Source organism: Oncorhynchus masou, chromosome 9 (genome assembly GCF_036934945.1).
Source record: "Oncorhynchus masou masou isolate Uvic2021 chromosome 9, UVic_Omas_1.1, whole genome shotgun sequence".
Lineage (NCBI taxonomy): Eukaryota > Metazoa > Chordata > Actinopteri > Salmoniformes > Salmonidae > Oncorhynchus > Oncorhynchus masou.
The window spans coordinates 30,357,868-30,429,956 of NC_088220.1; the positions used below are offsets into that span (position 1 = coordinate 30,357,868).

Consider the following 72,089-nt stretch of genomic DNA (forward strand, 5'->3'; position numbering starts at 1 on the left):
CCTGGAATACACGGCAGTCTACAACATTTATATTGGAAATGTTTTTGATCTTGTGCCCCACTGCAAACACATTCAGCTGTCTGCAGGTCTCCTAGCAACAGCAAACAAAGGCAGGGCCCATTTCAAGTTTCCCGCGGAGAGGCCAGTCCAGCGGATCCTTTGATTTTAACTGGGAAAATAGCTGAGTGGGCACTACTGGCATTTGTCTTTCATTTACTCCAACCCCCCACCACCCAACCCCTCCCCGCCAAAAAAAAAGCTTTCTGGAACAGCCAAATCTTCATCTGTCTGTCCCCTGCATCCAACCAGCCCCCCTCCCTGATAATCGACCATGGCGAAGCAGCTCAGTGAAACATTACAGTGTTTTGTTGAAGTTCTTTTTGTTTTGGTGCATAGTTACTGTTTCAGTAGCTAGAAAAGAGCTAGTGGAAGACTAGTCATTTGTGGTTTCTCTGTATTCGCTCCATTGTTTTCACCTCCTCTTTAAAGTTGACCCAATAGAGAATTTAGAGGCCGTATCTCAGGATTGTGACATCAAATTGTTTTTGAATCACATAATGTGTGTGTTTTCCTCCCCTACACAAGCACGTAAAGCTTTTTGTGTTTCAATGGAGCTGTTGCTGTTTTCTCTGCTATGAAATTCAGAATGCCTGCAGCTCTCCAGATGAACAGTGGAGCTGCTGAGGGTTTTCAGGGTCGTGGGACAGCCCTCAGAGGCCGCCTATTTGGAATTCAACTACATCCATAAAGTGGGCCGGACTTTGAAAACATTTTTTGAAGTTGGGAGGGGGGGGGTAGATGGATGGGGGTAATAACGTTGGGCTATGTAATGTTATCTTACTCCAATGTTGCTTGCTTTCATCCAAAACGGCTCAGGAGATTAAACAAATGAAAGTGTTCCTCATTGTTTTGGTTTAATTTACTGTAATTGATGTTTCCATCTAGTTGCAGAGGCCTGCGAGAGCAATTGGTTGTGTTTGTAGGAGGACACGCAGCCCAGTGGGGTGTATTGACTCAGGCTGTTGACTAATACTGCGTTATTGCCCATTTTTTAGGCTAACACTGCCCCCATTGTTTGTTGGTGACCAAACAGTACCCAGAGGCTCTACACTGAGACTGTGCACAGCTCACCATGTACTGTACATAGCATTTACATAGCATTTGGCAACTCAACAGAATATGAAATACTGTATCTAGAGTCATTTCAGTGAGGGGTTGCGCCCATGTGGTACGTTTATGTGTAGACTAAAGCGTTTTCATGAAGTGTGCATGTGGTAAACATTATATAACACATACATTACTAAACATGAGCATTTAAATGGAGTGCTCTGTAGTACCAGTGTAAAGGTGTGTAGTGCCAGACCTCCATATTCACTGTACCTCATCATATGTTTAGACGGAAGCAGAGACACGCGTTAGACCATCTCAATATGTGCCACTCCTCCGAGCATGGAATGTACAGTTACAGTACACTTGAAATGAGTCCATGTATGTTTGTGCCATGTAGAATATATTCTATATCACAATATATACATCACAGTATATGACATTTTTGGAGTGAGCAAAAACACGGTGCAGAAGGAGTGTGGGTGTGGTTCCATTTGTCACTGCTCTCTTTAGGGGTTCAGAACTAGGTTTGAAAATGTCTGTCTTGATGTCACACGTTTTATTTTCGTATTGCAGAAATCTGTTCAGGGACCCCAACATTTTTCCAACCGTCAAGGGTGTCATTTTGTCTAACAAAAAAAACAAAGTGCAACTGAATTGCCACCCCCAGTCCTTCTGTACGTTAAATGGTTTGCTGATTCCAAGAGACAAGGCTGTATGTTGTATGTTGTATGTTGTGGTGCACCAGCCGCTCTGTCCCATCTCAAAACATGACCAGTCGCCCTAAACACACCCCATGGCTGGCCCATCCCGTCACACAAACAAACAGGCACACACACACACACATTTTGTTCTTCTGTCCTCTTGGGGACCTAAAATTGATTTCCATTCAAAATCCTATTTTCCCTAACCCTAACCTTAACCACTAACCCCTTACTCTAATTGTAACCCTAAACCTAAACCTAACCCTTAAGCTAAAATAGCCGTTGTCCTCATAGGGACGTGGGAAATGTCCCCAAGAGGGAGAATTTTCCTTGTTTTACTATCCTTGTGGGGACTTTTGAGGACTTTAGGTCCCCACAGGGATCGAAGAATCACCTCCCCTCCCTCCCTCCCACACACACACACACACACACATCTGTCTCCTCCTCTAAAGTGTCCTTCCCTCACCACCTCTTTGACATTGCAATGTGACAGACAACCTTGTCCCACCGCCATTCGTCTTCAGGGTGACATCTGCAAAGCTAAAGCAAACAGACTCTGGCAGTATTGTCCCGAGTGATTGAGATGTTAACTTTTAGTGCTGTCTCCCTACAGTGCTGTCCCCCCCCCCTCTCCTGCTCCCCAGTCCCTCTGTCTCTCTTCCTCAGCAGCATTCTCTCTCTCCTCCATCTGACTGCGCCGTGAGAGAGCCAAGACATTAGACACTCCCAAAGCTGATAATGAAGGCACAGAGGTGGTCCATAGCAGCGGGATGCGTTGGAGGAGAGGAGAGCAGGAGCAGAGGAGGAAGGTAGATTAGGATAATTGCCTGGCGTCGGGGGCAAAGAGAGAGAGAGAGAAAGATGTCTTACTACCATCCGTCTTCATTTTTTAAAGGAGTATTAGTGCACTATTGGCAAATGCAGGATTCAGGATTCATGGTTTATGAGGCGGAAAAAGAGAAATTGCAACATCAAATGAGACATTTTTCTTTCCAGTGAATGTGCTCGGTAATCTGATAATAGGTGCAACATGAATAAAATCTTTGCCAAATGTTGTTGTTGTTGTTTATACTGAGTATTAATCATGTGGTATGTATGTACAATTGAAGTTGGATGTTTACATACACCTTAGCCAAATACCTTTAAACTCAGTTTTTAACAATTCCTGACATTTAATCCTAGTAAAAATTCCCTGTTTTAGGTCAGTTAGGATCACCACTTTATTTTAAGAATGTGAAATGATAGTAGAGAGAATTATTTATTTCAGCTTTTATTTCTTTCATCACATTCCCAATGGGTCAGAAGTTTACATACACTCAATTAGTATTTATTTGCATTGCCTTGAAATTGTTTAACTTGGGTCAAATGTTTCGGGTAGCCTTCCACAAGCTTCCCATAATAATTTGGGTGAATTTGGCACATTCCTTCTGACAGAGCTAGTGTAACTGAGTAAGGGTTGTAGCCTCCTTGCTCCACACGCTTTTTCAGTTCTGCCCACAAATCTTCTATGGGATTGAGGTCAGGGCTCATGATGGCCACTCCAATACCTTGACTTTGTTGTCCTTAAGCCATTTTGCCACAACTTTGGAAGTATGCTTGGGGTCATTATCCATTTGGAAGACCCATTTGCCACCAAGCTTTAACTTCCTGACTGATGTCTTGAGATGTTGCTTCAATATATCCACATAATATACACATTTCCTTTCTCATGACGCCATCTATTTTGTGAAGTGCACCAGTCCCTCCTGCAGCAAAGCACCCTCAAAACATGATGCTGCCACCCCCGTGCTTCACGGTTGGGATGGTGTTCTTTGGCTTGCAAGCATCCCCCTTTTTTCTCCAAACATAACGATGGTCATTATGGCCAACAGTTGTATTTTTGTTTCATCAGACCAGAGGACATTTCTCCACAAAGTACGATCTTTTCCCCACGTGCAGTTGTAAACCGTAGTCTGGCTTTTTTATGGCGGTTTTGGAGCAGTGGCTTCTTCCTTGCTGAATGTCCTTTCAGGTTATGTCGATATAGGACTCGTTTTACTGTGGATATAGATACTTTTGTACCTGTTTCCTCCAGCATCTTCACAAGGTCCTTTGCTGTTGTTCTGGGATTTATTTGCACTTTTCGCACCAAAGTACATTCCTCTCTAGGAGACAGAACGTGTCTCCTTCCTGAGCGGTATGACAGCTGCGTGGTCCCATGGTGTTTATACTTGCATACCATTGTTTGTACAGATGAACGTGGTACCTTCAGGCATTTGGAAATTGCTCCCAAGGATGAACCAGACTTGTGGAGGTCTACAATTGTTTTTCTGATGTCTTGGCTGATTTCTTTTGATTTTTCCATGATGTCAAGCAAAGAGGCACTGAGTTTGAAGGTAGGCCTTGAAATACACCCACAGGTACATCAATTGACTCAAATGATGTCAATTAGCATATCAGAAGCCATGATATTATTTTGGAATTTTCCAAGCTGTTTAAAGGCACAGTCAACTTAGTGTATGTCAATTTCTGACCCACTGGAATTGTGATATTGTGAATTCTAAGTGAAATATTCTGTCTGTAAACAATTGTTGGAAAAATGACTTGTGTCATGCACAAAGTAGATGTCCTCACCGACTTGCCAAAGCTATAGCTTGTTAACAAGAAATGTGTGGAGTGTTTGAAAAACAAGTTTTAATGACTCCAACCTAAGTGTATATAAACTTCCGACTTCAACTATAGGTCTATACATCACCAGCTACACCAGCATATCTGTTGTTTATACAGCTGTGGCCCGGGTCTCCTGCACCAGTAAGAGCTAAATATCTGGGTCTCTCCTGCACCAGTAAGAGCTAAATATCTGGGTCTCTCCTGCACCAGTAAGCACTAAATATCTGGGTCTCTCCTGCACCAGCAAGTGCTAAATTTCCGGGTCTCTCCTTCACTTCTCTCCTTCACTAGTAAGCTCTACAAATCCAGGTCTGTCTTACACCAGTAAGAGCTAAATATCCGGGTCTCTCCTACACCAGTAAGCACTAAATATCTGGGTCTCTCCTACACCAGTATGCACTAAATATCCGGGTCTCTCCTACACCAGTAAGCACTAAATATCCGGGTCTCTCCTACACCATTAAGCACTAAATATCCGGGTCTCTCCTACATTAGTAAGCACTAAATATCTGGGGCTCTCCTACACCAGTAAGCACTAAATATCTGGGTCTCTCCTACACCAGTAAGCACTAAATATCCTGGTCTCCTACACCAGTAAGCACTAAATATCCGGGTCTCTCCTACACCAGTAAGTGCTAAATATCCGGGTCTCTCCTGCAGCAGTAAGTGCTAAATATCTGGGTCTCTTTTAGACCAGTGCACACTAAATACCCTCAATCACAAAGGCTTTGAAGAGCCTATGAGGTTGGTTTTAAATGATGGTCTGCACCTACGCCACCCTTTGCTCTCCACTCGCACAAATCCATTCGCCGTGCACACAATGCATTTCAAATGAAAGCAGCGTCACCACAACATGCCTTAGGAGACATTAAGCTATACTATGTTACTTTAATGTATGATACCATGGCCCCCGTATGCTTTTGATGTGCTAACTGTTTTAATACTTTATTCATAATAACACACTGGCTGCTTCTACTGTTCCGTTCCTCCTTCCATCCCTCCACCCCTCCCTGGGTCTTGTCTCTGGGTTGGACTGTCGGTGTGCTTGTGATTAAAGACAATGATACGGACCCGGAGATGAAGAGTGCCAAGAGAACCTATCAGAGAGCACTGGGTGTAAGGTACTACTCTCCTATTGGTTGCTGTTGGAATCAGACACATCTTCATTCTTCTTCCATCCAGCCTGCTTTCACATCCAAGGCCCAGGGAAGTGTCAGAATTGTAGTCCTTGTCTTTTGTGTGTGTGTATGTGCACATTCATTTCCCTGTGTGTGTGAGTGTGTGCACATATGTGTGTGTGTGCAAGTGTGTATGTGTGTGGTAAACATCTTATAGACAGTGCTTAGATACTGAGAACACTAACCCTCCTCCAAGCCTGGCCCAGACACAGACACAGTGTTGGGAATGCTGGCAGATTTCAAGGTAGTGTCTTCTTCCAGCTGCTTCAGCAGGACATCATCTCATTATGAATGAAAGAGACTGGCTACACCACAGTAAGCTTTATGCATGGATTTGTAATGGTGCTCACATTTGTAACAATGATTTCTCACTGGCTTGCTCTAACTCTTATTTATTCCAGTCATGCATTTTATACAACACTCGAGTGAAATTCAGATTTAACACCACACCAAAATAATACACTCAATGATCACACTTTAAAAAACGTGTTTGTTTTTTCCTCTTATTCATGTAGCGGCTGATGTTGTTATTACACCCCTGACAATGGTGAGGAATTCTGCTCTGTCTCTGTCTCCTGTTTTAATCTGGTTGGGTACCACGGCTGTCAGTCACCACCACTCAGCATTCATTTTTCACCTTGTGTGTTACCTTGCATTACTTTCTGTTATATTCATCAATCACCCCATTTAAATTAGAAACATTTCCAATCAAAGAATCCATGCATCGAGACTAGTTAAAAATACATATTTTAGGGCCTCCCGAGTGGCGCAGTGGTCTAAGGCACCGCATTGCAGTGCTAGCTGTGCCACTAGAGATTCTGGGTTCGAGTTCACGTTTTTTTGCGCCCGGGAGATCCATGGGGCACACAATTGGCCCCGCGTCGTCCAGGTTATCAGGAGGGTTTGGCCGGAGGAGATGTCCTTGTCCCATCGTGCACTAGCGACTCCTATGGCGTGCAGGGCGCAGTGCACGTTGTCACAGTCACCAGGTGTATGGTGCTTCCGGGTTAAGTGGGCAGTGTCAAGAAGCAGTGCGGCTTGGTTGGGTTGTGTTTTGGAGGACGCATGGCTCTCGACCTTCGCCTTTCCCGAGTCCGTACTGGAGTTGCAGCGATGAGACAAGACTGTAACTACAAATTAGATAACATGAAAAATTGTGGAGAAATGGGGTAAAATTTAAAAATAATAAAATATAAATATATATATATATATTAATTATGTGTATATATTTACCCAATTGCTGCCAATCTAAGGTCTCGATTCAATCCGTTTCGCCGAAGTTCAGTGTTATATCGCACTTACAATGTGAAGGTAATTTCCGATTGAGCTGACATATGCAAAGTTCACTGTGAATGCAATCTCCACAAGTGCGGGAACATTGCATTTAAACCTAAATCCCGCTATAGCTCTCGACTTCGGCGATACGGCTTGAATCAAGCCCTTAGTCCATCACCGAGTCAACAATGTTATAGCCGGTCAACAATGTTATAGTCAGTTAACACTGGGGCTCGGGCTAGCGGCGTGACTGGGACCAGTGTGGCCCAGATTCCTCTCCTCAACGTCCAGACTGTGGCAGCTCATTCCAAGCCCCACAAGGGGCACCTGGCTCCCCTCCCTCCCTTGGCTGGATCAATGACTAGGGCCATCCCAGCCCAGAGACCAGGGGTCAGCATCAAAAGCCCCCTGCCCACATCCCTGCCACCTGGTGCTCTCTTTCGGACAAGGGGGTACACTTCCACCCCTCCACCCTCTCTGAAAAGGCCAGTCTGTGTGGACATGGAGCCCGAACAGGGCCGTCGTGTGATCTCCCGTGGCCCCCTCCCCAGCCACCCCCCACAGGGAGAAGGTGAGGGGTCAACCCCATCAGACCACCACACGACTCACAGAGCCATTTGATGAGGGGATCTGTTTATGATTTCATTATGCCAGTTGAATCCTGATCCTGAGCCCTCCTCAACGTGGCAGTGATTGAGTGGTTGTTTGGAATGTGTTTGTGTCATCTGTGGTCAAAACCTTCATGTTGGAAAATGTTTGTTTTCAGGGATTGGTGGATGTGAAGTGGACCTGGTCATTGAAGGTTGGTAGCTGGCTGTTTTCCTCACTTCATTACTGGTTCAAATGAACACATCAACAACATACTGTTATTTATGATACCGTTTATTGGGTCGTCAATAAACGGAAGGGCAGATATGACACCATATTAACAGTTGTGATAATGAATCTGACATGTTTCTGCCGTAACACAATGCATGAGTTGGAATCACAACAGACTTTTGTTTTCACTAACTCATGCAGGATAATGTACGGTGTGCCACTACCACACAGTCCTACCCAGGTACACCACAAGAAAATATTCAGCCATTCTTGAAGGACAATGGAAGTTAAATACGAATGGGTCATTGTTATTAAAAGAAACACATTTTTTGACATTGATGCCTTTACTACAGTGTTAGACTTTACGTTACTGACTTTACTGACTCTTGGAAGTGTTTTATGGTGATTAAACTTTGAAACAACATGAAGTCTCAGTTTCTCTGTCACAGATACTGTATATTTGTACAGGATGTCAGTACACCAACTCCATGAATACATATTCATTTGTTTATTGAGCTCTTCTTTCATTTCTTCCCTCCATTCTTTCCTCCAGTGCGTTAGCAGATCCCAGTATGTCCCCTAGTCTTGTGAACAAGGGATGAAAAGGAGAGAAAAAAAGGTCTGATGAGTTTGGCAAAGGGAGGACGGAGGGGGAGACAGATGGCATGAAGTCTGCATGGCTCTGGCCTGGCGCTGAAATCCTCCTCTCTCACATTCCAACAAATCCTAGCAGGAGGCTGGGGAGTCTGCCACGCCACTCAGTGGGTCCACGGGGTTCTCTCTGCATCTCTCTCCTCGCTCCCCTGCACCCCCCGTAAGTCCCTGACCAAGGGTGTCAGCCCCCCAATACCATATAACCACGCCTATAAATATATTAAAAGTCTACTTCAGGATTTTGCCAAAGAGGCCATTTATCTACTTGCCCAGAGTCAGAAGAATTAGTGGATACTGTTTTTATGTCTCTGTGTCCAGTATGAAGGATGTTCGAGGTAGTTTCGTGAGCCAATGTTACCTAGCGTTAGCACAATGACTGGAAGTCTATGGTTATCTGCTAGCATAAAGTATCCCTTTAAGATGTGTACAGTATATAGTATGATGGGATTTGTGAGTTTATTGGCCTGCTAGATAAGAGACACAGGAGGGTGGGAGATGGTGACTGAGGCGCTGATTGTTAGTATGGAATTGGGCAGAATCGGGCCAGGTGTGTGGGATAGAATTGGGAGTGGACCTATCCCTCCACTCTAGTGTCAGATCTCATTGATTTAACATAGGACCAAAGCATGAAGGCAAAGACTGTAATCCATTTATATGTGAGGAAGAAAACGAAGGAGCTTTTCAATTAGTCTTGTCATCCCCAGCTCCCGATAAGGAGGAAATGCTAGCAAGTTGAGCCTGTCATAGGCCAGACATGCCCCGCTCTGATTCCCTCGTATCCTCCTCAGTCGGACCGTCAGCGGGCCTAAGTGTAACTGCATAGTAATCACACAGAGACAGTATGCCCTACCGCTGGCCCGCAGTGACCGCATGGCATCTTTATGCATTTCCAATTCTAGGAATGTGCATTGAGGAGCACCGTATAAAAGCACATCAGCAATATGAGAATCATGTTTATAATGTCATTTTTTGGACTGTACTCTGTGCACTTTGAAGCTTTCTCTCTCTCTCTCTCTCTCTGCACTTTTCCTTCTGCTTGTCCTAATGAGTGGCTCTTATGAGAATAGAGCATACTTTGAAAAGGTCACAGGAGGTTTGAGTATCACATTGCTGTTAATGATAATGAAAATAAAAAAAGCAATCCGTGCCAAATCTATCTCTGAGCTTTTGTCCCTCTCCATATGGAATGTGATTTATCTGCAGTTGGTCATATGAATTGCTTTGCATCATTGTAAGGAAGTGTGTATCTCATTACGATACAAAGGCTGTTATTCATTTGTTGTTCTATGCTAATATGGGAAGTGCCTCAGAGGCTACTATGATGAAAGGTACAGTAGTGAACCATCTGGCTCGTACAGAGAACCGTAAAGTGTTTTTTATTCGGCTGTACTCATAGGGGAACCCTTTCATGGACCCTTTTTGGTTCCAGATAGAACCGCTTTGGTTCCAGATAGAACCACTTTGGGGTTCCATGTACAATACCAGTTAAAAGTTTGGACACACCTACTCATTCAAGGGTTTTTCTTTATTTAATGCATTTCCAACAATCTTGAAGGAGTTCTCACATATGCTGAGCACTTGTTGGCTGCTATTCCTACACTCTGAGGTTCAACTCATCCCAAACCACAGAGGGTTCTACATGGAACCAAAAAGGGTTATCCTATGAGGACAACTAAAGAGAATTTCAATGCAAAATTTCAATGCAAAATTGGCCATAAACTTCTCATGAACATTTGGTTTTTCATAAGATTCTTAATTGCCGTACTGATAAAGCTGATTCGCATTCAACCACAAAGCCATAATAGCCATTATTATAGATAAATCTGACATTCACAAGTGGATCTGCACTGACTTTCCCTCCCTACAGCATAGAGACAGAGACAGAGGGGTTGGCCGTCCTTCCTCAGTGGCAGGGCAGAGTGACATTACCATCCCCAGGCCCGCTGGCACAGATATCACCCACAGGATGGGAGAGTGGCAGGGTCGATGGCCCCATGTTGGCTCCTGGCTCCGTCCAATTCTGTCCCCTTTGTCCCCCTTGCCCCCTCCATCCCCGCTCTCAGAAAGAAAAGGCAAGATGGTTTCCGCCAGTCTCTCAGTGCATTGATCAGAGGCCAGACCTCCATTAGTTAAAGGTCAGTTAAGGCCAGCGGATGGGGTCCTGGACGGGTCCTGTGTGTGTGTCCTTTGGGGGGACCCAGACCCACTCTCAGGCCCAGCCAGGGAACATGTCCTTGTCACCGGGTTCACAGTGCTCTGTGCCGTCCCCGCAGCTCCCCATGGCCATGGTAGTGGGAGGATGTCCCCCCTCCCCTCCCTGGGCTTGGTCGATGCATCCAGCAGGCTGCCCCTTTCTACATCTACCTCCATTCTGTTTGATCTCAGCCACATTATACTACACCATTGTCCCTCTCCAAAAATCAAAGACTCATTTGTTCTAATTTTCTCCCTCCAATAGAATGCCACAGTAAATGAGGTGCCTAGCTCCTACTACAGATGATCACAGCGGCACAATTACATCAAATTGCCAGTCCAGACCTGTGGTTTCACATCACTGAATGGCAGTTTACCTTATAAGCCTGTGAATGAATGGGGGATAATTGCGGTGATAAACAGAGAGGAGGCTGAGTCTGCCGTCGGGTGGGATCCATTTCCTGTGTTGTCAGGGGCACCAGTGATGGAGAGGGCTGAGCTGCACAGACAGAGAAAGGCAGATGAGATTATTTGCACACACACACACACACACACACACACACACACACACACACACACACACACACACACACACACACACACACACACACACACACACACACACACACACACACACACAGATGATGATTGTCTATAGCTTCTGTCAGGTTGTGTTTTTTTTCTCCAGCCATGGAGACCTCATCCTGGGAAATCGAGCAATTTCTGATTGAAAACAGTGCCGGTAATTAGAGCACTCACTATTTGTAACCACTTGGCATTACATTAGTATGCAAAGCTGGCAGTCAGCTAATCTGGGGGAAAACGTTTGTTTCCTTAATTGCCCTCTTAGGACAAAAGGAAAGGGAGGGGGGAGAGAATATAGTAGAATGTTAACTTGCTCCTGCTAGAAGGGAGCCTGGTGTGTTCAAGGGACGTGGCTCCCTCAACACAGGGGTCACACACACATAAACACTTGGACACACATGCTTATAGATTGATAACCAGTGGTTTGGAATATGAACTATACAATGTGACAATGGGGTCATCTTCCTATCTTGTTCTTTGTATGAAGGCATATGAATCCACCTGGTCTGTGTCAGGCCAGTTGTTCCTGTCCATCCTATCTGCCTCCTCACCTTGGCTTCACTTACATTAGGACGACACTACCTCACACTGACGAAAGGTTACCCCGTCTTCTTACGCTCATCATCTTCACCGGTCTTTCTCATTCTACCTATTCAGTGTTAGCTCTTTGTAACATTACCCCTCTCTTCTACTAATATTATCCCTCTCTACTCTACTAATATTACCCCTTTCTACTCTACTAATATTACCCCTCTCTACTCTACTAATATTACCCCTCTCTACTCTACTAATATTACCCCTCTCTACTCTACTAATATTACCCCTCTCTACTAATATTACCCCTCTCTAATCTACTAATATTACCCCTCTCTACTCTACTAATATTACCCCTCTCTACTAATATTACCCCTCTACTTACTAATATTACCCCTCTCTACTACTAATATTACCCCTCTCTACTCTACTAATATTACCCCTAATATTACTCTACTAATATTATTCCTATTAATATTACCTCTCTTCTCTACAAATATTACCCCTCTCTACTAATATACCCCTCTCTACTCTACTAATATTACCCCTCTCTTCTCTACTAATATTACCCCTCTCTACTCTACTAATATTAGCCCTCTCTACTCTACTAATATTACCCCTCTCTACTCTACTAATATTACCCCTCTCTACTAATATTACCCCTCTCTTCTCTACTAATATTACCCCTCTCTACTCTACTAATATTACCCCTCTCTTCTCTACTAATATTACCCCTCTCTACTCTACTAATATTACCCCTCTCTACTAATATTACCCCTCTCTACTCTACTAATATTACCCCTCTCTACTCTACTAATATTACCCCTCTCTACTCTACTAATATTACCCCTCTCTACTCTACTAATATTACCCCTCTCTACTCTACTAATATTACCCCTCTCTACTCTACTAATATTACCCCTCTCTACTCTACTAATATTACCCCTCTCAATGTCTTTAATAGGTTATTATAGTCCCACTTTAAAGACTTCATCCCTGCAGGCAACTTTGGCTTTAAATTGGTCCTGTGTTAATGTAACTAAATATGTATAGAATTACTGTGTAAGAAGTTTGTAAATTCAAGCAGTTATGAACTACTTGACACTTTAAATATAACATTTTTGCACGTAGGGATTTTGCAATGGTAAGTACTATGCTGAAGCCTACAATCAACTGTCTGATACAATGTCATTTTATTTTATTCCTCCCCTGAAGGATGATGCAAGTGTTGCTGTCAGAGGAGTCCTGCTCTACAATCCCTATTTTATATAAGATGAGTCTCTACTCTCATCCCAATCATAATGCTATCGTCGCGGCCTCCTGGGTGGCACAGTGGTCTAAGGCACTGCATCACAGTGCAAGCTGTGCCACCAGAGATTCTGGGTTTGAGTCCAGGCTCTGTCGCAGCCGGGCCGCGACCGGGAGGCCCATGGGGCACAATTGGCCTAGCGTCGTCCCTGTCAGGGAGGGTTTGGCCGGCAGGGATGTCCTTGTCCCATTGTGCACTAGCGACTCTTGTGGCAGACCTGGGCGGAGTGAACGCTGATCAGGTCGCCAGGTGTACAGTGTTTCCTCCGATACATTGGTGTGGCTGGCTTCCGGGTTGGATGGGCATTGTGTCAAAGAAGCAGTGCGGTTGGGTTGTGTTTCGGGGGACGCATGGCTCTCGACCTTCGCCTCTCCAGAGTCCGTACGGGAGTTGCAGCGATGAGACAAGACTAACTACTACCAATTTTTTTTAATGCTATCGTCTGCTCGCTTTCCCTTCTGCTCCAACCTTTCTCTACTGCAACCAGGGTCCTCCTTCTGCCCAGATTACCTTTAGAGTCTCCCTCTCTCACCTTTATAAGGTACATGCACCTGTACACTGTATTCTTGTTACATTCCACAGCCTATAAAACCAAAAATGTCACTTCAAACAGAAGGAGGAACTAACAAAGAGTCACTGACAAAAACCAAAACGAAACAGGTGGGGTTTTAGGAGGGGTTCTGAAAGACACTCATGAGGGTGTCCACTGAAAGTTGACTGGCAACAAGAACTGGGACCTAAAAGACACCCACCATGAGCACCCACTAAGAGGCAAACAAAAGAGAAACCCACACCAAACTTAAAGACAGGGAGCAAACCAAAAAGTGGAGCAAAACAGAAACAGGGAAGATCAGATAATGCATTGTCTTTCTAGAAATCAAACAGGGAGAGCCAACTAAAGGTGTTGACCCTCCACATCTCTCAAGACAACTGGAGGATTGGGCCAGCCGCTCTTAAATATCACCTGTGCCAGCACAGATGGAAACCCCATTCCAACTAACGAGATGGACCAACCAGCACAGGTGGAACTCATACTGACTAACGAGGTGCCACCAATTGGTGAACCCTATGTGCTAAAGTACTATACGAGCTACAGTCCAATCTCAAAACATCCATGAAGGGAAAAAACTGTAACAATTATCAACAGGGAAGTACACTGTATGCTCTACCATCTCCTCTGTAACAATCTCTCTCACCCATTGGTTGACCTGACATTGGTATTGGTATTCTAAACAATATCATAGCCACCATCGATAAAAGACAATACTGTGCAGCCGTATTCATCGACCTGGCCAAGGCTTTCGACTCTGTCAATCACCACATTCTTATTGGCAGACTCAACAGCCTTGGTTTCTCAAATGACTGCCTCGCCTGGTTCGCCAACTAATTCTCAGATAGAGTTCAGTGTGTCAAATCGGAGGGCCTGTTTGCAGGACCTTTGGCAGTCTCTATGGGAGGTGCCACAGGGTTCAATTCTCGGGCATACTCTTTTCTCTGTATACATCAATGAAGTTGCTCTTGCTGCTGGTGATTCTCGGATACACCTCTACGCAGACGACACCATTCTGTATACTTCTGGCCCTTCTTTGGACACTGTGTTAACAAACTTCCAGACGAGAATCCATGCCATACAACAGTCCTTCTGTGGCCTCCAACTGCTCTTAAATGCAAGCAAAACTAAATGCATGCTTTTCAACCGATCGCTGCCCATACCCGCCCTTCTTGCATCACTACTCTGGACGGTTCTGACTTAGAATATGTGGACCACTTCAAATAGCTAAGTTTCTGGTTAGACTGTAAACTCTCCTTCCAGACTCAAACTAAGCATCTCCGATCCAAAATTAAATCTAGAATCAGCTTCCTATTTCACAACAAAGCATCCTTCACTCATGCTGCCAAACATACCTTCGTAAAACTGACTATCCTGCAGATGCTTGACTTCGGCGATGTCATTTACAAAATAGCCTCCAACATTCTACTCAGCAAATTGGATGTAGTTTATCACAGTGCCATCCATTTTGTCACCAAAGCCCCATATACTACCCACCACTGTGACCTGTATGCTCTCGTTAGCTGGCCCTCGCTTCATATTCGTCTCCAAACCCACTGGCTCCAGGTCATCTATAAGTCTTTGCTAGGTAAAGCCCCGCCTTATCTCAGCTCACTGGTCACCATAGCAGCACCCACCCATAGCGCGTGTTCCAACAGGTATATTTCACTGGTCATCCCCAAAGCCATTCCTCCTTTGGCCGACTTTCCTTCCAGGTCTCTGCTGCCAATGACCGGAACAAATTGCAAAAATCACTGAAGCTGGAGACTCATATCTCCCTCACTAACTTTACGCATCAGCTGTCAGAGCAGCTTACCGATCATTGCACCTGCACATAGCCCATCTGTAAATAGCCCAGCCAACTACCTCATCCCCATTATTATTGTTTTGCTCCTTTACATCCCAGTATCTCTACTTGCACGTTCATATTCTGCACATCTATCACTCCAGTGTTTAATTGCTAAATTGTAATTATTTCATTACTATGGCCTATTTATTGCCTAATCTCCCTTATCTTACTACGTTTGCACATACTGTATATAGACTTTTCTATTGTGTTATTGACTGTACGTTTCTTTATCCCATGTCTAACTCTGTGTTGATGTATGTGTTGCACTGCTTTGCTCTTTCTTGGTGTAAATGAGAACTTGTTCTCAACTAGCCTACCTGGTTAAATTAAAAATGTTAAATAGAAATTGATTGATTTTCTCTTCTATTTTATTATGCACTTTTCTTTTTCCCAGTACCACCATGACATATGATGTGCATTTGACAAGAAAAATGTTGACAATCTTTATATACCTTTAATATGGATGGAGAATGACTTTCTGTGGTTGCAGGGCTGGAGAATCCACAGCCTGGCAAACTTCATGGTCAGATGTTCAGTTGGCTCGTCCTGCACACAAAGGCAAATACAGCCCAATTAACACCGTCTGCAGCCTGGACTAGACAAAACAAAGACAGGATCATACAAGTACATCAGGTCACACTTTCAAAAGAAACAAATATTGATAGATGTGGCTCTTGGTGCATCTTTTCTGGGTTTGTGGTGTATTTACCTTTTCCAATATGGTAAATTGATCTTGGCAGTGAGTTGTATGAGTGAACCCCTAATGATGAACATGAGTCCATCCAGGATACATTTTAGATGATTCATTACGATTCACTGCACCATACATCACCGCAAAACATGTGTCTTGTTATTCAAATAGCAGCTAAAATCTACCATTGTCCTTAATTTGAGCAGTTTTGATGGTTTTATGACTGCAGCTGATTTAAATACATTGTTTTCAAGTTCAAGCTATGTCTGCATGGGGTCTGCTGACTGGAAGACTAACAGACACAGAGACTAAATAAAGGACTTACTCATAATAGGCTACTTTGTAAAATATGACGATATGCATCAACATAATTTAATTAACTGAAAATGTTTCATGAATATCAACACTGTGTTATGTTGGTCACCATATCAATGCATTCTGGTTTACGATTATACTATAGATCAATTTATAGATCAATATATTTTTACAAATCAGACCATAACAAAACACACATTCAATCATAAAGGAGGGGTACCACATTATTTCAGTTGGATTGACAATTGACAGGTAAGAGACAGGTTTACAAAGAAGTACCTTTTTTCTAGCAACAGGCCTAAATTTTAACATTATATGGCCTTCAAATTGCGACAGTCATGATCGGAATCGTTTTGCGCTTTGCATTCCTGCATCGAACAACATGGCTGATAAATTACTTGGAAAATCAGCACATGCGTCTCTAGAAACGATTATTTTTGTAAAATCAATTAAAATTCGTTAAATATAAAGAACCATGGGCTGTCTTCTTTCCGCAGATCAACTTTTGCACACCTGAAGTCAAGTTCTCAATACATCACAGGTGCGCAGGAGCGAAAAAAAAACTGATTTAAAGTGTAATTCCTTCCTATAGCCCGCAAAACAAACCTCACATGCAATGTTTCTGTCAACTTTCGTCAAGGCAAGACTTTCTTCTGTAAAACTATTCCATTAACTTACAGCAAATAGTTTTCTACCTTTGCTATACTTTAATTTACCTATTCACGCTTCGATAACAATTTCAACCCACTATCCAAATACAGACGATTTCACAATGAGACCTTTAGGATATTGCCTTTTGACTTTCAAATAGCCTTATTTCGATAAAAGTTACATTTTTTACAGGGTCGTTTGTATTTTGACTTGACAAAAGGGGTGAACCACGCGTTTGACAAAAGATTGAATGACACAATCGTTTACCCCTTTACTTGTTTACTTTTTACATCAATGAGGGGGGAAGTTGAGTGCGACAGATGAAGAAAACGAGCTGTTGAGTTGATCCCTGTTTAAATCACTTGGTCTGCTATTCGTTTACATTGGTAATAACTATACAATGCGGAACAACCTATTTACAATAGAATATTCAACACATTAGAATACATATCTCTTTCAAGTAGACATTCTAGCTTATTTTGCCATCATATCATCTTGCCAGCCTATCCACACAAAATCGTGTCACGGTATTCTAAGTTGGTTTCAAATCATCCACGTAAAATGATAAGAAATGAACTAATGAGTCATTTATTAGACATACTTTCACTAATTGTGATGTCCTATCACAAATTAATTTATCAGAGCCTTGCTGCGTTTCAATCATTTTCTGTCACAATCTTTTCAGACCTCTATAGAAGCAACTAGGCAAAGTATAAAAAATTGTGATGATAAGAATGTGAAGTTAAATTAGACTACACAAACATACGGATTTGAGGATAAAAAGCGGTTCATTTCCCTCCAGATTTGGTCATTTAATACAAGGCGTGTGACAACCTGTGTACATTCATAGCGAACAAAAATGATGTTTTAGGTAAGGTTAGTGTCAGGTGCGAGAAAATGTACAACTAAAAAGCAAACTTTACTATGTACAAGATCCCATTTTGAGAACACATTTCTGACACACTTACATCATTTATCCAGTCCCTAGTTTAATATTTGACTTGTTTTATTTATGAGTGGTAATTCATGTCGTCTTTTCAAAAAGAATAAATATTACGCTTTTAACTCAATTTAGGCGCACATATTTTAGAAATGGTCTATAACGAAATAGAATAATCGGGACTCTGAAATTTGTATCGTTCACTTTTAGTGAGCCATCAATCAAACAAATACATGTTCGTCTTTAGGTTTAGGCTATGGCATAAACAAAATAAATAAGTTATTAGGGGTTAAAATCTTTTAAAACGGTTCATATCTGACTGCAGGCTATTATTCAATAAAATGTCAACTAAAATAGGAAAACCCACATTTATAGATTAGTCATTTAGCTGAAGCTCTTAACCAGAGTGACTTACAGGAGCAATTAGGGTTAAGTGCTTTGCTCAAGGGCACATCGATAGACTTTTCACCTCGTCGGCACACACACACACACACACACACACACACACACACACACACACACACACACACACACACACACACACACACACACACACACACACACACACACACACACACACACACACACACACACACACACACACACACTTAATCAGAGTCACCTGAGAAAACATTCACACTAATAACCCTCGAACCAACTTCGGGAAACAATTTGCCATCTTTAACTTATGCATTAGATCCTACTAGCCTTTGTATAATTCGACCCCCCTTCTATTCAGTATTGACATTGTTATTGCATTGGACACTAATAATAATTGTTCAACTGTTGTTTCCCTGCTCAATATAATTATACACAATGCTCCTATGCTGTAATACCCTAAATAATATTATTGTGAACAATTCAACTAATTGAAATTGAAATGATAGAAAATAAGGTAAAGTCCTTTCCGGGGCCAAACCAGGAAAGGTAATTTCAATTTCTCGGTACAAAACAAAATGTATGCAGTGTTTCATACCGTTCTACTTTGACGAAGTTTCAAAGGTGAAATCAGAAGTCACGTTTGTATCCACATCACAATCATCTTTTTCCAAACACCGAAAACAACTGATATTCAACAATGACAGGTAGGCCTACTTTCTGACGACCTATTTCCGGTTGAAATGTTAGTTATTTAAATAGTGAATGGATGTAACACTTCCTTAACTTTGTCAGTGAGAGTTAAGGCCAAATGTCTTTGGAGGAGGATCGAATCAGTCAGTCCCTGTGTGTACACTGAGGTCCAGTGTTCTGGCAACAAAGGGGGGCTAATCCACGTAATTTACACAATGCATAGGGCCGTGTTTACATGGGATAGAGGAGGGCCTCATCTTTTTTTTCACCGGACATAAATGCCGAAGAGTTGAAAAGGGACCTTTTCTGGACGATATGTGGAGAACATTTCAGGAGCTTTGAATCAATCCCATTGTAACTTTATTTTGGTATATTCTAAAGTGACCTAAACAGTTTCACCCCCGAGGGACGAGCCATGTCCACCAAAACACACCTGTGAATGCAGTCAGCAAGCTAGGCTAGGCTATGGCCTATTTTACGGTGTCAATTAATAATTTAAGAGAATAACACAATTTTCAGACTTCGAGATAAATAGACACACTATTTCGTAATATGCTACTACGAAGAAGAGATGTTTTGCATATTTTAGTTGTGAATAAAATAGGCTATAAATTGTGTGCAGTGCAATCATCAAAACATCAATCTCTGATTTCTGAAGTGTGAGACAAATGTTGGCTACTGTAAATTAGCAGCATATTCCAATTTGTCACAGAAAACTTTTGTGGGATAAATTGTCGTATCTAATTAAAATCACGCAAACGTAACAATCTGAAATATTTTAGGTTTCGTTTAGTCTACAAGTTGCGTTCAGTAGGGGTTTAGTCTAGGCCAAGGCCTACATTATTTCCACAGCCCTTACTGGCCTTTGTAATGGGTCAGCAATTATTTCACTCTGCAATTTGGTATGATAAACCATAACCGCAATGCTTTTTTGTTTTGTTTTCATAGTTCAGCTTTTAATTTTCTTGAATTAAGAAAAGGCTGTCCGTCTTAGAAATCATTACACTATATGAAATTAGCCATCGGACTATTGGCTAAAATTGCCAATATAGGAAATCCAATAACAAAATAAAATAATAAATAGGAGTTAGTCCTTAAATAGCCAGTTATAACAAATGTTGAATTGGATGGAAAACAATGGGTCATACGAGGAACATTTGTTCATGTTCTAACAAGACAATATTTAGCTATCTCAAAATATGGCATTATTTTATTAGGCCTATAATGTCTCAACAGGTGGAAAAGGCACAATGTCTGCTCCAATCAAATGCAGATCTTTATGACACCTGCACGACGTCACTGTACGATTATCTAAATGTAAACACAATTCACCTCAAATGTCTTTCTTCCATAGCCCACTGATGGCAGACATTACAGTATACTCTTAAAAAGGTTCTGGATAGAACCAAAAAGCTTCTATTGGTTGCTTCATGTGGCACCCCTATAGGTTCTACATAGAACCGTTTTGTAGGGTTATTTCATCAGAACCCCGGGGGTTCTTCTTCAATGAACCAACAATGGCTGAGGTTCTATATGGGATCCATTGGGGTTCTATATGGGAAAAAATATATGTTCTATTTAGAACCTTAAGGGATGCCACAGATGAAGCAAGCTTTTTGCTTCTATCCAGAATCTTTTTTTCTAAGAGGATATAACATTGCCAATCGAAACTGTGACCTTTAACTGAATTTGTTCCATGAACAGTGTAAATATTGATAGTTGCATATAACCCGCCATGTGAAGGTAGACCCCAATTGGAGCACTTCTGGTGCGTGGCTCTGTCTTTCTCTAAGTTTAGCCTATAATGTATATAGGCTACACATGTGATATCATATCCGTTTTTGTATGACTCACAATTTGGTTTACAAAGGTAAAACCCCTTGCTGTTACATGATATTAAAGCATGTCGTTTCTACAAACGGATTCATTGCTTCATTTAACAGAAATATCTCCCTCCCCCTAAAAGGCAACAACAATTTAACTGTTATTTAGCCTAAATTAAAACGTGACAATGTTACATAGCCTGAACTGGCGAAGGACTGACATTGGAAGGAATGTGAAATATACTGCAAACAATTCAACCAAAGCAAAAACCCGGCCCTTTCCAGTTTGAAATAATAGCACACCAAACAAATATTTCACCTTCAATCACGTATGGACAAAACTGTCCGCAATCCTTTATTTAGCCTACAATCAATCATTCGTTTAATTTTTTTTTTTATAAATAAGAGAAATTCCTTGGTTTGACTCAGACATTTTTAAATACCATTCACCCCATTTCAGATGTCTGTCTTTGGGGTTCCCTTAATTACGTATTTCACGAAGGGTGGATGATTATTTTGGCACTGTCAGGTAAATTCATATGGTACATTGGAGAATTCTTCTTTAATCGCCGCTAATCCCGAGTGTCACGTGGCGCTCAGGTTGCATCTCAGGTGAACCAGCGCGAGGGACGTGTTCCCGCCTTTACAGGCATAAAACACGATTACCAGATCATTATTAATCAAGCCTTTTCTTCATGAAATTGTACATTCCAGTTAAGATGCACGTTGTCTAATGAGTGGAGGAGTAAATGGCAAATTGTGACGTTCGTGTAAATGAAATAGTTCAACAACTAGCCCATATTTCTTTCAATTTCAATGAATAAATCAACAGTATTATGGATTTTTTTCTCTCTTCATGGATTCTCTAATTATATCCTTGTGACATGGGAACAGATGAGATTGATTCACTTTCAGAGTTTGGAATAGCATGACCTCTGTTACTTTGAGTTTGACATCTTTGTTTTTATTAGAATATGGCACTTTTGGTGCATAACAGTTAGTGATTACATCATTAACTATTCATTTATGACAGATTTGAGATTTGCTTGGAAAAATAATTATGTTTGTGTTAATGTTGCTCTCTGAGTTTGGATGTGGTGGATGTTGCCACAGAGCATTGATTAAACAGAATGTTAAGCTTAGACTGTAGCCTAATGATAAACAACCATTTCTTCAGTAGTTGCAACAGAATATTGCAATGTGCTTGGCACCCCCTGCATTTACTTTCTAAGCATCCTTCATTTGTAGTTGGTAGGAAATGAAAGAGTCAATCTCTGCTCTGGCAGTTCCTGTGTCACTCTCTGCATGAGAGGCCGGGAGAGAACTGTTGAAGCAGATAGCATGCTCAAACCGGATCTCTGGAGACCCTGACATCAAAGAGGACTAAACCTCACATGGAGAGCACTTTAAGCCAGGCACGACTGTGACAACAGAACAACCCAATATGTGAATGTCACTTTTGTCAAAACCGAACACTGACACAAAAGACTAGAACTATTTCATAGCAGAAGGTTGAGGAACAAAAACACAGAGATCTATACTCACAGTCCTACTTCCTTGGGACCTCGGAGATTGATTAAGTTGCTAGAAGAGATGGGTAACTGACAAGTATTTGTCAAAATCATGTTGGTGAGAGTGGCTAGTGTTGAGTTTGTTTCTACTCCAGAAGCATCCAAATTGACAAGGCATAGAGTCTGAAAGTGTAACGTCTTCTACAGACCCATCAACTGACAAGGACACAGCTTGATCTTGAAACTGATAAATTCTCAAGCCAACGGCAAGATTTTGCTCTGATAGCAACACTTTATTTTGTAAAAACTCTAAATTGTCAAGTTGTTCTTTGCATAGCAAGTCCCCTTTCCCATCTGGATCCTGATGGGTTGAGAGGGGCAACTAAACCTACGATAAAACATAGTGTTCTATCTAATCCTGGGTTTAAACTCTGAAGTTAGTCTTGACCTTTCCCAATCTTCAGTTGGGAGCAGTCAAGGAAGTGGCTCTAAACTCACTCCTGGTTTCTCTAGTCCTAATATGCCGTTTCAACAGGTCTAATACTTGAGCTTGTATTCTGACACTATTTCCAAGATGAAATCTGATACCCAAAGCCCTTTCCTCTTCAAAGTAGTCTCCTGTTGTGCTTTGTGACCACAATAGTATCAGTCTCGTATGTTCAAAGCCCCATCCCTGTGTTAGCTTTCAGTTGCTGTCTACACATCTCTCTTGAAAATACATTTGAGACTTTGAAGGCTGGCCTGAAAACACTAGTGAAAATTACAAGAAATGTACAAACTTTCAATGAATATCACAGTTGATTAACATTCCAGCTGTGTAGGCTACACATCAAAACCAACGTTTAGATTCAAATTTAGAGTAAAACAGTCAAAAAAAAAACTCATGTCAATTGATTTGGGGGGTGATCTTTGCAAGATCCCTCAGTATAGTAGTATTGATTAAATACTTTTGAACTATTAATAATTTAAAGCTATAAACCAGAGAGCTTTAAGGCCACAGTAACCAGCATGCACTATAATCTCTTCATCAGAGGAATTATCCATTGAAATGCAGATGTTTTATTGAGCAAAGTGATGGATATACCATCAGATGTTAGGCTTTTACATTTTTTTTATTTGCATCAATATAATCACGTGATTCATTTTATTACATAACGACACAACGGATTAATATGAAGTATAAGGCTATTTGGTGTCTGGATAAATGAAAAGCCTACCAAATTCCTGGCAGAGAGATCTGACCTAGACAAAAGCAAGCGGAAAAGCTGCAGATCAACGGATACCAAGTGATTGGGAACGTTCGACTGACAATGATCAGATGAAAAGAGCGGCGATCTCAATAAACTTGTCATTCAGCCTTTCAAGGTTCAATCATATCTGAGGTGTTTTGCATAACTATGAGGTCCACATTTCTAATCCTCAAAGGGTCTCGGTGCTACTTGGCTTTGCACTGTAGTCATTCAAGGTCACAACCCGGCAGGAAATATGGGCTGCCATAGCAACACAAAGATGGCTTCTGAAGGCTTAGCATAATTCTTCCCTAATAGAAAAATAACAGCGCCAAATCCCGTCCTTAGTGAACTGGCTTATTTGATGGAGGCAGACTCCCACCTGTGAAGCACATAGTCACCACACTAATGTGCTAGACCACTAGGAGATGAAAAAAGGTCCATCTTTGAAAAGGGGGTGGGGAATGTGAGTTCTCAGACCAAGCCAAATTCTTTCTCTTCTCTTCTGATGAAAACAACCCACAGTATGTCTCAAACTAGCTTGAGCTCTTTGAGAGCAGAAAAAATGAGCTGCCAAATGAATTGTAGTCTCTAAATAATACTCATCTTTGAAGAGCTTATGAGTCTCTCTTTCTGTGAAAACCAGTGGAGAGAAAAAACTCCGCTCACATTGGCAGCAAACCTCAAGAGATGTTTTATTTTCATTTGTAGAATGATTGAACGCAGCCCACATCACATGAAACTACATTAAAATATGAGCAATGTTTGAAAACTTTTCTCACAAATATATTTATGATATTCTGAGAGTTTTAGTTGTATTCTCTAGAAGGAGGATGTACGTGGTCATGGACTACCATGGGTCCCTATAGATTCCTATGTCTTCACTCAGAATCCCGGCGAGCTCATTAAACACACTGAAACAAACAGAATAGACTATAACCAGGAGCAGGAGACCGACCAACCAGAGCAAGTAATGCGCCTTTGCACTCTAGTTGCGATGAAAGGGAGCTGTGGTGTGCTTAAGGGATGTTTTTGTATGCATGCTTGTGCACCTGTGTCACAGTGTGTGTGTGTGTGTGTGTGTGGTAGGGAGGAGAGGAAGATTGTACTGTGGAATAGACCGTCAGGTCATGTAGTCATGTGATCTCTATCTGCCTTGCTGTTTTCTGTCTGTGTAATACAGATGCTTACAGATAGGGGATGTCGTAGCTGGATACGTGACTCATTCTGCTAGTGCTTGGCTTCCTGAGTCAGCCATTTTTAGCTTCAAAGGATTTCTGTTTGTTCACTGTAATCTCCAGATGGAGCCCTTCTTTTCACTGTCTCTGGCATAGTCACTCTACTATCTCACTGTCTGTCTGTCTGTGGCGTATGCCTGCTGCTTGTCTTATTACGGGGTGTTTTAAGGATATTTCAGCCTGCCAGGACAAAGAAACCCGCCACCTCATTCCCCAGCTATGGATAATCTTCTTTCATTGTGAGGGATGCTTTTCTGTTTGACGGTGCTCAATAGTATCGCAGGTCGACATAGTGACACCACAGAATCAGAGGGAGATAATCATTATATTGTAATGTGCTTTCAGCCTCCTCGCGAGAAATAGCCGGAATGCTTCTGGGCTTGCTGTTGCCTAATGCTTCTATCAATAACAGAATCACTGAATGCTCAAGCACTTTCAAATTGTGATACCTTCATTGCAGACAAAGAGAGTTATCAAATGTTTCTACCCTTTTATTAATCTAACATCAGCATTTCTGGTTACGATGAGCCTATGGTTGGCTAATTAGTAGTCTTTGTTAAGCAATGGAGCATGCAGCCTTCATTGCTTTTCTATCGATACATCTTTCAGCTGTTGGGCACATATGCAAAATGTACACGTTTATAATTATTTTTTCTAAATCTATCTTTGATAATTTGTGTTATGGATTTTTTGTGCATCATGGGCATACAGTGTATTACCATCAAAAACAATGTATATTCTCTTTTCTCTGCTACCAGGGTTTCCACCATTGTTGCCCATAGATCCCTCTTTATGAACCCCTGTCTGCATTCTTGACGCTCACCCCTTATTGTGGGTTGATTTGGCTTGGTGTCTTCACGTTGAATGGGCGATGACAGTCACAATGGCCATATATACGGAGTCCCCCTGGTCTGTACAGTAGGCGTTCAATGACCGTCCGACAACAGTGTAATTAAATCAGCACTGTATGCACGATTGACCAACGAGAGGCCAGACTCCCCCGCTGTTCCCTGAAGGGAATCCCAACGAATCTCTCCCAAAACCTCCTTTTTCAGAGTCTTACACCGGGCACCTTTCCACTTCAAAGCACTGCACCTCTTAAGGACTCACGTCTCCTGGAAAGAATGGGCCTCGGCTGAGATACAGACACCGCTGGTCTAATTTGCCTTGCCTGCACATCCCTCCCCCTGGGACCGGGTCATATCCGAGACTGAAGCAGCTATCTGATGAGATCACACGGAGAGGGTGCAGGAACGTAAAGGCGAGGAGTTACTGCATATCCTACCAGGAGCCTCCAATGGGTTCTATTAAAACGCGTTCAATATGCAGGTCAGGGCTTTCAAAGTACTGGGCACCCTCTAACCCCGGCAAACTCAAAGGGTATTGGTGCATGCTCAATGATGGGAATCTGGACCCCATTAATATAATGAGTCCAGGGTATTAGTATTCCAAAGCCAACTGTGAAGTCTCTCTCTTTTAAAAAAAAATCTCTGGTAGAGTTTTTAAGGAGTGATCTGCCAACTTGGGAGTGACAAAGGAGAGCAGGGAGAGAGAGAGGTGCTTGCTTCTAATCTGAGATCAATTTCCAGCTGTCAGTTCTCAAAGGGCAATTTCCAACAGTTAGGAACTCTGTCAGAGCGTAAAACACAGACAAGCAACGCAGAGTGGAACATTTACTGTCATCAGAAGAAAGCTCTCCCTGCTTTTGACCTTTTTTTCAGAGCTGTTAATGTTTCTAAAGAGTGATAAAAAGAGCAACTAGAAGAATATAGTGGGTGATGGGAGACATATTTGCATAATTTTACCCTGGCTCTGGTTACTGAGCTAGAGATGTGAGCGTCCACTATTTTGTTTCTCGCTAAACAAAACAAAGCTGGATTATGTTAGGGAGCAACTCGTCTCAGCAACATCGTGTAACTAAGCAGTCCGCCTTTTGACAGAGTAAAATCTAAGTGAGAGCGGATTAGACAGCTAAGTCCAGCATGGCTGGTAGGCTGACGTGTGTCTGACAGTCACCTGTAAGACATTAGGGAGACAGTGGAGTGGTGGAGTGTGCCGGGGTCCTTCAACCAGGAAGCAGCAGCTGCTGGAGCTAATTAAAGGCATAGTAACATAGCCCTGCTCAGACCCACTTCAAACACTCCTCTGCATGCAAGCCTGGAGAACCATCTCTGGGGTGTCGGGGACTGTCAGGGCACCTCTGTGACCTGCTGCAGCTGCATGCTGAGCCCCGGGTCTGACCTGAGGACCGGGGGGTGAGCCCGTGAGGGACAGGGGCACTGTGGGGTGCACCTGGGCCAGACTTACCTGTGCCTGGGTGTCTGCACGGCGGAGCGTGGTATGTGGTTGTGTGGGCGTCGGTAAGGGGACTCCAACCTGCACAACAAAGAGAGAGAGGGGGCTTAGGTGAAAGGTCAGGAGGAGAAGGGAGGCTTAGGAAGAACAGACATCAGGCACATTAACTAAACATGATCAGACGGACAAATGCGCTGGAACAGAGGCAGAAACAGATGCCCTTTAGATGTTCTGAAGAAACAAGATGGACTTCAATCTACAATGACAACGTTCAGCCTTTATCGGCTGACGCAAGATCATTTTATAAGGATGCCGGTTGCCCAAATCAAAGATGGCAGTACAGTATTCCTATCCTTCCAGTCAGAACTACTGACGAATGTTGCCTTGAAAAGTAAATTGGGATTGAATACAGAAATCTGAAGCTCTGACAGACACCCATTGAGGTAAAGTAACCTATAATATTGTTGGAGGCACGTGCTCAATCTGAATCTGTCTATCAATCACTCAATACTGTAGGTTATTTTCGAGGGAAATGCATGGAATCGAAGCCGTCGTGCATCGCTCACACGTTATGTTGCAGTGAAGATACGGACCAAAGGCAGAATAATTTGGACACCTCACGCAACCTCTTGACTTCAACTCCTAGAGATGTCAAATCAAGTTGTTCTGTTAATCCCCGATTCATTGTTTCTTTGCAGCACATATCCTTTCTTTTTTGTTGTCTCTTGCTACGTATGTGCATAATGATCTTTAAGAATCATACTGTTACACCTATTACACTCCTATTACAGTAGAACCATATTTTGGAATAACAGTGGCTTGATTGTGTTCGCATCAGATTATTATCAGTTATTTTTCAGTTATTTAACTTAACTGATTATCAGTTATTTAACATTTTACAGTTGAGAACCGTTTATAACAAACCGATACTTTAGTCAAAACGAAACCTTTCTGAGAAGCTATAACAATGAATACACTTTCTCTGCCAATGCTTTTTTATTATACGTGAACATTTCCATATCGCCTAAACTTTGTGGTGTAAGAAGATGTGACTGCCGGATGGAGGTGAAGGTTGACATTGGTTTGTAATAGAAAACTAGGCTAGGCGTAGCGTGGCATAATGGCGTGGGCAGCATCTCTCAGCTTTCTCTCTAGCCTCTGTGAAGTGGACGCCTCTGGGTCCTGTACAAGGCCAGGGCGACCCCCCTGCTGTGTCCTACGGGCAGGTGTCTGCATCATGGAGACACGATGTCTCTCCCTGTGGTTTCCCACACGCCACTGCACAGCCACTGGTGGGCCACCGGAAACAGGCCTCCGCCTTCACCAGCCGCACGGCAACCAAATCAAACCCCCACAGGCAGAGACACGCAGGGAGGACTGTCCCATCTATCCACATGTCATTCAGATGCAAGACTGACATTCACCAAGATGCCTCTATCTTGGGAGGGGATCACACAACATGGCTCCTACTGTAGGTACACACACAGACCGTTCCTTTTCACCAGAGTAGAAAAGAAAATGACAACCAGGATAATTCAATCCAACCTATGTGGTGTAGTGGATGTTCTTGTGTGCCTGCCACATGCTAGAAGGCCTAAACCAAAATGGTAGAAAACACTGGGGTTCAGGCCCTAATAGTGTTCTGCCACCCTGGGCAGCCACGCTTCTCTTGGGTAAAATAGAGTGAAGGAAACGTTCCGCTTCACGTCTTTATGGCTTCATGCTCCGAGCGCCTGGCTGTGTGGGATCGTGTGCTGTATTCTTTCAGCTGGCTGTCGTGTGGTCTCAATCTCTTTACACAATTCACTGCCAGCCTCCTCTCCTTTCTAACAGGCCTCCGCACACCGTGTAATCAGCAGATGTCTTTATAGAGGAGCCCACTGCCATGTGCTGCACACCTGCCTTGCCAATTTCATTTAGGTGACCCCCCCCACCCTTTCTCACACATTTCAGGCCCAGCAGCCATGTTGATTTGGTTCTTAATGTGCCCTGAAGTTACAAAATACTTCTTCCCTCAGCACCGTCAAGCCGCAGTATCAAAGGATATAGCTAGTCCTGAGTGAGCCTAGGTGACCACGATGCTATCATCCACTACTGCTTCGATGAGCAATACCTCATTCAAGAGTGTCCTTTAACCTTGAAAAGACAAACCAATAAGAATGGAGTTCTTTTTTTCATTACTCATGCTTGTGGTGCTGTGATCTATCTCAGTTCATAATCGATGCCGCAACACAGCTAAATGAAAAGAGAGGTTATCTGATGTTAACAGGACAACACAGATCATTTCTGCTTAGGTAATTGAGACACTTTTACCAAAACAAGGACACTGTGTTATATAAAACACATCAAACGCAGTTCTGATATTTTAAAGGTAAAAAAATCTACCCCGGTATTTTTCGAAATGATAAATTAATGAACACAGACCAATTAAAAAATATATAATTGTGTCCGATGTGTCTTCATTATCCTCTGCCAAAATTATTTGATGACACCAATTTCAAATGAACTCATTTAGTTGCCTCGTCAAACAAGGCGAAGTCACAACCGGAGACTGCGGAAACACGCACATTGACAGTTTATTACACAGTAAACTCACGTTGTTATTTTCCTTTTAAATGATACGTACACACTATGCGAATCATATACTCTGCTCATGTAATGAAGGATGGTCCTGAAGGATGGTTCTGCTCTTGTCTTGCTTGTCTCTGTGAGGTCTGGTTTTGACCACCTGGGCACCACCTGGGCACCATCAGGGCACCACCTGGGCACCATCAGGGCATCCACATGGCATGTGTTCTGTCTGCCACCGTCATCTGTATATCTGGGTGAAAGTGGGAAAGTGACAGGCCTGCTGGTGTTGGGTAGTATGAAATGAGCTGTCAAATGATCGATATTCAAAGTCTGTTTGATAAACTGGGTCATTCAATTTAAGGAAAAGGGATGCCTCGAAGGATACAGTAATCGGGAAAATATTGTAAGTAAAGTTATCATTATGAATTGGAATACTGCTATTCACATGGTTATTCAGTGTCTAATTATACTGAACAAAAATATAAACACAACATGTATAGTGTTGGTCTCATGTTTCATGAGCTGAAATAAAAGATCTCTCAAAATGTTCCATGAGCACAAAAAGCTTATTTCTCTCAGATTTTGTGCATAAATGTATTTACATCCCTGTTAGTGAGCATTTCTCCACATCCCTGTTAGTGAGCATTTCTCCTTTGCAAAGATAATCCATCCACCTGACAGGTGTGACATATTGAGAAGCTGATTAAACAGCATGATCATTACACAGGTACACCTTGTGCTGGGGAAAATAAATTGTGCAATTTGCATGCTGCACTGCAGGAATGTCCACCATAGCTGTTGCCAGAGAATTACATTTTTATTTCTCTATCATAAGCCGTCTCCAACGCTGTTTTAGAGAATTTGTCAGTGTGTCCAATCGTCCTCACACCTTCAGACCACGTGTGACCATGCCAGCTCAGGATCTCCACACCCGGCTTCTTCACATGCGGGATCGTCTGAGACCAGCCACTCGTAAAGCTGACAAAACTGAGGAGTGATTCTGTCTGTTATAAAGCCCTTTTCTCAGGAAATAACTCATTCTGATTGGCTGACTTCCAAGTGGGTGTGATTCTTTTACATTTACGTAGACAGTCTCATCCAGAGTGACTTACAGTAGTGAGTGCATACATTTTGATTTGTTTGTTTGTACTATTTGTTTGTACTGGTCCCCCGTGGGAATCTAACCCACAACCTCGGCGTTACAAGTTGCAGAGGCCATGCTCCAACTGAACCACATGGGACCTGTAACTCAGTAAAATTGTTGAAATGTATATTTTTTGTTAGTATAATTATGTTTGACACCAATTATAATATTTCTGCAGCACCTAACCTTTTTGACAATCTTGTAAAATATATTTTTTCAATTCATAGTAATGATCAAAAGCGAGGTGAGTTTGTCTGTGGTTGTGTGAACATGTTCAGGAAGTAAACGTCTCTGGCCCTGTCGACAGATTGAGTTTTAATAACGTTATGTGTGTTCACAATTGTGACTCACGCTCTCGCTCCACATGCGGATTAAGGAAAAATTGGTCACTCCACTTTGCCTCAAGTTATTATATCCCCCTAAGCCTAACCTCAGCTTCACTTAGCCAAACAAGCTTCAAAACCTTGTGTGTTTCTACCGTCAAACCCTCGGGCACTGAATACCCAGAGTTCTTAGTACAAATATAGAGGGAAAAAAACCCGTTAGAATTGAAATGACCTGAAACAGCATACCAGATTCTGCTCAGGAGACTCTGCACAGATAGTTCCTTGTGGAAATATCAAAACAAACATAAAATACATAAACACAACCCAAGGATTACAATGACATTAGGGAAGCAGCCTAAACATTTGCATTGCAAACTGGATATCTGGTTGGTTGCAGCAATCTAAATTCATTCTACTGAAAAGAGATGTAACTAGTCATGCCTGGTGCGTTTTAACTAGCACAACAACACCTTGGTTATCACATGTTGCTTCGTCTTGTGTTGCACAACCTGAATAGCTGAGTGCTTCCTGTCTAGGCTACATAGCTTCCAAACACACGCCCAGACTGTCATCCAACATTCTGGCTATGACTGGGATGGTGGGTGAAGGTCAAAGCGGATGTTGCGCCAGCTTGTGGGTAAGAGGGGTGCATGGGGTATCTCTTCAATATAGATGCTCCAGGCTCCCAAAAGCTCATCCAATAGTACTGCTGCATTAACTTGCACAACCATATCTATCCATGCCCCCACACTTCCACACCCATCAGCCATGTTTGTTTTTGCTCGTGTTGCATTATCAAAAGGCTAACTGCTTTACAGCGCCTCCTGCTGCTCCCCGGGAGGAGACTTTCCCGCCTGGAAATAGGAATCCAGCCATCAGATTAAAAGGTAATCACAATAGTCTGTCCCGGGCATGTTTCACATTTGAATTATTTGGGGTTTTCTTACTGAGCAAAATAGGCTGTGGTATGGTGTTCCCATTATGTCGCCAAGGCCGTCTTTTGAAAGTACAGTTGACATGGTTGGTCAGTGTCAGCCAAAATAGCATTTTTTTAAATTTCCTACCCCTTTTATTTCCTACTCAGCAGTGAAATGAGTGCAAGGTACGAGTTAGAATGCACCCATTCCATTATCCAAGACTGATCAGGGCTGACATTTTAGTAAGTGAGCATGATTTCAGGGCAGAATAGAGCACTCTGCAATCATTAATTAGTTATGAGAGGAGTATAGTTGTGATAGTGGGCCGACTGAATGCCTGACCAGAATAGGATCCTTCAGAGCGCTGAGTTTGTGTTCCTCGTTCTCCGGGTCAGGCTGTGTCTGCCCCGAGCTGTCTATCAACGTGATCCCCAGAGCTGGGTCTGAGAAGGGGCACAGGGGAGGGGGTAGGGGGACTACTGGGGCAACCGCTGCCGGGCGGTGCCCATGCCAGCCGTGCGTAAAGACTAATAAAGACGGCACACTGGCAGGACCCCGTCACCCCGGCAACGAGATGTCACCATAAACAAGCTGCAGGCCGTTGGCAGGCCACTTCCTGGTTATATAATGGCAACCTGTTTTTTTCCGAATGGAAGATTACAGGCCCCTGCTCGGGGGGGGACATGGGCAAATTAAAATGGCAGTCGAAAATCGTGACGTTATATAACCCTTCTTTTGTCATCCTATAACAAAGATTGGCAATACCATGCACTCCCTGTGTCTTCCCTCTACACTCGGTCTGACGTCACCTGCCGTCATCACTACTCCCCGCTTCACACAATCGATGGCGCTATTAACCCTGTAGCACAGGTGTTAAGACGGTTTACATTGATCCAAGCAGTTCCATGTTCGTTGACACATAGCCCTTACAGTACTCCAAGGTTATTGAATAGCCTGGCTTTGTCACCTGTACCTGCCCCTTCCCATTCTCCGCTGAGGTGTGGAAGTGGAACCATGTAAACAAGTCACGTGTGGCCCTGACAAATATAAAGAATGACATGAAACGGACACTAAGACAAATCCTGAAGTACAGTGACGGCTACTGTCGGGCCATATGCTAATGGTGTTAAAATGGCCGAACAAAGAACACACAGGCGCCTTTTTCAACTATACGTTTACTGTGGTAGAAAAACACACAAACAACAGAATGGGAAGACGCCAGTGCGTGCTAATACGTCATGCCACTCCCACAACGCCTATGCTCAGTTAATTAGAAGAATGTAAAATATTTGTGTTTGAATCAGGCCATATGAACTGTATTGTACAAAGACAGTCCGACAGAGGTGTCCTTCTGTTCCCGCCACCATTTTAGCTCCAAGTGTCTCCTTCTGTGTTACATGAAGGCGCACTATGACACAGAGAAAATGACCTCAGTAAGTATGCACTTAATACAGTTATTAATATGTCGATTGGTTAAAACAGGCAAAAGACTGTCGATCATCTTTTCGCTGGGTATATCAAATGTTAAACCCATTTTGCACTAGCGCACATTTAAAACCAAATTGAATACGTAGTAACTGCAAAATACCTCATTGAAACATGTTGTTATTTCATTTTCTTGCCGCTCCTGCTAATTCATCAGAGATGTTGGGTTTTGAAGCATACCTTGAATTATTTTTTACTGGCAATCACATTGTATAGCGTAAGAAATATTCTGAAAACGATTGCTTTAAGTTTGATTTGTGAAACATACCATATTTGATTACTACCAGCGACCACATTGTTGCGTTTTGTATTTATACATGACTTGGATTTTTACAGAGCACCAAAAATAAATATTTGTAAATATGTTGTTTTTGGTTTGTATCACGACATGATTTCCATTGATTGTTGTATTGATGTTTTATCATTGATATACTAATTGTCTAAATAGGTATATTTTATTTTTGATGATTAAATGCATTTAGTCTCTATTTGATTCACCCCATTGTGGAATGTTATCAGAACACTGTACAACCAAGAGGTATTATTTTCACAAATTGAATCCCACACAAATAACAAACATTCTCACACAAATAATTACCAAGGGACTTTAAATATATATGCACTGAACTTAATATATCTTACTAATAAAATCTCGCTAAGAAAAATAATTTCCTTGTCTCAACTCAAATTATTATAAAATAAAAAAGCATATCGTCTTCAAGTGGTTCAAAGTCTCTGCTGAAAATGTTGAACTGTATACAGAGCACATACATATGATACGACCTCTTCACAGTTAGTTCAGTAAGAATGCACTCAGGAAAATGCATAACTAATGGAGATCATTAGTTTATAATTATCAAGTTCACCAAAACGCATCAAAGTAATATTGAAGCCGCATAACAAAATTAAACGGATCACTGCGTCCCCCACAAATATTTTTTACATTCATTTATAGTTCAATTTAATCACTTACATGAATACTAATACAATGGGTATGTATGATACACATACATACACCAGTTTGGAGAAAATGTATGTATATTGATTTATGTTGAATCAATTTAATAATACTATCCTTGAAATGACCGATGTTACGTAAGTTTAGATAACTTCTGAAGAATGTGTAAACATGTTGTACACCTGGACACTTCCCCAGCAGACACAATAGCTTCAATCGTCACTATCGTGGCTGCTGCTTAGGGTTGAAAAGAGAAAAACACGCAGCCGTTGCTCGCCCCTCTAACAATCTGTAAAAGGTCCCCAGTATGAATTGAATTAGTGTGAGCAATGAGCCTGCGTTTAAACTAATTATTGTACAAAATGCTAGAAGCTGAAGAAACAGAACAGAACGATCCCTAACCAACACACAGATAAACTCCTGTGACCTTGCTGTCAAAGAGAGCCCTAATGAGTTTTCATGAGACAACCAACACACAGACAGACACACTTTGCAACTTCTTTGCTTCTAGGCAACTCATTAGTCTTTGGTTAAGGTACACGCAAATATATTTTTTAAAGGATTGAATGAAACAAAATGGTCCCTAATGAACATGTTTTGTGATAGTAAAGCTGGCTCCACTGTAGAATAGGATCTTTAATACCTATGTATTTGCATGGCAGTTAGGCAGGTGCAGTGAAACACTTGCCTATTGTACATGGTTGAAAAGTAAGCCTACAGTAAAGATATCCTATGAAATAGGCCTATTACTATGAGCATTGGCCGCTATTAGAAAACGTTTGTTATTCTTAACATGCATAGATTCTGGTTGTTGAGAGCTTTCCCCACGTCGCACAACACAGGCAGATGCAAAGGCCAACGCTGCCTGGCATTGCTTGAAAGTTTTATAGCCCATGTCAGACAATTTGTTTCTGAAAGACTGAAACGACAATAGAAGCAATTATTACAGACTTTGCGTTTGTTTGTCAGCGTTTTGTATGGGCATCTGTGAGTTTTCTTTGAATTCTTTCCATTGTTTTCAGTTTGTAAATGTTTAAGCGGGGTATCAAAAGAATGAGAAATTCATTAGCAGTTTCAAGTTGGGATCTAATTGGGAGAAGTTTCTTTTATTTCCAGTGAGGCGTGTTATTTCTTCAAGGGAATGGTTATGAATGGATGACTCTTGAGTCATCATCGAATAATATTTAATGATATGTGAGAATCGACTAAGACAGAGACTTGATCAAAACTGTCAGCCAACTCAGATGTTTCTCTCTGTGAGATTGGAAATGTGAAACATCCCAGAGTTTTGTGAAATGAAAGCACACCATCTGTCTTTCATATGTTCATCTGTAGAAGGGAGATAAAACTCTGTCATCAGGGTCCCCCCCCCATCACAACCCCTCCAAAAAACAATGACACATCTTTAATTTCTTTTTCAATCTTTTGTCATTCTCTGTGTCAACTTTTAATAGTGCTCACCCTTAAGTTCAACCAGACACTTAACGTACTAAACAATACAAAGGGTTTTTATATAGGCCTGTGCTATTCCAATGATACCGGAACAATATTGTATATTGTATATTGGAATATAATATTGTCAGGAAAATTAGGTGTTGTATGGGTTTAGTCTTATACTCGAACATGGTGATACACACAACATTAATATCCTATGTCTTAAAGTAAAACCTAGCACTTAGCATCCAGTTTTTGGCGGCTAGGATGATGAATGTTGCCTTCTCTTTCAGTATTATATTTTATGCCACTCACATGTTTTCTTAATACTCTTCATAGCCTACTGTACCGTGTGCACACCATAGAGGAAACCACAAATCCTCACTATTGTGAGTTTCCCTCTCCTTAGTAGCTATAGCCTCTCTGAATCTAAAAGGAGTTGGTTTGAAGCTGGTGGGAGAGAAAGTTTGCTAACTTATTCTTTTCATTCTCAATTGCAAAGAAAAACGTCTCTCACATGATTTCCCAAAGTTAACCCATCTCGTGGGGAGAAAAAAGGGTAAAGCATTTGGAAAGCTTTTCTAGTTTCATACTATGAAAGCTTTCAAGTGCAAAGGCTCAAATAGACTTTCATATGAAGCTGTCATATTTTACAAATAAATAGGATTTAATAAAAGGAGAGACTTTTTGGCAGAGTGGTATAGAACCTCCATATTCCTGTTGCCCAAGTAAAGATGCTATGCTACATATTCTTGCTAGCATACATTGGCGACTGACTTAGAGATATCAGTATTCATATTAGCATTTGCTGAAGATGTATTCCAGTCAACCTCTAGCAGGCTTTTCCACCTTCCACATTTATCGTGAAATGTTGGAATTATGATTCATTTTAAGACGTAAGTGTGAATATAAAAATATTGTTTGAGATCGCAATCAACTGAAATGGGATGCCGGAACATAAGTATCACTGTCGCAAAGAGATACTCTAATGGAGATTGTTGCTTGTGAAGAAGGTTGTTACGTCAGCAAATCGTTTTAGTGAGGACTAACTGAGCAAGTTACCTAAACTGTGTGTGGGGAATATGTGAAAAAACAAACATACTTTACGGGCTCAGCTTTTGGTAAAACAATTGTGGAAAACATAAGATCCAAATATCTACAATTGAATACCTTCTCAGACTTGCAATCCCTAACAGTCTACTATTACACAGAGAATGGGAAACCACCATTCAGTGTATTTCCACTCCATCTTCTTCCTGCTCTTTTAGCTGCTTACCACCATGGCAGCCATTTTGTAGAAAATGCAACTGTATACATTCGGCTGTATATGGTCCTCCCTCTCTCCCTTTAAATAATGATCATGTGTGTATTTGCAATTACAAATATAGTTGAAGTATTTCTAGTATAGCATGTTTTTTAGGCTTTCCTCCCAATGTACGGTACGAGGAGTGGGTAGCTTATGTGCACGATGGCGTACATGCCTCCTTGCAACGTTTCCATTTCCTGCTTAGAATGTTGCAGAGGGTATTGAGTAATAGTCTGCCACATGTCACACACGGGATGATCTCGTACGGAGTCTGACTCTACCACCCACTTCCCCCACCGCCCCACCCCGACAACATACACACCAAACCACGGGATGTATAGACCAAGCTGTCCAGAGGTGACCTTGGGTTTGTTTACTTCAATGGAGATCAACTGAGCTGTGAAAGACTGGACCGAAGCTCTTCCCTAGCAGCTCATATTCCAGTAGTGACTACGGTAGTTCCTCTGTCAGGTTTTCTAGGTAAGTAGGACAGTTGGTGGTGAAGTACCCAAATAGTTTTCCCTCAGTCAGCTACTCCAAACAGAGATACTGTAGCTATGGACAGATGTGTTTGAATTAACATAATTTTTTGGTAAATTAAAGGCTCCCAGCCCTTTGAAAATGCGTAATTTACATATACATTATCAATTAGTTATAGGTCTTCCAATTAGCTCCTCTTTTTCAACATACCCAGAATATTTAGTTGGAAATCAATACATTTTTAATACACTTTTTTCCCCCATGGTAACAGTTGGACCGAGGTATCATAAGATCATATCTGTTATCTATTTCGTGTCTATTTTGTAAAGTCAACTCTGAAATAGAATTCTGCCTCTGGATAAAGTAGGTAAATAAACAGAATACATTCATGATTAAATATGTCTGCCTTGATAATGAACATGCTAGCTGTCAATGTATTGCGCAATCAGGACACGCCACCAATGCTACAAGCAGGACAGCCAACCGGCAACTGACATCTTCACACCCATCTAGCCATCTGAACCATCCAATGAAGCCGGGTTGTCACTAAGTAATATGGATGTTGAGGCCCTACCTCTGTCCATAGCAGCCTTGCCCAGTCCAGTCCTATGGCCCTAGTCAGAATACAACAAGTCCTCATTGGTCCACTGTCCCCAGACCTACATAAACACACACCCAGAAATAGTCCCTCACCTTGGTGCTGCTGCCATCCACACTGCGGCTATCGGCGCCAGATCGGGCCTTTGTCGGTAATGTCCAGAGTGTCCGAGGTGTGTGAGACCAGGATAAGGTGGGTGTGCCAGACTAGAGGCCCAGTACTGGGTATTAGGTGCTTAGAGAGAGTCCACCATTGCTCCCCTGACCACCTCCCTAACCACTAAGAAAGCCCAAATCCCTTTCAGGTCGAGAGTCTGACGCCCGACTGCCCCATAAATCTGAGCAGGCACCGGCGGGGAACGCCATGGGAGTGGCGGCCGGGGCGGCTCTCTGGTGAGGGTTTTGGGGAAGGATTATGGATTGAGACGTACAGCTGGGAGGCTGAGGTTACACTTTTCATTCCCACTTCGAGGGGGTCTCGGCTGCCTGGAATCCAGTCAGATTTGTGGAGACTTCTTTTTTCTCCCCGAAAAATGCTCTAAATTCCACATTGGACAAGCCTAAGTTTATCTGATGATAATTGTTTCTGATATAGAACACTTTGGAACATAATTTGGCCAAATGTGATTGGAAGTACCAGCAACTTTTTCCCCTCAGTTTTCTTTTTTTACTGAAGTATGAGAAGAAAGAATGGGTACTGTGAAAGTCCTTATTCACCAAAAGACCAGAGTCAAGAGAGAGCAGTATGCCCCCTTCTGGCTCTTTTCTTCTCTCTTTTCTTCTCTCTTTTCTTCTCTTTTCCCCGGCGTCTGGAGATGTGAGGAAATGTCTTTTGATCTGCTCTGACAGAGCCTGGGCCGCGTGAAGAGAAGCTAGCAGGACTATGCCAACCCATGCAAGGGGGGAAAAATGTCCCTAATAAGAGAGTAATAAGCTAACGAGTGCTGGGTATCCATCTGATAAACACTCTGGGCTACTGTTTGTGCCAGCACACTTTGTGCCCTTTGACATGTTTCCCCACTCTGACAGACTTTGGATTCTCTGCCAGGACAGTGGGTTTCACCTGGCCCCGTCCAATATGCTCTGCTGCTCACCGTAATGCTGCAGTAGGACATTATCCAAGGACTTCAGTGACACTGTGCAAATCCTCACTTGATAGAGGATGAGTTAGACATGTCTTTTGTCCGACTTTTCTCATACTACACATGGATGAGCAGAGGACGGGGAAGGGTTTTCTGTACAATGTGATTGTGTCCCACCTATAGCCCACACAGACTGACCATTCCCACTACGACTGACTGGTCCCATTGTGAGAGTAGTCTTTAGGCTGGTCAGATATTTCAAAGGACTCCACATGGTGGCTTTAACTGCAGCTCTATAGGTACATGGATGTACCTATGAGAGCTCCTCAGTGTTGAATCCCATTTCACCCCAAATATACACATCAGCCCAGGATGGGGGGCGGGAGGACAGCAGCAGAGCAGCAGCAACGTTTTGGCTGGCTGGTGTCACCCTCTCTCTTACTCCACGGCTTTCCCCAGGAGCTCTCCCCAAACACAGCCAAGCCCACAGGCCTGAACAGGTGCTCTCCTGGAGGAAGGCGGCTGGGGCTCGGGCCAGGGCTGGGGCTCGGGCCAGGGCTAGGACTGGCAGTGCTGGTGAAGCCTGGGCTACCGGGCCAAGGCAGGCTTGGGCTATGATGCGGTGCGATGATGAGTCCCAGGCTCATGATTGTAATTACGGCGGGTAGAAGCCGATTAGGTAGCGCTGAGCGGCCCAGCAAGGGGGATGGGCCCACGCCCAGCAGGGAGGGGAGTCCTGCCACGGGAGGGACCAATCAAGTGTGAAGCAGAGTGCAGACCCTGGGCCCCGATTCAGTGGGAAAAGGCTTGGCCACTGGTTCAGAGCGCCGCAACTTTCACGGATTAGTAGAGACACTATTCTGGAGTCTGAAAGGGGAACACAGCACGGAGTAGGCATCAATGCACACACACGCACACGCACACGCACATACGGCTGGGAGGAGGGCTGCAGCCGTCGCCATTTCACTATGGCAACGGCATATCTCACATTCGGGCCCAAATGAAGATACCTTGGGCTGGAATTGGGATATTTCTGCCCCCAGTTTAATAGAACTGTTTTAGTAGCTCCTCTCCCTCTCTGGGAGGAAGTGTTTCCCCTTCATTGAGTAAATTAGTTCCATTTGGAGATGTGAGGAGGATCCGACAAGCATCATTGGTGAATTACTGGATACCTACGCTCTGAATTACTCATTTAATTGCGCAGTGCTGGTTATTTCATCAGAATTGAACATTTTTGAAAAGCTTCAGTACTTCCTTTGGTGTGTTGTAATGTTCAATTGAGCCGAATGACTCACATCATTTTCATGGGGAAAAATGTTAGGTAGGAAAAGAATTTTAGGTGTAGTTTACTAAATTAGGCACTGCTCCTAACTGTTCAATGATGCCGACAGTTAGGATCTGTAGACATGCTGTTTCCCAATGAGACAGATACTCTGTTCCTTACTGTTAAATAATTATATTTAGGAGAGCATTTTCCTTTCTCTGTGTGTAACAATTGATGATGGTGAGAGGGAGCGTTCAGACAAATAGCTTTTCACCGAAATACTATAATCATGGACCCGCATCTATCGTTCTAAATCTGAATCGTTTTTTATCTCTTTTTGTTTGACAGACAATTCAACATTTTGTTGTTTCATTTAAAGAGCAAGTTAAATGGATATTGGTTTGAAATAGTCCACTTTTAGGGCCTGACATTTTTGTGCTGCATGAAATAGACAAAAATAGTATGAAACTACACAAATCATGGGTTACCAAGTAAATTGTAAATACTGCTTCATAGAGCATGCTACCATGCTCTAAATGCGCATTTATCCTTACCTCGTTTCCCGTAGCGTGCTACTGTGAACATATTGAAATACGATATCATTTACATATGATCACGTGCAGATACTTCATAACCAGACTGTTTTTGATGCTGCTTTTCTTTGTTCAGAGACGCCATCCTCGAAGCTACATATGTTTTGTTTTGTATGAATGTTTAACACTGAGTATAACTCATTCTGGACAGAAAATAAAGAACTAAACGATGACGTTAGTGTCTTTTCGGGGGGGGGCGTGGAGGCTCAGGTTCTATTCAGTTTAATGGCGTCTCCTCCCTTGACAGCCTGGGTGTGTGATTTAGCGTTCTTTGAGATGAGGAGAGTATGTCTGCATCCAGGGGCCTCCCCTCTCTATGGGTCCTATCATCCAGGGGCCTCCCCTCTCTATGGGTCCTATCATCCAGTGGGTCTCTCTCTCTCTTTTTCTCTCTCTCTCTCTCTCTCTCTCTCTCTCTCTCTCTCTCTCTCTGCGCATCACTCATCACGTTTGGATTTTGAAGTCACAGTTTTCTCTTTACTTGTCTCTGTGGTTCTTTGATGCACTTACGTACTGTGAATAGTTCCTTTAATGCCGGGATCCTGCCTCACTATCCCCTCTCTGGCAGCGTAGGAACAGTGTCTCTCTTGCCTTTGAAACGACGTCCATAAATTACAAGTTGTCTAGTGTCATTTCCCTTGTTTATTGCCATTTTGGGCTCCTTCTCCCCTATGTTCCTCTCTTGTGTTTCACGTTTAATTGCACCAATAATGTTGGCAGGCCTCGCCAGCACGGCACATGCAGTTGCTGGGAAGGGGGTACGGAAACTATTAACATATTTTCCAGGCTTTGCGAGTTTTATGTGTGTAATTTGTGTGGATATATCCCACTGTGTTACCACCACCAACCAGAAGAACAGAATGAGATTGTGCTGTGGCCTGTGACACAGTAGTGATAGAGAGAAAGAAAGAGAGAGAGAGAGGGAGAGAGAGAGAGAGAGAGAGAGAGAGAGAGAGAGAGAGAGAGAATGCGTGAGGGAGAGAGAGAGAGAGACAGAGAGAGAGAAAGAGAGACAGAGAGAGAGAGAGAGAGAGAGAGAGAGAGAGAGAGAGAGAGAGAGAGAGAGAGAGAGCGTGAGGGAGAGAGAGAGAGAGACAGAGAGAGAGAGAGAGAGAGAGAGAGAGAGAGAGAGAGAGAGAGAGAGAGAGACAGAGAGAGAGAGAGAGAGAGAGAGAGAGACAGAGAGAGAGAGAGAGAGAGAGAGAGAGAGAGAGAGAGAGAGAGAGACAGAGAGAGAGAGAGAGAGAGAGAGAGAGAGAGAGAGAGGGGGAGAGAATGCGTGAGGGAGAGAGAGAGACACAGAGAGAGAGAGAGAGAGAGAGAGAGAGAGAGAGAGAGAGAGAGAGAGAGAGAATGCGTGAGGGAGAGAGAGAGACAGAGAGAGACAGAATGCATGAGGGAGAGAGAGAGACAGAGAGAGACAGAGAGAGAGAGAGAGAGAGAGAGAGAGAGAGAGAGAGAGAGAGAGAGAGAGAGAGAGAGAGAGAGAGAGAGAGAGAGAATGCGTGAGGGAGAGAGAGAGACAGAGAGAGACAGAGAGAGAGAGAGAGAGAGAGAGAGAGAGAGAGAGAGAGAGAATGCGTGAGGGAGAGTGAAGTCTGTACAGGAGATCAGCCCTAAGTGTTCCTAAAGAGCCTGTGTTTTTCCCCCTCCTACACAAACAGCTTCATTTATTGCATGTCTGCTGAAGTCAACAGCCTCTTATAAACCCACAATCATTTCCTACATGCTTCATATATGACCACAGATGGAGAGAGGAGGGGAGACACGGGAAAAACGGATCTTCTAGGCTGGTAAAGGGAATGTGCATTAGATCCTTAACACATAAGCATACTAAGTGAGCACATATTAATACTATCTTTATATCGAACTGCCTCTTTTGCCACTTGAATAGATGTATGCATGGGTACAGATGTAGGATCTTCATCTGCCCCAGTTTGCTACAGCAGGGAAATAACACTGCAGCAACAGGATGTGTGAATTATTGTGTGGGTTATAATTAATGGACATATTTTGTAGGGGAAAATCAAGTCTGACATTTTTAAATGGAAATTACAAACTTCAGAAGCCTTTTTAAACATCAAATGCATTACAAGTTTTACATTTCCTACATTGTACAAATGTCCTCCTGCAACAGGGTGATCCAATTAAGATCCTTCATCTGTAAGAAAACAAGGTAAGCAAATTGTAATATCTTTATTTCGAAGTACACAACCCTGGACAGGACACTAGTCTATCACAGGGCCTTACCCCCAATCTGTCTCCTTAATGCTAAGGGACAAGCTGAGATGTACCAGGTCCCATTTTTAAAGTCTCAACCTTCCAATCTTAGGGCGGACACCCTAACCACAAGGCTGAGTGTTTTATGTTTCTACTCTCATCAGGATCGGCTCTGTTAGAAGTCCTTGATAGTAGATAGAAAACGTCTCTCACCCTGCACTCCCTGTAAAGGCTGGGCACGACCTCCAACTCCCTCCACCTCACCTGCAGGACCGGTTTATTCTCATCAGAAGCAATGTGCAGTGATGAGCCCGGCCGTGCGCGCTGAGGAGAATCGTGGGAGGTAAGAAATGAGAGGGATTTGAGTTTGAGACTGTCCTCTGCTGAGTCTACTCCCTCTGGGCCACAGAGGTCCAGCTAGAGGGGGAACAGAGAGGGTGTTGACCTCTACCTGTGACCTCATAGCTACCTATTAGGGGTTGTGGGTGTGTATGTATGCCCACCTGTGTTTATGTGTGACATCTTCGGTGGGTCTGATTCGTCGGGCCTTGAGCTTCAGTAGAACCAGGAGGATGTAAAATAGGGAGCCCCCCCCGCGGCATTGATTCTGATGTGGAGTGTGTGTGTGGAGGTGGGGGCAGGAGGGGCGCATGGGAAGTGAGGGTCCCAGAGAGCCGATCGATCCCACAGCTGCAGGTGGCCAGGCTGGAGAACAGCCCCTCGGCACTTCTGAACCTGGCCTGACTATCAAACACACAGTAGCATCCACACAGAGAAGCACACAAATAAGCAAACACACACACACACAGCTCATCACACTGCACACACCACACCACATAGGGAGAGACAACACAGTCCAGCAGTCATCAGATGAGACAGATCTAGTGTGTTGAGCAAATAGTTTGGGATAAGAGGAGTCATTTGACTCAATAGTTCATCATATTTACTACATTTGATTCCAATCGATGGATCTGTCACACACAGTCTATTGAAAACACCCATTCACAAAACAAATGATAGTCTTCCTTCCCAGGGCCCTATATGAATCGTCTTTATTCTGTCACCAGCTAGGAGCCCATCCCGATTATCTTTAAAATGCATGTTATCTGTGGCATACCATGACCATACGAAGACGAGGGATATTTGTTGAGAACCGCCTATCATGTCATTTGGTTGCATCAGGAAACCGAGTTCCTGCAACTCTTTATTACCTCTCTGGAGACGTTTCCTCGCAGATCATCTCGTCAGTCCTAGCAACATACAGTACAGTACAGCACAGAACATGCATGGCAAACGGCAGTTTGATCAGATGTGTCACATAAATAATACACGGAACGACATCATTACCACAGCTTCCACCCGCCCCCACGTGTTTATCGCGGATGAGCTGATGACTTAATGAGTCATCAAGTTGTGCACAGAGAGAGACACTCAGTCCCTGAGACTCCTTATTCGTGAAGAAATAGGTTAAGCCTCGCTGCTTAAAATTGTCCTAAAATCCTTTCATGCTTGTTAGACAAAAGGATCTTTCTCCGGAAACATGGTTTTTCGTTTGTTGCGGCAGAAACAACATTGAAATGTTTTGAGGTACAATTGTTTTTCTTCTCGTTTTCCAAATGTATGATTTCGGCTGTGCCAGCTGAGGTTTGGCAGGTACACAGACCTATCAGGTTACCGGAATATGATAGAATGATTGTTTAGAAGGTCTCGTGGGATTAGAACTGTCTGGACACGCTGCTGTTCAGTCAATAGTGGATCAATACTACTTCCATATCAACTACACCCAGCCTAGCTCCCCCCACTACCTCGAGCACCAAACAACAGGACATTTTTAGGACAAATGATTGAAGTGTGCCTCGGGCTTAGAAGAGGATCTGGTGCTGGTAACATGGGGGAAATGAAATAGGTCACCAGTTGCTTAACGACTTATGATCATGTACTGTACATGCGGTATATAATATCATTCAACAAAATGTGTTGCTGGAACTGTGGGGAAAGAAGTGTTTATGGCTGGTGATACTGGTCTTAATTCAGACGTATTGCCATAGGGTCTCTTTGCTATATACAGTATTACTGACTTAATTCAAGGGCTCTATTTCTGGGCCCATGGACTTAAGACCAGGAGTGGAGCTGAGGTCTGGACAGCAGCAGGGGGACATTTTTACTGCTGCTCCAAAATGAAACAAGCAGGCTTTATTTGCCCTTTCCTACTGAGACGCTGGGAAATTATTATCCACAAAGTGCAGAAATAAAGAATTGATTTTCCAGCCGTGATGAATCCAGCATGTTACAGCTGAGGCCACCACTCTGACTAGGGACCTGAGCTGGGAGAGGAGAGGAAGGGGAAATTGGATTCTGCCAGAAACCCTGACCACTCACTGGATACTTGATGAAAGCCATATCTTCCAAAATTGATATTAAGGGCTCCCGAAGTGGGTAGGAAGATTGCGGAGCGATATGATAAACTAGCTTGAAATGACTTGGTGCTGCAACTGCATCTGGTCCGATAAGCAGCTTCATGCTACCTTTCCCCTGCTTTAGATGCATTTAAAGCAGCAAACCGAGGAACAACCCAGAGAGTGGGATATCAGGATGTTGATAACGGAGACTCTGTTAAATCTCAAAGACTTGCTGTGTCTTCCACGCTGTGTAAACACGTCCCCTCCGCAAAGCTTTGTCTCAATGAGCTCATGTCAAGAGGTTGTCGCGCTTACCCACTGCCACGCTATCCAAACAAGTTTGTGTCTGATTACCACATTGTTTCAAAAGTACCTCAGTCAGGACACAACTAGAAAAAGCAGGAGGCAGTGTCTTGGACACGCATGCCCCCTTAGACCAAGTTCTTTCACTCTCAAGCTAAACGTTTAGCCACCCCGGCTAATTAACAGCAGTTAAAGAGGTCACATCAAAGGGAGGCTGAGTTTGGACACTCTCTCTCCGCCCCTTCAGGTCCTAGAGGTCACCCCTCTTGCAGGGAGAAGTTAGGAGGTCCCGGCCCCAGACCTCTGGGCCCTAACCTCTACCAGAGCAGTTCAAAGCCCACCAGCAGAGGGATGCGCTGCCGCCCCCCCCCCCCCTCCAAAAAAAACAGGAAGACATCAAAGAGACAGCTGGAAAAAGACAGAAGGAGAAGTAAAAAATAAAGGCCTCTCAATTCAAAAGCAATGCACATTCTAGAAGACAAATAAAATGAATGTGTGTGAGTTGTCATACGTGTAAAGGGCCTTTGATGTGCCGTCGTCTCCTCCGGGCACTTGAGGAGAATTATGTGATTAAACAGACCTGAGCATTCTAGACACAAGCAGGCAAGCGGAGTGGGGAGAAGAAAGCCCCCTAATGAAGTGGCTGGTGGGTCCTTCAGCCCTGGCTGGGGCCGCCATGCAGCCTGTTCACAATCTGTCTAATGACGAAGCCCTAGGAGCGGGGGCTGGGTGTACCGGGGCCTGCTATGGGCTGCCGAGCTCAGAGCACCAGCGCTTCCCAATGAAACCACAAAGGGAGATCACAGGAGCTTAGCACTCATCAAGCCCAATAAACCTGTCTGGAGTCAGGATGGGACACTCTGCCAAGGGGTCCCCGCACACTCCCTCACTATGGCATCAGGCTGACATGCCCTTATCACCCTCTCAACAACGTCTCCTCACCTCTTTCTGTGGTTCTAGCAACATTGTAGGCTAATATCGCAGGCTTTTTCCCTCTCTTGGTGGCTGGTGTTGTGTATTGTGTAGTATAGACAGTATATGTGTTGATGTGCATACACTGGGTTGTTTACATGCCTCCATTTTAAACGGGGGCTACACCCCCTGTCCTGTGCCGCCGCCCGGAGTCCTCTGCCAAACTTATGCAAATTAGGCCGGCCACAATTGTGCCCACAGCTGCACACAGCCGGCCAAAGACGGAGGGGCGCGGCGACCGCCCCTTTTATCTGTAACCCCTGATCCCCTCTCAGCGACACGTCATGTTCGCCCCCAACACTGGCCCTGAAAGAGAAATGCCTCCCCCCACCCCCCCAACAGCTCTGCTCTATACACACACACACAGATGAGACTGTGGCCTTGGCTGTAGCTTTGGACAGAAGGGGCATAATCTGCTGCTGCTCTGCTTTCTCCAAACAGACTCACTCACGTACCTAAACCCATTCCACGGCCCTTCTGTAGAGGCAAAGAGGAAGAGGAAAGGTGCATGTGATCCTTTAGGGTAATATGAGGGAGAGAGAAATAGAGGGAGGAAGGGAGGGAGAGAGAGAGGGAGAAAGAGAGAGAGAAAGTGAGAGAGATAGAGAGAGAACGAAAGAGAGAGAGAGAGAGAGAGAGTGAATGAGAGAGAGGGAGAGAGAGAGAGAGTGAATGAGAGAGAGGGAGAGAGAGACAGAGAGAGAGAGTGAGAGAGACAGAGAGTGAATGAGAGAGAGAGAGAGAGAGACAGAGAGAGAGAGAGTGAAAGAGACAGAGAGACAGAGAGACAGAGAAACAGAGAGAGCTGAAGAACCTGATTGCTTTAATCTGCTCCCTCTTTCATAAAGCAGCTCTCCGGCCTTGTGATTCAGACTCGCGACCCGGCTCTCCTCGCCCTCTGTATTGTTCTCACACGAAAATCAATTCCCTTGAAGACCCTCCTTAATCCTGTCTTTCGCGTCAACAATGGTCACTTGTGCACGGCTCTGATGGACTAAGAGCCGGGATGATGCGGCTGTCTGCTCTCATTCCAGCCCCATTCAGGTAATGGCGGCCCAGATCACTTTGTAGTGCCAAGTGCAGGAGTCGACAGGAAGACATTTGCGATCATAATTTCCTGTGCAGCGTTGGCTGGGCCAGTCACCCCAACCCAGAATTAGGCCCGACAACCACAGAGGTTACAGATCAAGCTGTGACAATACACTGTCCCTTTGAACGGGTCTCAGCCTCTGTCCCCATTGAGCCCAGATAGACCGAATATACAGGACCATGATCACACTAATAACTATCACCTCACCAACCAACAGTCTCATGGACCCCTGGACCAGGGCTTTCTCTACTGTTACATCTCATATGTCCCTGCAGGGACACAGGGCTTTCTCGACGGTTACATCTCATACGTCCCTGCAGGGACACAGGGCTTTCTCTCCTGTTATGTCTCATAAGTCCCTGCAGGGATACAGGGCTTTCTCTACTGTTATATCTCATACAGTACGTCCCTTCAGGCACACAGGGCTTTCTCTCCTGTTATGTCTCATACGTCCCTGCAGGGATAAAGGGCTTTCTCTACTGTTATATATCATACAGTACGTCCCTGCAGGCACACAGGGCTTTCTCTACTGTTATGTCTCATACGTCCCTGCAGGGATACAGGGCTTTCTCTACTGTTATATCTCATACAGTACGTCCCTGCAGGCACACAGGGCTTTCTCTACTGTTATGTCTCATACGTCCCTGCAGGGATACAAAGCTTTCTCTACTGTTATATCTCATACAGTATGTCCCTGCAGGCACACAGGACTTTCTCTACTGTTATGTCTCATATATGCCTGCAGGGACACAGGGCTTCCTCTACTGTTATGTCTCACACATGCCTGCAGGGACAAAGGTCTTTCTCTACTGTTATGTCTCATACAGTACGTCCCTGCAGGCACACAGGGCTTTCTCTACAGTTATGTCTCATACGTGCCTGCAGGGACAAAGGTCTTTCTCTGCTGTTATGTCTCATACAGTACGTCCCTGCAGGTACACAGGGCTTTCTCTACTGTTATGTCTCATAGGTGCCTGCAGGGACACAGGGTTTTCTCTACTGTTATGTCTCATATGTGCCTGCAGGGACACAGGCCTTCCTCTACTGTTATGTATCATACGTGCCTGCAGGGACTTAGGGCTTTCTCTACTGTTATGTCTCATACGTGCCTGCAGGGACTTAGGGCTTTCTCTACTGTTATGTCTCATACGTGCCTGCAGGGACATAGGGCTTTCTCTACTGTTATGTCTCATACGTGCCTGCAGGGACTTAGGGCTTTCTCTACTGTTATGTCTCATACCTGCCTGCAGGGACTTAGGGCTTTCTCTACTGTTATGTGTCATACGTGCCTGCAGGGACTTAGGGCTTTCTCTACTGTTTGTCTCATACGTGCCTGCAGGGACTTAGGGCTTTCTCTACTATTATGTCTCATACGTGCCTGCAGGGACACAGGGCTTCCTCTACTGTTATGTCTCATATATGCCTGCAGGGACACAGGGCTTCCTCTACTGTTATGTCTCATATGTGCCTGCAGGGACACAGGCCTTCCTCTACTGTTATGTATCATACGTGCCTGCAGGGACTTAGGGCTTTCTCTACTGTTATGTCTCATACGTGCCTGCAGGGACTTAGGGCTTTCTCTACTGTTATGTCTCATACGTGCCTGCAGGGACTTAGGGCTTTCTCTACTGTTATGTCTCATACCTGCCTGCAGGGACTTAGGGCTTTCTCTACTGTTATGTCTCATACGTGCCTGCAGGGACTTAGGGCTTTCTCTACTGTTTGTCTCATACGTGCCTGCAGGGACTTAGGGCTTTCTCTACTATTATGTCTCATACGTGCCTGCAGGGACACAGGGCTTCCTCTACTGTTATGTCTCATATATGCCTGCAGGGACACAGGGCTTCCTCTACTGTTATGTCTCATATGTGCCTGCAGGGACACAGGCCTTCCTCTACTGTTATGTATCATACGTGCCTGCAGGGACTTAGGGCTTTCTCTACTGTTATGTCTCATACGTGCCTGCAGGGACTTAGGGCTTTCTCTACTGTTATGTCTCATACCTGCCTGCAGGGACTTAGGGCTTTCTCTACTGTTATGTCTCATACGTGCCTGCAGGGACTTAGGGCTTTCTCTACTGTTTGTCTCATACGTGCCTGCAGGGACTTAGGGCTTTCTCTACTATTATGTCTCATACGTGCCTGCAGGGACACAGGGCTTCCTCTACTGTTATGTCTCAAATATGCCTGCAGGGACACAGGGCTTCCTCTACTGTTATGTCTCATATGTGCCTGCAGGGACACAGGCCTTCCTCTACTGTTATGTATCATACGTGCCTGCAGGGACTTAGGGCTTTCTCTACTGTTATGTCTCATACGTGCCTGCAGGGACTTAGGGCTTTCTCTACTGTTATGTCTCATACCTGCCTGCAGGGACTTAGGGCTTTCTCTACTGTTATGTCTCATACGTGCCTGCAGGGACTTAGGGCTTTCTCTACTGTTATGTCTCATACGTGCCTGCAGGGACTTAGGGCTTTCTCTACTGTTATGTCTCATACCTGCCTGCAGGGACTTAGGGCTTTCTCTACTGTTTGTCTCATACGTGCCTGCAGGGACTTAGGGCTTTCTCTACTATTATGTCTCATACGTGCCTGCAGGGACACAGGGCTTCCTCTACTGTTATGTCTCATATATGCCTGCAGGGACACAGGGCTTCCTCTACTGTTATGTCTCATATGTGCCTGCAGGGACACAGGCCTTCCTCTACTGTTATGTATCATACGTGCCTGCAGGGACTTAGGGCTTTCTCTACTGTTATGTCTCATACGTGCCTGCAGGGACTTAGGGCTTTCTCTACTGTTATGTCTCATACGTGCCTGCAGGGACTTAGGGCTTTCTCTACTGTTATGTCTCATACCTGCCTGCAGGGACTTAGGGCTTTCTCTACTGTTATGTCTCATACGTGCCTGCAGGGACTTAGGGCTTTCTCTACTGTTTGTCTCATACGTGCCTGCAGGGACTTAGGGCTTTCTCTACTATTATGTCTCATACGTGCCTGCAGGGACACAGGGCTTCCTCTACTGTTATGTCTCATATATGCCTGCAGGGACACAGGGCTTCCTCTACTGTTATGTCTCATATGTGCCTGCAGGGACACAGGCCTTCCTCTACTGTTATGTATCATACGTGCCTGCAGGGACTTAGGGCTTTCTCTACTGTTATGTCTCATACGTGCCTGCAGGGACTTAGGGCTTTCTCTACTGTTATGTCTCATACCTGCCTGCAGGGACTTAGGGCTTTCTCTACTGTTATGTCTCATACGTGCCTGCAGGGACTTAGGGCTTTCTCTACTGTTTGTCTCATACGTGCCTGCAGGGACTTAGGGCTTTCTCTACTATTATGTCTCATACGTGCCTGCAGGGACACAGGGCTTCCTCTACTGTTATGTCTCATATATGCCTGCAGGGACACAGGGCTTCCTCTACTGTTATGTCTCATATGTGCCTGCAGGGACACAGGCCTTCCTCTACTGTTATGTATCATACGTGCCTGCAGGGACTTAGGGCTTTCTCTACTGTTATGTCTCATACGTGCCTGCAGGGACTTAGGGCTTTCTCTACTGTTATGTCTCATACGTGCCTGCAGGGACTTAGGGCTTTCTCTACTGTTATGTCTCATACCTGCCTGCAGGGACTTAGGGCTTTCTCTACTGTTATGTCTCATACGTGCCTGCAGGGACTTAGGGCTTTCTCTACTGTTTGTCTCATACGTGCCTGCAGGGACTTAGAGCTTTCTCTACTATTATGTCTCATACGTGCCTGCAGGGACACAGGGCTTCCTCTACTGTTATGTCTCATATATGCCTGCAGGGACACAGGGCTTCCTCTACTGTTATGTCTCATATGTGCCTGCAGGGACACAGGCCTTCCTCTACTGTTATGTATCATACGTGCCTGCAGGGACTTAGGGCTTTCTCTACTGTTATGTCTCATACGTGCCTGCAGGGACTTAGGGCTTTCTCTACTGTTATGTCTCATACCTGCCTGCAGGGACTTAGGGCTTTCTCTACTGTTATGTCTCATACGTGCCTGCAGGGACTTAGGGCTTTCTCTACTGTTTGTCTCATACGTGCCTGCAGGGACTTAGGGCTTTCTCTACTATTATGTCTCATACGTGCCTGCAGGGACACAGGGCTTCCTCTACTGTTATGTCTCAAATATGCCTGCAGGGACACAGGGCTTCCTCTACTGTTATGTCTCATATGTGCCTGCAGGGACACAGGCCTTCCTCTACTGTTATGTATCATACGTGCCTGCAGGGACTTAGGGCTTTCTCTACTGTTATGTCTCATACGTGCCTGCAGGGACTTAGGGCTTTCTCTACTGTTATGTCTCATACCTGCCTGCAGGGACTTAGGGCTTTCTCTACTGTTATGTCTCATACGTGCCTGCAGGGACTTAGGGCTTTCTCTACTGTTATGTCTCATACGTGCCTGCAGGGACTTAGGGCTTTCTCTACTGTTATGTCTCATACCTGCCTGCAGGGACTTAGGGCTTTCTCTACTGTTATGTCTCATACGTGCCTGCAGGGACTTAGGGCTTTCTCTACTGTTTGTCTCATACGTGCCTGCAGGGACTTAGGGCTTTCTCTACTATTATGTCTCATACGTGCCTGCAGGGACTTAGGGCTTTCTCTACTGTTATGTCTCATACGTGCCTGCAGGGACACAGGGCTTCCTCTACTGTTATGTCTCATACGTGCCTGCAGGGACACAGGGCTTCCTCTACTGTTATGTCTCATATATGCCTGCAGGGACACAGGGCTTCCTCTATTGTTATGTCTCACACATGCCTGCAGGGACAAAGGTCTTTCTCTGCTGTTATGTATCATACGTGCCTGCAGGGACACAGGCCTTCCTCTACTGTTATGTATCATACGTGCCTGCAGGGACTTAGGGCTTTCTCTACTGTTATGTCTCATACGTGCCTGCAGGGACTTAGGGCTTTCTCTACTGTTATGTCTCATATGTGCCTGCAGGGACACAGGCCTTCCTCTACTGTTATGTATCATACGTGCCTGCAGGGACTTAGGGCTTTCTCTACTGTTATGTCTCATACGTGCCTGCAGGGACTTAGGGTTTTCTCTACTGTTATGTCTCATACCTGCCTGCAGGGACTTAGGGCTTTCTCTACTGTTATGTCTCATACGTGCCTGCAGGGACTTAGGGCTTTCTCTACTGTTTGTCTCATACGTGCCTGCAGGGACTTAGGGCTTTCTCTACTATTATGTCTCATACGTGCCTGCAGGGACACAGGGCTTCCTCTACTGTTATGTCTCATATATGCCTGCAGGGACACAGGGCTTCCTCTACTGTTATGTCTCATATGTGCCTGCAGGGACACAGGCCTTCCTCTACTGTTATGTATCATACGTGCCTGCAGGGACTTAGGGCTTTCTCTACTGTTATGTCTCATACGTGCCTGCAGGGACTTAGGGCTTTCTCTACTGTTATGTCTCATACCTGCCTGCAGGGACTTAGTGCTTTCTCTACTGTTATGTCTCATACGTGCCTGCAGGGACTTAGGGCTTTCTCTACTGTTTGTCTCATACGTGCCTGCAGGGACTTAGGGCTTTCTCTACTATTATGTCTCATACGTGCCTGCAGGGACACAGGGCTTCCTCTACTGTTATGTCTCATATATGCCTGCAGGGACACAGGGCTTCCTCTACTGTTATGTCTCATATGTGCCTGCAGGGACACAGGCCTTCCTCTACTGTTATGTATCATACGTGCCTGCAGGGACTTAGGGCTTTCTCTACTGTTATGTCTCATACGTGCCTGCAGGGACTTAGGGCTTTCTCTACTGTTATGTCTCATACCTGCCTGCAGGGACTTAGGGCTTTCTCTACTATTATGTCTCATACGTGCCTGCAGGGACACAGGGCTTCCTCTACTGTTATGTCTCATATATGCCTGCAGGGACACAGGGCTTCCTCTACTGTTATGTCTCATATGTGCCTGCAGGGACACAGGCCTTCCTCTACTGTTATGTATCATACGTGCCTGCAGGGACTTAGGGCTTTCTCTACTGTTATGTCTCATACGTGCCTGCAGGGACTTAGGGCTTTCTCTATTGTTATGTCTCATACCTGCCTGCAGGGACTTAGGGCTTTCTCTACTGTTATGTCTCATACGTGCCTGCAGGGACTTAGGGCTTTCTCTACTGTTATGTCTCATACGTGCCTGCAGGGACTTAGGGCTTTCTCTACTGTTATGTCTCATTCCTGCCTGCAGGGACTTAGGGCTTTCTCTACTGTTATGTCTCATACGTGCCTGCAGGGACTTAGGGCTTTCTCTACTGTTTGTCTCATACGTGCCTGCAGGGACTTAGGGCTTTCTCTACTATTATGTCTCATACTTGCCTGCAGGGACACAGGGCTTCCTCTACTGTTATGTCTCATATATGCCTGCAGGGACACAGGGCTTCCTCTACTGTTATGTCTCACACATGCCTGCAGGGACAAAGGTCTTTCTCTACTGTTATGTCTCATACAGTATGTCCCTGCAGGCACACAGGGCTTTCTCTACAGTTATGTCTCATACGTGCCTGCAGGGACAAAGGTCTTTCTCTGCTGTTATGTCTCATACAGTACGTCCCTGCAGGTACACAGGGCTTTCTCTACTGTTATGTCTCATAGGTGCCTGCAGGGACACAGGGCTTGCTCTACTGTTATGTCTCATATGTGCCTGCAGGGACACAGGCCTTCCTCTACTGTTATGTCTCATACTTGCCTGCAGGGACACAGGGCTTTCTCTACTGTTATGTCTCATATGTGCCTGCAGGGACACAGGCCTTCCTCTACTGTTATGTATCATACGTGCCTGCAGGGACTTAGGGCTTTCTCTACTGTTATGTCTCATACATGCCTGCAGGGACTTAGGGCTTTCTCTACTGTTATGTCTCATACCTGCCTGCAGGGACTTAGGGCTTTCTCTACTGTTATGTCTCATACGTGCCTGCAGGGACTTAGGGCTTGTTATGTCTCATACGTGCCTGCAGGGACTTAGGGCTTTCTCTACTGTTATGTCTCATACGTGCCTGCAGGGACTTAGGGCTTTCTCTACTGTTATGTCTCATACGTGCCTGCAGGGACTGTTATGTCTCATACCTGCCTTTCTTTCTCTACTGTTATGTCTCATACGTGCCTGCAGGGACTTAGGGCTTTCTCTACTGTTATGTCTCATACTTAGGGCTGCCTGCAGGGACTTAGGGCTTTCTCTACTGTTATGTCTCATTACCTGCCTGCAGGGACTTAGGGCTTTCACTGTTTGTCTCATACGTGCCTGCAGGGACTTAGGGCTTTCTCAGTTATTATGTCTCATACAGTACGTCCCTGCAGGTACACAGGGCTTTCTCTACTGTTATGTCTCATAGGTGCCTGCAGGGACACAGGGCTTGCTCTACTGTTATGTCTCATATATGCCTGCAGGGACACAGGGCTTCCTCTACTGTTATGTCTCACACATGCCTGCAGGGACAAAGGTCTTTCTCTCATACGTTAGGGACACAGGCCTTCCTCTACTGTTATGTCCCTGCAGGGACTTAGGGCTTTCTCTAGGTCTTTCCTGCAGGGACTTAGGGCTTTCTCTACTGTTATGTCTCATATGTGCCTGCAGGGACACAGGCCTTCCTCTACTGTTATGTATCATACGTGCCTGCAGGGACTTAGGGCTTTCTCTACTGTTATGTCTCATACGTGCCTGCAGGGACTTAGGGTTTTCTCTACTGTTATGTCCATACCTGCAGCAGGGACTTAGGGCTTTCTCTACTGTTATGTCTCATACGTGCCTGCAGGGACTTAGGGCTTTCTCTACTGTTTGTCTCATACGTGCCTGCAGGGACTTAGGGCTTTCTCTACTATTATGTCTCATACGTGCCTGCAGGGACACAGGGCTTCCTCTACTGTTATGTCTCATATATGCCTGCAGGGACACAGGGCTTCCTCTACTGTTATGTCTCATATGTGCCTGCAGGGACACAGGCCTTCCTCTACTGTTATGTATCATACGTGCCTGCAGGGACTTAGGGCTTTCTCTACTGTTACTGTTATGTCTCATACCTGCCTGCAGGGACTTAGGCTTTCTCTAGGTCTCATACGCTGCAGGGACTTAGGGCTTTCTACTGTTATGTCTCATACGTGCCTGCAGGGACTTAGGTCTCATATATGCCTTTCCTCTACTGTTATGTCTCATACTGTGCAGGGACTTAGGGCTTTCTCTACTGTTATGTCTCATACGTGCCTGCAGGGACTTAGGGCTTACTCTACTGTTATGTCTCATACGTGCCTGCAGGGACACAGGGCTTACTCTACTGTTATGTCTCATATATGCCTGCAGGGACACAGGGCTTCTCTACTGTTATGTCTCATATGTGCCTGCAGGGACACAGGCCTTCCTCTACTGTTATGTATCATACGTGCCTGCAGGGACTTAGGGCTTTCTCTACTGTTATGTCTCATACGTGCCTGCAGGGACTTAGGGCTTTCTCTACTGTTATGTCTCATACCTGCCTGCAGGGACTTAGGGCTTTCTCTACTGTTATGTCTCATACGTGCCTGCAGGGACTTAGGGCTTTCTCTACTGTTATGTCTCATACGTGCCTGCAGGGACTTAGGGCTTTCTCTACTGTTATGTCTCATACCTGCCTGCAGGGACTTAGGGCTTTCTCTACTGTTATGTCTCATACGTGCCTGCAGGGACTTAGGGCTTTCTCATACTGTTTGTCTCATACGTGCCTGCAGGGACTTAGGGCTTTCTCTACTATTATGTCTCATACTTGCCTGCAGGGACACAGGGCTTCCTCTACTGTTATGTCTCATATATGCCTGCAGGGACACAGGGCTTCCTCTACTGTTATGTCTCACACAGGCCTGCAGGGACAAAGGTCTTTCTCTACTGTTATGTCTCATACAGTATGTCCCTGCAGGCACACAGGGCTTTCTCTACAGTTATGTCTCATACGTGCCTGCAGGGACAAAGGTCTTTCTCTGCTGTTATGTCTCATACAGTACGTCCCTGCAGGTACACAGGGCTTTCTCTACTGTTATGTCTCATAGGTGCCTGCAGGGACACAGGGCTTGCTCTACTGTTATGTCTCATATGTGCCTGCAGGGACACAGGCCTTCCTCTACTGTTATGTCTCATACTTGCCTGCAGGGACACAGGGCTTTCTCTACTGTTATGTCTCATATGTGCCTGCAGGGACACAGGCCTTCCTCTACTGTTATGTATCATACGTGCCTGCAGGGACTTAGGGCTTTCTCTGTTATGTCTCATTGCCTGCATTAGTCTTTCTCTACTGTTATGTCTCATGCCTGCAGGGACTTAGGGCTTTCTCTACTGTTATGTCATCATACGTGCCTGCAGGGACTTAGGGCTTTCTCTACTGTTATGTCTCATACGTGCCTGCAGGGACTTAGGGCTTTCTCTACTGTTATGTCTCATACGTGCCTGCAGGGACTTAGGGCTTTCTCTACTGTTATGTCCTGCAGGGACTTAGGGCTTTCTCTACTGTTATGTCTCATTCGTGCCTTAGGGACTTAGGGCTTTCTCTACTGTTATGTCTCATACGTGCCTGCAGGGACTTAGGGCTTTCTCTACTGTTATGTCTCATTCCTGCCTTTAGGCTTTCTCTACTGTTATGTCTCATACGTGCCTGCAGGGACTTAGGGCTTTCTCTACTATTATGTCTCATACTTGCCTGCAGGGACACAGGGCTTCCTCTACTGTTATGTCTCATACGTGCCTGCAGGGACAAAGGTCTTTCTCTGCTGTTATGTCTCATACAGTACGTCCCTTAGGGCTTAGGTGCCTGCAGGGACACAGGGCTTGCTCTACTGTTATGTCTACTGTTATGTCTCATATGTGCCTGCAGGGACACAGGCCTTCCTCTACTGTTATGTATCATACGTGCCTGCAGGGACTTAGGGCTTTCTCTACTGTTATGTCTCATACGTGCCTGCAGGGACTTAGGGCTTTCTCTACTGTTATGTCTCATACGTGCCTGCAGGGACTTAGGGCTTTCTCTACTGTTATGTCTCATACGTGCCTGCAGGGACTTAGGGCTTTCTCTACTGTTATGTCTCAGGGCTATGTCAACAGGTGGTAGCCACTCCTTTTCTGTACATTGTTTCTGCACCAAAAAATGCAATGTTTTGTAGATTGCCCAAAGTGTCAAGAGCATGTTGATCATGTTTGTCAGTAAGATCACCAACGACAATGTCAAGCGATCAAAGCCACAATTTTGTGTGGTGTTTAAAAAAAGAGCCCAAATCTCCCTATCGTCGTCTTTTCATAATCCTGTTTGTGTTTCAGGTAGCGGTTTTGATGTACAGCTTCCTGCCATGCCCTCAGTGGGCTGCGGACTGTGGGGAGTTGGTTTCAACAGGGCACGAATGTCTAGTCTGCGGGTCTTTATAATGGATTCATACATCAAACCATGTTTCAGGTTGGTTCTGCGACCTCTGGACACCAGAAAAGATGCTTTGATGCCAGCGTTCACCCCCCCTCTAACTCTCAAAAGCCCAACAGGGGAAGGCAACAGAGAGCAACATCACCTCAACAATCCCCCTTAATTACAGTCAGTCTATATATATAAAAAAAGCTGATCAGGAATACAAAGGCTTGAGTCTACAGAGGAGTTTTCATTACCCGCCCCTCTCTCCTTACCTTTTCTCTGTTTGTCAAAGAAAAGGAACAAAGGCGGAACCCTACTGATTGAAAACGAGCAGAACAGTGAAACAACAGGACACAACTGATCGCTCGTGCATGGCTGGGATTAGGGATAATAGTAGTAAGAGCACGGAGGAGAAAGAGCACAACAAAAGAAACAGGGGACTGACAAAACTTTTTTTCATTTTCCTTTTGAGGTGAACGGGACAGAGAAAGAAGAGAGGCTCTGGTCATATACAACGATCTAGAAAGATACAGAGATGCCAGTCGCTTTTAGCCACTCCCCTTTCCTTTTAACCAACCACATGAAAGATGAAGACCACGGTCTCTTGAGCAGCATGAGACGAACACCCCGGATAAATATGAATTGTTCATTATCGCATTACTATTCATTTATTAATTATTTGCTTTAAGGAAAAAGCGTTGCCATGTGAACCGTCTTCTATGTGCATTTCTGTTTTACGGCAGAAGAATGGAACACTGCGATTCCGGTCGACCAACTGGCTTGTGAAGGTCTTCAATACCACACCAGCTAACAAGACAGTGGACCTTTCCTTTCTCAGCTCTAAGTGGAAATCACAAAACAATACTTTGCTTTGGCCTTGGTCCAAATTGACCTCTATTCTTTTTAATCTCCCCTTTATAAGAAAAGAAAGGTGAACAGAGGAATTAGAATCTGCATGTCTTTTCCTCATTGGAGTGTGTGGATGTGAATGTAGGGAGGTGATGGGTACGCCTCTACTGGTCCAGGCTCACTGAAGTGGTAACCTTCTCTGCCCTTTTGGTTTTGGTATAGGCTTGACTACTGCCTGATAATGCTGAGGGAGGAGATGGTGGTAGTGGCAGAAATAGATCACCAGGCTAATCGTGGGGTTCGTTTGTTTTCAGGAAGTGAGGGATAATCCAGACAGTGCAGACTAAAACGTGGGGAATTGTGTAAGTGTTGCAGAGTCTGGGTGAGCACTGTTTTACTAGGCTCTGTGTTGAACGCAGAGAAGGATGTGGAGCTGGCTTCTTCACCTGGAGCCACTGAGTGATTACAATTACACCACGTGTAATAGTGGTACCAAGGAGACTTTAAAGGACAACCCATTACACAGGGGGATAGGATCATTCACAGCCATACTTTAGAAACAGCAGCCACAATGGATGAAAAACACACACATTAGAGACTACAGTTGACTTTCCATTAGAAACACGAGAGAGCCCACCAACTGTTCTCAAACTCTGGCTCACTGCTCTCTTGTTTGATTATGCACTCATTTGTTTAAAACAGTTTAAAACAACTTTACAAAGTGCTTTTTCTTAAGAGGAAAGACCTTTCAGTGACTTTCCCACAAAATGGCCCAGATTTTGAGGGTCTGTTGCTGTGGTGTGCCACCCCCGACTCTCTCATGTTGCGTTGCCCAGCCCTCCTAATCGCCATGACTGGCTGACCTTTGGATCGGCCCCCTCTGTGATTTACAGCCTTTCACTGGCTTGACCTCTGCCTCCTCTGTCTCCCTACAGACACCCTGTTCACGTGAGTACTGTTGAAGTGCTGATGAGTCGGACAAGCACTGTTTCCCTGATGTATTGCCCTGGCTCGCCTTGTCAAGCTCTCTCTAGGTGGCACAATGCAGCCAGTGGTTCATTAACCCTCTACACTCTACCCCCACCTCCACTAAGCCAGCTTCCCCTCTGGCCTGGAGCTATAGGTAGGCCAGGTTAAAGCCCCTAATGAAGTGTGCCATGGTGGTGGAGTGTGAATGCCACCACATGTGGGGATGATTGCAGTGCAGGACTGGCAGGGGACCCGGGAAGGTTTTGGGGAACACAGTTGGGGACACCGGCAGTAGCATTCCCAGAGGCCTTTGTGTGGAGTCACTCAGTGGGGCCCGGAGCCCGGCTCAGCAAAGCCCCCAGCGACCAGGACGCAGGTTTTTGGGGCCTAATGAAACATAAGCAGCTGGGGGTTAACCTCTCTTAAACTTTAATTAAAGAGCCCCCCGTTCATCACCTCAGCTCCACACTGACAATAAGACAGATCAGAGAGACGGTGTCGGACTGACTTCTAGATTGGTCTTGAAATGTTGCTGTTCAAGGACCACAAATCTCTTTCTGAACTTGGGGTGTCCATATTGGTAAGTGGATGAGAAGGACAATGTTGTTTTGGTTCTGGGGATTCTTCAAAACTCCCTCAGCTCACTCATAAGGCCAAACCTCTTACTCTACACCCCCCCCCTCCTTTCAGAAAAACCCAGTAGCCAGAGTATTACAGCACTTCCTCTTTGGGGGGTAGTTAATCACCTCTGAGCAAACATGTGTGTGCTGGACCGTGAAGGCACCATCTCTCTCACACTTCATAATGAACCTTGTTTTACACCGGCTCTGCCGCCTGACCGACACGTCCTCCGACACAGCCCACACAGGCCACTAAAGAGATTGCTTTTCTGCGATTGCCTGCAACTGGGAGAAGAAAGCAGAGTTTCTAGAAGGAAGAACATGTGATAAGAAATAACAGGTTTGGATGCCTCATTTAGCTGGAAAAGCCCTTTCTCCTCACAGCTAGAGCGAGGCCCACCGCTCTTCTCTTTCCAAGGTTCTGACTCCTGAACTACGAAGGTCCAAACATATTTATTGACTTGTTTGACTACGGCTAATGAAATCCTCAGCACCAACATAATAAGACTAGTCTGTAACCTCCTAACCAATGAAGTGAGCTTTACTCTATTTTCTCACAGACAAACAAAAACAAGTCAACAAAGAGCGAGGGCTCATAAAGGAGTTTTTAGCCAGATGGGTCACATGCTGTCCATTGAGAGTCCACCCCATCAAGCCCATTCACTGGCCTCTATAACACAGACAGTCTGCTTAAATACCTGACATCAGAAAGAAAGCAAAAACAAAGAAAGGAAGAGCGGGAACAACAGATGAAATCAATAAAGCAGCCTCTGTGACTGATGTGTATGCACGGTGTCGGAGAGTCACTGACAATTAAAGAAATGTGTCTCTGCTCACAAAAGGGGTCTGGAAGATACTGAATGTTGCCTCAAGCCCCAAATTCCCCGAGCCTTTCTCTCAGGATTGAAGGAGGCTTGCTGGGTACATTTTTTTGAATGCCGTTCCCGCTTGGACCCCCTTTAGAGTCTTTGTCTGTGCTCTGAGTCCATGAGAAAAGTCAATCACAGACACTTGGCTGTGTACGGCTCCTCATGCGTCAGCTAGTGCTTTTGGCTTCCTCCCAGCTTCTCCTCTTGACATCACTACTCATAATTACACAAGGGGATCACCATTTAAATAAAAAAATGGAAGGATGTGCTTTTCCTATTGCACACACTGAGTAAGATGTTGCTCACATGTGGGCCAGCCAATATGGTGACATCAAAAGAGGAGAAAAAAGTTAAATAGTGTCTGGCGATTAAAATCCACATTTATGCAGCCCAATTTTCCTTGCGAGAGAAAATTCAGCGGCATTGGTTAGCTGGCTCCATTTGATCTGTCCTGAGAGAACTAAGAGATGCCTGAACCTTGGGGGCCTGTGATCCAAGCCCAGTGCTTTGGTAAAAACAGTCAATTATATTGTAAATTGCAGGGAGAGGAGCATTGAAATGTTTGAACAGCGAAGGATTTTTACAAATTAAAATAGTCAGTCAAACACAAACTTGTGCAAATAGACCAGGTTGCGAGCGGCGATGGGAAAAGTCGGGGTCTATCAGCTAAGCCAATTACAACAAGCTAATCATACTGGCTGTGCTATAAGGACACGACCTCAAACTACAGATCACATACACAACAATACTGGCATAGGCACTCTCTATGAGAACCCAAATGTGTATTTATTTTGTATTTTATTTAACCTTTATTTAACTAGGCAAGTCAGTTAAGAAAAAAATCGTATTTTACAATGACGGCCTAATCAAGTATACACCAATGCCTCCCTACTTTCTCCATGTCCATCTCTCTCTCTCTTCCCCACAGGAAGGCAGAACCAGAACAGTGGAGAGACTGTTTTCTTTATTTCCCTATTCCACTAAAATAATCCCCACAGCGGCCATTTTTTCCCCTATCGCCCCAGAGAACCTCCCAGTTGCAGAATCTCTGAGGGAGAATTTCACAGTCTTTACACGTGAACAGTAGCAGCAAAGTTTGCCTATATTTCAATGGAACGCGTCTTTAAGTTGAAGCAGAAAAATAAATGAATAATTTCCCCAAAGTCCCCTTTTATTTAAGTGTGTTATAAATCAATGTTGAGCAGTGTTATAGCTCTGTGGATGGTGCCTACACAGGGTGCCAGTTCCAGTGCTCTTCAAATCATGTGTGTAATCTCATTTTTACTCTGCCCCTGCAGACATCAACCCTGTAAATCACACACAGGTAGTCCAACTTTGTTTCCACATTGGCTGTAAACTCGACTGCAGGGCCTCAACATGTGCTGCTGTTTGATCTCTCATAGCCTGGACTCCCAATCGGCTAGGAGCCATTCCTACACTGATATCATCCCTGTATAATCACAGAAAACAACTTTATGTTTGTTTCCTAGTGTATACTATACACAAGAAGGGACGATCAGCCAATGAGTATACAGCATAGCTGTTTGAGTTTTATTGACGTGTAGAGATGCTGTACGTGACTGGTCTCCTGTTGCTCACATGAAGATGCTACCTTTATCAGTCCGCTATAGAAATAGATACATACTGAGATTTGCTCTAGTTTGACACCATGCAGCAAGCCTATGGCCATGTGTTCATGTTTACCTGATACCACCTTGAAGGCACTGTTTTTCTTGTTGCTTGGCTCAGTTTCTTGGTTGTATTACTTAATGCATGAGATTGTTTTCCTTGAGTTAAACATGTGTGTGTGTGTGTGTAAAGACAAGTAATCACGTCTTAATCTGAGAACTGTTTGCTTCTACTGGAATCCATTTCATGTTACTTTGCGTGAGAAAAGATGACCGGCTCTGCCTTTGATCCGGCGTGCTCTCCAGGAAGAACTAGATTAAAAGGTTCACGAAATCTAAATAAATCTCAAATTGGTTTTTAGTGGGAATGCTTAAATCGGAAATTAACTTTATGCAAAGCGTGCAGGATAGGATGCCACGTGGTGGTAATTCCAACAGCCATCTCATATCCATAACCTGTGTATCGGATGCCCTCATTTCAAAAGCTCCACACACACACACACACACACACACACACACACACACACACACACACACACACACACACACACACACACACACACACACACACACACACACACACACACACACACACACACACACACACACACACACACACACACACACACACACAGAGGCTGGAAGCACGCATACACACATACAGGTACACACACACACACACACACACACACACACACACAGAGGCTGGAAGCACGCATACACACATACAGGTACACACACACACATACACACACACGCTTCACTCTATGAAATAATAAGCATGTCTTTGGTCACGTCCCATGGAGGTCAAAGGAAGGCTGACAGACCCAGTCACTCACCATTTGAAGTATGCAGAGAGAGTGGAATTTGATTGGATTAGACTAGGTTCAGATAGTTGTGAGAAGAGCTGGCTGGCGAGCTGGTTGCAGGGGCTGAGATAGCTTTTTTTCTGTGGCATTTTCCCCTAAATGAGAATAATAATAAATAAAGGATTGTCACAGAAGATAGGCTGGAACGTGATCTTAGCCCAAGACCAGATCAGAGACTCCCATTAAGGTTTGGGGTGATAAACCACATCTGTTTCAAATGGGGGTAAGACCAGAGGAGGACTCTCTCTCTCTTCTCTCTCACTCTCGTTGTATACCCCCCTCTCAATTCAATTCAATTCAAAGGGCTTTATTGGCATATGAAACATATGTTCACATTGCCAAAGCAAGTGAAATAGATAATAAACAAAAGTGAAATAAACAAAAAATGAACAGTAAACATTACACAAAAGTTCCAAAGGAATAGAGAAATTTCAAGTGTCATATTATGTCTATATACAGTGTTGTAACGATGTGTAGATAGTTGAAGTACAAAAGGGAAAATAAATAAACATAAATATGGGTTGTATTTACAATGGTGTTTGTTCTTCACTGGTTTCCCTTTTCTTGTGGCAACAGGTCACAAATCTTGTTGCTGTAATGGTGCAACGTGGTATTTCAGCCAATAGATATGGGAGTTTCTCAAAATTGGGTTTGTTTTCTGATTCTCTGTGGGTCTGTGTAATCTGAGGGAAAAATGTGTCTCTGATATGCTCATACATTTGGCAGGAGGTTAGGAAGTGCAGTTGAGTTTCCACCTCATTTTGTGGGCAGTGTGCACATAGCCTGTCTTCTCTTGAGAGCCATGTCTGCCTACGGCGGCCTTTCTCAACAGCAAGGATATGCTCACTGAGTCTGTACATAGTCAAAGCTTTCCTTAATTTTGGGTCAGTCACGGTGGTCAGGTATTCTGTCACTGTGTACTCCCTGTTCCCTGTCTAGTTTGCTCAGTTGTGTCAAGTAATAATCATATTGTTTTCTCAAAATTTGGTTGGGTCTAATTGTGTTGCTGTCCTGGTGCTCTGTGGGGTCTTTTTGTGTTTGTGAACAGAGCCCCAGTACCAGCTTGCTTTGGGGGCTCTTATCCAGGTTAATCTCTCTGTAGGTGATGGCGTTGTTATTTATTATTATTATTTATATAACTTTATTTAACTAGGAAGTCAGTTAAGAACAAATTCTTACTTACAAAGACAGCCTACCAAAAGGCAAAAGGCCTCCTTGCGGAGATGGGGGCTGTGGTTAAATGTAAAAATAAATCAAATAAAAATATAGGACAAAACACACATCACGACAAGAGAGACAACACAACACTACATAAAGAGAGACCTAAGACTACAACATAGCATGGCAAACAAAACATGACAACACAGCATGGTGGCAACACAACATGACACCAACATGGTAGCAACACAACATGACAGCAGCACAACATGGTAGCAGCACAAAACAGAGTACAAACATTGTTGGGCACAGACAACAGCACAAAGGGAAAGAAGGTAGAGACAATAATACATCACACAAAGCAGCCACAACTGTCAGTAAGAAGGTTGTGGAAGGTTTGGGAATCGCTTCCTTTTAGTTGGTTACGAATTTAACATCTCTTTTCTAGTTTTGGATAATTAATGAGTATCGGCCTAATTATGCTCTGCATACATTATTTGGTGTTTTACGTTGTATACTGAGGATCTTTTTAGCAGAATTCTGCATGCAGTCTACATTTGGTGTTTGTCCCATTTTGTGAATTTTTGGTTGGGGAGCGGACCCCAGACCTCACAACCATAAAGGGCAATGGGTTCTATGACTGATTCAAGTATTTTTTGCCAGATCCTAATTGGTATGTCACATTTTATGTTCGTTTTGATGGCGTAGAAGGCCCTTCTTGCCCCTCAGATCGTTCATAGCTTTGTGGAAGTTACCTGTTGCACTGATGTTTAGGCCAAGGTATGTATCACTTTTTGTGTGATCTAGGGCAATGGGGTCTAGATGGAATTTGTATTTGTGGTCCTGGCGACTGGACCTTTTTTGGAATACCATTATTTTTGACTTACTGAGATTTAATGTCAGGGCCCAGGTCTGACAGAATCTGTGCAGAAGATCTAGATGCTGCTGTAGGCCCTCCTTGGTTGGGGACAGAAGCACCAGATCACCAGCAAACAGTAGACATTTGACTTCAGATTCTAGTAGGGTCCTGCAGAACGTTCTAGTGCCCGCGCCAATTCGTTGATATACTGTATATGTTGAAGAAGGTGAGGCTCAAGCTGCATCCCTGTCTTATTCCACTGCCCTTTGGAATGATTTTTTGCCTATTTTAACCGCACACTTGTTGTTTGTGCACATGGATTATATAATGTTGTATGTTTTTCCCCAACACCACTTTCCATCAATTTGTATAGCAGACCCTCATGCCAAATTAAGTCTAAAGCTTTTTTGAAATCAACAAAGCATGAGAAGACTGCCTTTTTCCCCGTTTGTTTGTCAATTAGGGTGTGCAGGGTGAATACGTGGTCGGTCGTACGGGAATTTGGTATAAAGCCAATTTGACATTTGCTCAGTACATTGTTATCACTGAGGAAATGTACGAGTCTGTTGTTAATGATAATGCAGAGGATTTCCCCAAGGTTGCTGTCAACGCATATCCCACAGTAGTTATTGGGGTCAAACTTGTCTCCACTTATGTGGATTGGGGTGATCAGCACTTGGTTCCAAATATTGGGGAAGATACCAGAGCTGAGGATGATGTTATAGAGTTTAAGTATATACAATTGGAATTTGACATTATCCCAAGATGGCATAGCAGTCAGACGTCCTTTGTCCTCGTCTTGTCGTGTTCCTTATATATATATATATATTTACACCTTTCTTCGCATATCTTTTATATATTTTCTTTTCCAAAAACTCAACTTCAAAACACTCTCCTGCAACGCACCTCACCAATTTAAAAAAGTATTATTTACCTCAAATCTGAAATCCACAATAGAATCTAACCAGAAGCTAACCAGAAGCTAGCCAGAAGCGAGCCAGAAGCTAACCAGAAGCTAGCCAGAAGCTAGCCAGAAGCTAGCCAGTTTACTGGCTAACATCAGTATTCAGCTAACCACGGTTTGTGGTCATCAGCTATCCTTTAGCTCGAAAATCTATCGCCAGTTTTGTACAACGCGGCTCAGACCAGAACATACCGGACCTATTTTTCTCTCCATATCCCAGATTTACACCTGGATCTCGTAGCTAGCTAGCTGCTATCCTTGTGACTATTGGCTTACGTCGATCCCGGAGCAAACATCAATTAGTCTGGAGCTAGCCAGCTGAAGAGTTCCATCAGTCACTCCTGGGCTACAATCACCTATCCGGACCCGTTTTACTGCCAATGCGGAGCCCCACCGGCCTTCACGACTGGACTACCAACGTTATCTGCCCGAGGGAGTTATCCAACTGGCCCCTCCGTCGCAACATTAGCTGAATGCCCATCTGCGGCCCGCTAATCGTTAGCTGTCTTATTGGCTGCTATCTGAATAGGTCTATCGGACAATTTTATTGAGTCAATATAACTACATCTATTTTGCCAATTGGATTGATCCCATCTACCACACGGAACCCCACTAATCTACCGACGGAAACACACGAGATGGCTAAAAACAGGCCTCCATCCTATGCTAGCTTGCTACCGATGGCCCGGGTAGCTGTCTGGATCGCCGTGACCCCAACCAACCTCACTACTCACTCGACCGTTATGATCACTCGACTAAGTATGCCTCTCCTTAATGTCAATATGCCTTATCCATTACTGTTCTGGTTAGTGTTTATTGGCTTATTTCACTGTAGAGGCTCTAGCCCTGCACATTATACCTTATCCAACCTTTCAGTTCCACCACCCACACATGCAATGACATCGCCTGGTTTCAATGATGTTTCTAGAGACAATATCTCTCTCATCATCACTCAATACCTAGGTTTACCTCCACTGTATTCACATCCTACCATACCTTTGTCTGTACATTATACCTTGAAGCTATTTTATCGTCCCCAGAAACCTCTTTTTACTCTCTGTTCCAGACGTTCTAGACGACCAATTCTCATAGCTTTTAGCCGTACCCTTATCCTACTCCTCCTCTGTTCCTCTGGTGATGTAGAAGTGAATCCAGGCCCTGCAGTGCCTAGCTCCACTCCTATTCCTCAGGCGTTCTCTTTTGATGACTTCTGTAACCGTAATAGCCTTGGTTTCATGCATGTTAACATTAGAAGCCTCCTCCCTAAGTTTGTTTTATTCACTGCTTCAGCACACTCTGCCAACCCGGATGTGCTAGCCGTGTCGGAATCCTGGCTTAGGAAGGCCACCAAAATTCTGAAATGTTCATCCCTAACTACAATATTTTCAGACAAGATAGAACGGCCAAATGGGGCGGTGTTGCAATCTACTGCAAAGATAGCCTGCAGAGTTCTGTCCTCCTATCCAGGTCTGTACCCAAACAATTTGAACTTCTATTTTTAAAAATCCACCTCTCTAAAAACAAGTCTCCCACTGTTGCCGCCTGCTATAGACCACCCTTTGCCCCAGCTGTGCTCTGGACACCATATGTGAACTGATTGCCCTCCACGATCTTCAGAGCTCGTGCTGCTAGGCAACCTAAACTGGAACATGCTTAACACCCTACAATCTAAGCTTGATGCCCTCAATCTCACACAAATTATCAATGAACCTACCAGGTACCACCCCAAAACCCGTAAACACGGGCACCCTCATAGATATCATCCTAACCAACTTGCCCTCTAAATACACCTCTGCTGTTTTCAACCAAGATCTCAGCGATCACTGCCTCATTGCCTGCATCCGTAATGGGTCAGCTATCAAACGACCTCCACTCATCACTGTCAAATGCTCCCTGAAATACTTCAGCGAGCAGGCCTTTCTAATCGACCTGGCCGGGGTATCCTGGAGGATGTTGATCTCATCCTGTCAGTAGAGGATGCCTGGTTATTTAAAAAAATGCCTTCCTCACCATCTTAAATAAGCATGCCCCATTCAAGAAATTTAGAACCAGGAACAGATATAGCCCTTGGTTCTCTCCAGACCTGACTGCCCTTAACCAACACAAAAACATTCTGTGGAGTTCTGCATTAGCATCGAACAGGGAAGCTAGCAACCAATATACACAGGCAGTTAGAAAAGCCAAGGCTAGCTTTTTCAAGCAGAAATTTGCTTCCTGCAACACAAACTTTAAAAAGTTCTGGGACACTGTAAAGTCCATGGAGAATAAGAACACCTCCTCCCAGCTGTCCACTGCACTGAAGATAGGAAACACTGTCACCACCGATAAATTCACTAGAATTGAGAATTTCAATAAGCATTTTTCTACGGCTGGCCATGCTTTCCACCTGTCTACCCCTACCCCGGTCAATAGCACTGCACCCCCCACAGCAACTCACCCAAGCCTTCCTCATGTCTCCTTCTCCCAAATCCAGTCAGCTGATGTTCAGAAAGAGCTGCAAAATTTGGTCCCCCTACAAATCAGCCGGGCTAGACAATCTGTACCCTCTCTTTCTAAAATTATCTGCCGAAATTGTTGCCACCCCTATTACTAGCCTGTTCAACCTCTCTTTTGTGTCGTCTGAGATTCCCAAAGATTGGACAGCAGCTGCGGTCATCCCCCTCTTCAAAGGGGGGGACACATTTGACCCAAACTGCTACAGACCTATATCTATCCTACCCTGACTTTCTAAGGTCTTCGAAAGCCAAGTCAACAAAGAGATTACCGACCATTTCGAATCCCACCATACCTTCTCCGCTATGCAATCTGGTTTCAGAGCTGGTCATGGGTGCACCTCAGCCACGCTGAGCCACTCTGTCAATCACCACATCCTCATCGGCAGTCTCGACAGCCTTGGTTTCTCAAATGATTGCCTCGCCTGGTTCACCAACTACTTCTCTGATAGAGTTCAGTGTGTCAAATCGGAGGGTCTGATGTCTAGGCTTCTGGCAGTCTCTATGGGGGTGCCACAGGGTTAAATTCTTGGACCGACTCTCTTCTCTGTATACATCAATGATGTAGCTCTTGCTGCTGGTGAGTCTCTGATCCACCTCTACGCAGACGACACCATTCTGTATACTTCTGGCTCTTCTTTGGACACTGTGTTAACAACCCACCAGGCGAGCTTCAATGCCATACAACTCTCCTTCCGTGGCCTCAAATTGCTCTTAAATACAAGTAAAACTAAATGCATGCTCTTCAACCGATCGCTGCCTGCACCTGCCCGCCTGTCCAACATCACTACTCTGGACGGCTCTGGTTTAGAATACGTGGACAACTACAAATACCTAGGTGTCTAGTTAGACTGTTCACTCTCCTTCCAGACTCACATCAAACATATCCAATCCAAAGTTAAATCTAGAATTGGCTTCCTATTTCGCAACAAAGCATCCTTCACTCATGCTGCCAAACATACCCTTGTAAAACTGCCCATCCTACCAATCCTCGACTTCGGCAATGTCATTTACAAAATAACCTCCAATACCCTACTCAATAAATTGGATGCAGTCTATCACAGTGCCATCCGTTTTGTCACCAAAGCCCAATATATTACCCACCACTGCGACCTGTATGTTCCCGTTGGCTGGCCCTCGCTTCATACTCGTTGCCAAACCCACTGGCTCCAGGTCATCTACAAGACCCTGCTAGGTAAAGTCTCCCCTTATCTCAGCTCGCTGGTCACCATAGCAGCACCCACCTGTAGCACTCGCTCCAGCAGGTATATCTCTCTGGTCACCCCCAAAACCAATTCTTCCTTTGGCCGCCTCTCCTTCCAGTTCTCTGCTGCCAATGACTAGAACGAACTACAAAAATCTCTGAAACTGGAAACACTTATCTCCCTCACTAGCTTTAAGCACCAGCTGTCAGAGCAGCTCACAGATTACTGCACCTGTACATAGCCCATCTATAATTTAGCCCAAACAACTATCTCTTTCCCTACTTTATTTATTTATTTTGCTCCTTTGCACCCCATTATTTCTATCTCTACTTTGCACATTCTTCCACTGCAAATCTACCATTCCAGTGTTTTACTTGCTATATTGTATTTACTTTGCCACCATGGCCTTTTTTGCCTTTACCTCCCTTATCTCACCTCATTTGCTGACATTGTATATAGACTTGTTTATACTGTATTATTGACTGTATGTTTGTTTTATTCCATGTGTAACTCTGTGTTGTTGTATGTGTCGAACTGCTTTGCTTTATCTTGGCCAGGTCGCAGTTGTAAATGAGAACTTGTTCTCAACTTGCCTACCTGGTTAAATAATGGTTAAATAAAATAAAATACAATTTGTGGTTTGTATATTTTATCATTGTCTTGAGGATACTGTCAACACCACAGGCCTTTTTGGGTTGGAGGGTTTTTATTTTGTCCTGTAATTTATTCAATGTAATTGGAGAATCCAGTGGGTTCTGGTACTCTTTAATAGTTGATTGTAAGATTTTTATTTGATCATGTATATGTTTTTGCTCTTTGTTCTAAGTTATAGAGCCAAAAAGATTAGAGAAGTGGTTTATCCATACATCTCTGTTTTAGATAGATAACTCTTTGTGTTGT

At 44.2% G+C, this 72,089-nt stretch overlaps 1 long non-coding RNA gene across 4 annotated transcripts; it reads right to left on the reverse strand.

Moving 5' to 3' along the window:
• Positions 1 to 5,950: 5,950 nt before the first annotated feature.
• LOC135545830 (uncharacterized) lies at positions 5,951 to 38,753 on the reverse strand. Of its 4 annotated transcripts, none has more exons than XR_010456516.1 (5): positions 38,485 to 38,753; positions 27,183 to 27,251; positions 15,859 to 15,952; positions 10,957 to 11,078; positions 5,951 to 6,768 (listed from the first exon to the last, which is right to left on the reverse strand). It is a non-coding gene; the product is annotated as an uncharacterized LOC135545830 (long non-coding RNA). The 4 variants fall into 4 exon arrangements; XR_010456515.1 differs by lacking the exon at positions 5,951 to 6,768 and adding an exon at positions 7,871 to 8,316 and having other exon boundaries at positions 38,485 to 38,752; XR_010456514.1 differs by lacking the exon at positions 5,951 to 6,768 and adding an exon at positions 7,871 to 8,311 and having other exon boundaries at positions 38,485 to 38,749.
• Positions 38,754 to 72,089: the final 33,336 nt, after the last annotated feature.